The 72,089-nt window shown below is 34.7% G+C and overlaps 1 protein-coding gene and 1 long non-coding RNA gene across 2 annotated transcripts; one reads left to right on the forward strand and one right to left on the reverse strand.

Annotated features, from left to right (window-relative positions):
• Window positions 1-14,113: 14,113 nt before the first annotated feature.
• LOC107896320 (cytochrome P450 714B2) lies at window positions 14,114-16,166 on the forward strand. Its single transcript, XM_016821471.2, has 5 exons — window positions 14,114-14,505; window positions 14,590-14,816; window positions 14,893-15,131; window positions 15,220-15,565; window positions 15,649-16,166. The coding sequence occupies exons 1-5, from the start codon at window positions 14,211-14,213 to the stop codon at window positions 16,072-16,074; spliced, it is 1,533 nt and encodes a 510-aa protein (XP_016676960.1). The 5' UTR covers window positions 14,114-14,210; the 3' UTR covers window positions 16,075-16,166.
• Window positions 16,167-19,592: 3,426 nt separating this feature from the next.
• LOC121207675 (uncharacterized) lies at window positions 19,593-38,099 on the reverse strand. Its single transcript, XR_005902803.1, has 2 exons — window positions 37,905-38,099; window positions 19,593-19,886 (listed from the first exon to the last, which is right to left on the reverse strand). It is a non-coding gene; the product is annotated as an uncharacterized lncRNA (long non-coding RNA).
• Window positions 38,100-72,089: the final 33,990 nt, after the last annotated feature.

The following is a 72,089-nucleotide window of genomic DNA, read 5'->3' on the forward strand; positions in this document are numbered from 1 at the left end:
TCATATTTTCATATTTTTGCACTTTAGTCCCTAATCACAAAAATCACAAAATATACAAAATTTGCATATACTTATGCTTAGCTGAATAGTCATAGAACTCATACAAGTCCAAATATTTCATTTATTTCAAATTTTAGTCCCTCAATCTACAAATTTCACAATTTATCCCAAATTACTCAAATTCATCTAAAATTCAAAGACAAAACTTAGTAATCTAACACGTATCTTTAATTTACTATCATCAAACTTCATAAAGCTCATAGTTTTATCACTGGTATAACTCAAAATCATCAAAAAAATAAAAAATTAAGACATGGGCTTGATAGTATACAAAGCAACAATTACAAAAACGTAGAAATTATTAAAAATCGAACAAAATCCATACCTTAATCACCAAATCAATGTGCCGAACCCTAAAAATCTTTTTTTCTTTCTCTTTTCTTTGATGAATTCGACAAAATAAGTGAAAATAAAGCTTTAATTTTAATTATGTTTTATTATAAACATTATAATAACCATTTTACCAATTTAGCCTTACTATAGTAAACATTTAAGCTTATAATGGATGTCCAACAATGTCCATTTAATATATAAATGACCTAATAACATAATAAGGACCTCGCAATTAATAAGACATAACAAATAAGCACTTTAACAAATAGAAGGCTACTTTTACATTTTACTCGATTAGGTCTTTTTATCAAATTAAGCACACAAATGATCGAATTTTCATACGAAACTTTCACACATGTCAATTCACATATTTTAAACACAAAATAATATTTAAATATTTTTTTGACTTGAATTTGTGGTCCCGAAACTACTATTCCGACTACGGTCTAAACCGGACTGTTACACACAAAACCTAAAGGTAAGCTAAGATCTTACTACTAAACCAATAAGCTCATTTTTATTAATAACTACTCAGAATTTCAAGATAAGTCAGATGTTGTTCAGAGTTGAGGGTTGAAACAAAAACACTAAAAATTTCTAGGGAAGAGATTTAAACACAAAACTTTAAGCACACATAATTAACACTTAGCCATTACAACATATTAATTTACTTAACATGATTTCACAATTCAAGAACAAAAATTTTAAGGCGTTACATAATAACCACACAATAGGTTAAAATTAAATTATTAGAAATTATAAAATCCAAATAATAATAGAAGAACAACATTTAAGAAAAAAAAGCAAAATCCTTTTATAAAAAAAGTGACCTAATGTTTAGATATGCTAAATCATATAACAATATGCAACTTATACAACATCCCTAGTTTGGAAATCATAATTTGGGTCAACATTTTGGATTTGAATTTGAAAATCCAAATGCATTTTTTGATAAAAAATAAAAAAAATTAGATTATAAAATTCAAGTCCAATTTCACAAGAGTTAATTTTTTATTTTAAAATTCATTTTAAAACTTGGAATTTTCAAAATTCAATAACAGCCCAATTTTCAATGTTACTGGAAAATGCGGATTCAGAACTCCATTTCCGTAAATCAAGCTCGTTAATAGTAAATATTATCATTTACGGAGATAATATAAAAATATATTAAAGATTCGTCTAGTATTTTTTTCTGAATTAATAGTTAATTAAGACTTAAAGACTAAATTGTAAAAGTCTAATCACTACAAACTTTTAATTGACAAAAGGCTTGAGGATTAAAATAGCAATTAGAAAAATGTCCTAAATGGCAATTAGACCATTTTTAAATAAGAGAAAGTGGATGATTATGGTAAAATCCACTAAATTTGATTAAAGTTAAATTAAGTTAATTAAATCATATTTATGTTAATTAAAGGTATTATACATAAGGTGACTATTCCACCAAAAAGTTTTCTTTTAGTTCAAAATGATCAATATGTAGAATCAGAACAAGTGATTGCTGAGATTCGCATGGGAACATACACTTTATATTTGAAAGAGAGGGTTCAAAAACATATTTACTCTGACTCAGAGAGGGAAATGCACTGGAGTATCGATGTGTACCATTCGCCCGAATTTACATATAGCAATGTCCATCTCTTACCAAAAACAAGCCATTTGTGGATATTATCAGGGGGTTCGTACAAATTTAGTGTAGTTCCTTTTTCGCTCCACAAGGATCAAGATCAAATAAACATTCATTATCTTTCTGCCGAACGAAGATATATTTCTAGATTCTCAGTGAATAATGATCAAGTGAGACACAACCGAGTTTGTGGGGAAAATGTTAAATTCATCTTTCATCTTCATCTTCTTGTCGTCCATGAAGAAGAAAAACCTAAGGGAGCTTTAAACCATTAAGTCATATTTTAGTAGGTAAATTCAAGTCATTTTCTTGTAATTTTTATAGATTTGAGGTCACAAGAGCTTAAGTTAGCTTGAGAATGTACCAATTTGTGAAACTTTTAAAGCCTTATAAAACTTCCATTGTTGATTTCTTGAAGAATTAGGCTTAAAATTCATATATTTTAAACTTAGATTGTGAAAAAGGACTAGATTGTAAACTTAATTTAGCTTATTGTTAACTTTGTTATATTAGGGACCAAATTGAATAAATGTAAAATTTATCATAAATTAAGAAATGGAAAGTATAAGGTCCCTAATTAGAATATATGAAATTGAATTTCAATCCAGAGCTATGAATTAGAAGTTATGCTTACCTCGAGTTTAGGGACTAAATTGAATAAAATGTAAAACATGAGAGAAATAAAAAAAATGAATTTATATGGGTTCATACATATAATAACATTGTATGAAAGTGATTGGTATTGATTTTTATATATAAAAAATTTTATAGATCAAGATTTTGACCAAAGTGGATCTACTAGGGGAAAAGCAAAAATTATGGATTAGTCCCTAAAGTTTCAACTCTTTTCACATTTTGAACAAGTTCATATGGAATTTATCATCTTATTTTATGTTATGTGTAATTTTGTGTTTGATTTCATATATCTGTTTGGATATAGTTAAAACACTAGTGAAATTAGCATGTATGGCTAGTAATGGATTGAATTGAAAAGTTATGTGGTCGTTGGCTCTTATGTAACAAGACAGAGTACAAATGTGAAAGTTGATTGATTACAGGGCATGTAAATATGTTATCATGTACAAGGTATGCAATGAATTATGGAAGATTACAGGGATTATACGTAAATGATGCCTGTGTGAACTTAGTAAAAGCTTAAGATACGATTGACATGCCAATAGAGTTATACATGCGCTTGATTAGAGATTTTACATATTATAATGAGATCTAGAATTTATTTCAAATTCTCAGGTTATATGTAACATAGGTTTAGCCCGAAAGAGTAACCTGATCCAATTTCAACTTGTATAAGCAACCTTGATGCAATTTCAGCTTGTGTGAGCTACATAGTTCACCTGTGTATCCGAGTCTGTTTTACTATAGTTCCAACGGGTGATATTTATCATAATTGAAATGGAAGAGCTTGAAAATGTATTGAATATGAATGATATATGTTTATAACTTGTTATGTGACATCAGATTACTTTGGTATTAAGTAATGTTACTCATGATGTACAAGTATGTCAACCTATTTGAATGTTAATGTTGGCAAGTGACTAGTTAAGGCATTGTGCTATTTAGCATTGGGTAGAAAGTTTTGGGCTAAGGCTATAACATATACTTGTCTTTTTATTAATCGCCTACCATCTACAACAATTGAAAGAAAAACACCATTGGAGAAATAGAGTGGAAAGTCTACTACAAATTATGATTCCTTACATATGTTTGGTTCCACTGTATACTATCTTGTTAAGGTATCAAAGTTGGATCCAATAGCTAAGGAATTAGAGTTCTTAAGTATCATTTCTGGCATAAAAGGTTTTTGTCTATAATGTGTTGAAACAAAGAAAATTATCTTTAACAATGATGTCACCTTTGATGAATCTATCGTGTTTTTAGAGGTGCAAAAGGAGTAGTCAGATGATACTCATAAGTAGGTGGAGTTTGAAAGAGTGGTGATTTCAGCAAATGAAGAAGTTCATGATTCTCCTATTGTAGAAGAAGACTCTAGTAAGAAAGATCCACCCCATCCCTTTCCCTCTCTCCCTTCCTCTCCTTTTCTGTTATTGCTTCTACAAATTCACCTAGGAAGAGGAAAAGCTGAACAAAAGACTTGTTGAGAAGCTTAATCAAGAACTAGCCAAATACAGGGAAGTTAACGATTTGTTCTTGGAGAAACCAATTGTTGCCACAAAAGGTCTAGAGAGCTCTAAATGTTAGGAAAAGAAAGGACCAATTCCTGATGGTGTGAAATTGAGGAAGAAAAAGAAGAAATTACAACATCTAAGGACTCAAAATGTAGAGCCTGAATGCAGATCAAAAGATTCGAGCCCAGTTTCTGTTCTTGTTTTTGATCAATTCATCATTTATTATGATGTTCCTACATCAGGTCGGTGTTTCTCTATTATGTAAAAGTTTGTATATGTTTGATTATGTTTATGGTTATGTTCTTTTTTTTAAAGTGAATTTTGAATTATTTGTAACAAATGAAGATTCAAAAGCAACAAGGGTCAAACCTAATATGAATTTGCAACAACAGAGAGGGAAAGGGATGGGGTAAGGTGGGCAGGGGATTTTTTTAATATTAATATAATTAAAATTATTTAATATTATTATAAATATTAATATAAAATTTCAATTTATTATTATATATTTTTTGAAAATATTTATGTACTTTTATATATTTCTATGTATATTATGAATATTTTAGAATTAGGATCAAACTGAGAGCTTTTGTACATTTTGAGGGTTATTTTTTAAAAAATTATGACTAAATTGATATAATATGTAAAAATTGAGGGCTAAATTTGTTATCTGCCATGTCAGCTTGTCATCTGTGATTCTAACGGGAGTGACCAAAATGAGTAAACTATGTAACATAGGTGCTTAAATTGTAAAATTTTTATTTTGGACGCTTAAAATGAATTTTTTTTATAGTTGGGTGATTATCTGTGTAATTTACCCTTAATTTTTTGAATATTAGAAAAATAATATATTTATTAAAATAATTGTAATATTTTAATTACTAAAATAGTTATCATATTTTAATTGTATTCAACAACATTATTTTACATTAAATACAAGAATTGAAAAGTTAAAAATTAAAAAAAAAACTTAAATTAGTACGTTAAGAAAATATACATATTTACGGCATCGGGAAGTTTTTTTTATTTTAATCTTTTTAATTTTACCCAAGTCCATTTGTATTGAGCTTAAAGAAGTGACATAGATACCCAACATACTATTCAAAATAGCCGAGTCCATTTGCATTGATGTCGAATTGAGGGGCATTCTTGATGGACTATTGATAATTTAAAAAAGAGGTCATGATAGGGTGTTCATCCAATCTGATAATTTAGAGGTAATGAGAGCTATATGTGATAGTAAGTCAGTCGGGTCAAACTATTCACTGATTAGGAGAATTCAATAAATAATATCAGGAAGATCAATGGTTTTTGAGGCATGCTCCTAGCCAATAATCAAGTCACAGATGGTTTAGCTAAAATGACTTTTGGTAACACGGAAGGTTTGTGTATGTTTGATGTGTCACATTAAAAAAATTGGATTAGTGAACTGAGAGTTGTAACTCCTTGACTTTTAAGCTTATGTTTGCATGTTTATATCAAATATTAAGTAATTGACCTAGTGGTAAAGAGTTAGTGAAATTGTTCTTGAGACCCAAATTCAATTACCTTCCCCTGCGTATTTATTTATTTTTAGCTTATTTTTGCTTCCTAAAACCTAGTTGCCGTTCAAGCCTCTTTAACCTAGTATATTTGCTAAGTTTTATTAAGTTTCAGCCTTCTTTTATTCATTTTCACTCTCTCATTGTTGTCCCTTACTTTTTCCTTCACCTTTTTTCTCTCATTTTTTTTCATTCTTTCACCATTGTTATTGCTAGTCACTACATCTCTTTGCTCACTCTTTTTGCTTATTTGTTGTTGTAAACCCCAAAATAGGGCCTAAGAATTTTAAGGGTATTTTAGGAATTTTAGCCTTAGAGCATTCAGAATTTTTGTGCCATGGTATATCGATAATGTTTCTGATTATTGTTTTTAGAAAATCAAATCAATTTCTAAAAATGATTTTTAAATAAATTTAATTTTGAAAATAGGACTAATTTGTAAAAGGGTCAAAACTTTGGGTTTTTATAAAGCAATTTAATCAAAATTTAAAATTCACCCTATGTCTTTCCATAGCTAGTTTATTTTCACATTAACTTCTCCCTTTTATTTGCTCTTACCACCCCATGCTCTCCCAAGTCCTCCCATTCAATTTTTTTTTAAAACCTAAATTTCTTTTATTCCTATCACTTTCCAAATCATTAAACCTCCATAAAATCAAGAAAAATACCCAAAAACACCATAGATTCCTCCATTGTTAAGCTTTTGGATTTTCAAGTTTTTGATCAAAAGCTCAGTTTTTTGTCATATAAGGTAACGGTTCAACTCCGAAATAGTTTTAAATGTTATTTAGTCTAAAAACTAGTTTGTAGCCATTAAATCACATGTTTTGGATAAAAGTCGAAAATTGGCTCGTTAATGGTGGATTTCAGGAATTTGGGTAAAAACATGGTTTTAAAGTGTTTTTCAATTAGTTTCTACATGATTAGAAGGTTTCTATAAGCACTTTGAAGTTTCGTTAAAGATTTCTTGAGATTTAATGAATTTTTGTTAAAATTGCCATGAACATGTCGAAAATTTCGATACCATGAATTTAGTAGTTTTGTGTAGTTTAAAGGTTGAGAATTTGTCACAAGTGAATAATTAGATGAACGAAATTAGTTTTAAATGAAAAGATTAAGTATAGACCGAGATATTTGGAATTTAAGTTTGTTAGTTGAAATTTTAGATTCATAAGGAATATAGCTTAGACTAGCATTTTTGGTTGGTTTAAGTGAGTCTTTGGCTGAATATTTAATCGTCTCTGGACGTACAAATGTCTAGAGTGTGAATATTAGAATAAAATAGAGAATTACGAGGCGATATCTGCAAGTATACGGGTCAAGTTGTAATATAGATTTTATAACGAAGTAGGTGAGTACTTTGAGAATCGTACCCAAGGGAGGCAAGTATTATATCAATTTAAACCTAAACAAGTAAAGATCTAATTAATACTCTTTAATCATTTATAGTATGAGAGCAAAACAAGAAGTGTTTTTAGGGTTTTTAAACTAATAAATTACAATCAAATTAAAGAATTAAAACTGTAAAAGATAGGGACAAATAAAGTGAATCAAATCTGAATATGGGTGATCAGCTTACTTTGGCAATCCCATTAACCATCATTTTGAGTTCTTCTGAATCAACTAGTCACTACCCTAGCAAGATCCTTCGATCTTCCACTAACATAACGAGTCAGCAAGAACTACTTATCTTCTGACCTCGTAGTCCAGACTAGCTTGGGGTAAAGGTGTTCACGAATGGGCAATACCAATTTTGGGTTAATTCCCACTCAAGCTTAGGGTTTGTTTCACATTCTTCCTTTCCTAAACAGTTGATCTGTTGAGTAACCCTACAAAACAGTTAAGAGATCATGCCTCCAATCACTAATCCCCCATAAAAGGATTAGGTCCTCATGGTTTTCATTAAAAAAATATGGAATAAATGGAAGAATCAATTAAGGAATGGGGTGAAATAGATATTTTAACAAAGCCTGATTTATATTGATGAATAGTGCGAATCCAAAAAAGTTGATCTCCTTTAGAATCAAATCTCTTGAAGAAAACAAATAATTAAAACTACAGAAACTAAGAAAGAAAGAAAACAATTTGTAAACCTAAAGAGAAAATCTAAGCTAATGGAATGATGCCTATAATGTGTGCCAAAGAGGCCTATTTATAGCCTTCAGGTAGCCTTTGTCTTTAGCCCTAGGGTAGTTGACATTCTCGAGCTTAAAGTTCGATTGTGCAAACCAAAATGCCCCTACTTCGTGTTTTATTCTCGTCACAGAGTCGATGTCACAACACACCAGGACCTGTGTTGTGACACCCTTAGCCTATGTCGCGACATTGAAGGTAGTTTCTTACTTTCTCTATTTTTCCCTCTATGTTGCGACATTAGATTCCCTATATTGCAACATAGTGTCCAATATTGACCCGAAATGCCCTCTAATGGTCTCCTGCACACTCACAAAGTGCGTTAGCTATCCCTTAGGCCTCATTCGACCCTTAAGGTTAAAAAAAGACTCAATGTGCATATTTTATTGAATGTAAACAAAACTAAAGAAACTAAATTAAAACATAATGAAAATGCTTGTATTCAAGCTCCTTAAATGTGAAAACTAGTTTAATCTGCTACACTAAATTACGACAGATCAATGTTGATTGTGTATATTGTGTGGTTATTATGTGTAAAGCATAGGAATCATTGGAACCTTCTTCGAGCAAGGTGAAAGGCAAGGGAAAACTAGTTTAAGCTTTCGACTTTTCAGCGAAAGCGTAATCGATTAGTGTTTGGAATCGCTGCTAGTAGACACGATTCATAGTGTTAATTGGGAGCTTAGGAATAACCTAAACCCCTATATTAAGTTCTGAAGTTTACTTCCTCTAATTGATGTTAATTAGAATAAGGTGTTTTAATCTTACTGCATTACTTCTATTTGACTTTAAGTAGAATAAGGTTTTTAAACCTATATATAGACGTAATCGTCTCTCCTCTTGTATCATTTGAATTCAAAATAGTGAATTTTTTTTCCTCCGCCTATGGTTTTTTCCAGAAAATGTTTCCATGTAAAATTCTATGTGTTCTTATCTCTCTTTCTTTATTATTCATTGTCATTATCGACGTTTTATTTTCACAGTAAGCAACTTTTTAATTGGACTTTAATTAAACTTGGTAGAAACTTTTTTTTTATAAAAAAAGAGAAGTCCAGTATCGATTTTCTGAAAAATATAAGCAAAAATATTTTAAGAATAAACTTTCTAAGAATCTGATAAATTTTTTTACTGAGCCATTTTCGTGGCCAATGTGGACTTTAGAATCCAACCATAACTTTTAGGCCAGGTTACATGATGCCTCCTTAAAGATGTCCAACTAGTTTTAGAGAAGGATAGAGCAAGAGAATATCTTTTTGAAATTATTTATAGTTTTGTTTTACACCAAAGAAAGATAACAATAAATTATTTTTATAAATATTAATTTAAGTAAAGTCAGCTTGAATTTATAAAACATTTATATAAAGCCAAACTCAAATGGCACGGATATTTGGTACTTTATTTTGGTTTCACCACCTCAATGTTTGAGTGGATTCTTCACATCCCATGTACTTTGACTCAGGCTTCCAATTGGATGAAAGCTATGACTCCTTAAATTGGCGTCCTAAATCGACTTCTTTCAACTTTAATTTTATTAGTTTCAGCTTTTGCTCAATTTCCTCCTTGTTTTGCTCTTCCCCAATTGTTATATCCCCCCTTGGACTTGATCAAAGCTTTTCTCCCTGATTTTTACCCTCAATTGATTAATCAATTTTGTCATGGCTCAAGGATAAAGGTGATGCCTTAGTAACTTTGAGATTTAATGTAACGATTTATTTTTTAAATTTTTTATTGAATTAGGAGGCCTCCAAGGTTGACTTTTGATTCGAAGCTCTATCTTTTTGAATTATTAAGCCTTAATGTAAAGGGTCAATTTTGCTTTGGCTTTTCAAGTATCAACTAAGACCTGTTTAAGGTTGACTTATTATTAATTTTATAATTAAGGTTGGTTGTTCAATTGAGCTCCCTTCTTTTCAAATAACGTCTGCTAAGTTTTTGAGGGCCCCAAAATCCAAAAGCCAAGTTCTTTGATTAAGGGGAATCCCGTCTATCACAATAATTAATGTTCTTATACCAACATAGAACAGCTAATCCATTTTGTTTATTGTTTATTGTTGATTTTTGTTTTTTTCTTTTTGAAGTATGTATGTTAAATAAATTTCAACTGCACAACATTGTCCTTTAGGAATTTATTTGGGTTGTTTTAGATATTTAGTTAGATATAGAGTAGGGCGAATTCAGATAATTTTTTTAGCGGATCGAAATAAAATTTTACTTTTTAATAGTTTATATCTTATAAATTTTAAAAGAAATTTCATAATTTTAAGAGGGCCAAAATGTAATTTATCTTAATTAATTTAAAGTTTTCTAAAGGGCTGAAACAATAATTTTCTATTTTAGAATGCGACTCCCGGATTCGCCTATGTTATGAAGTAAATGGTCGCCCTTGTGGATAGAAAAGAAAAGTTGGTTTAAAATCATGGGTATTTTCTTTGAGTTAAGAAGTCCTCAAATTGTCAATTAGATTTTAAGTTAATCTTTAAATTTATAATATTTTAATTGAGTCATCATGTTTTTTCATCAATAATTATTTTAGATGTTAAATGTCAATTTGAATATAATGTGGAGTATATTTAAAATACACACTTTGGCCGATTAAGTCCTAATTCGATTGACATCAGAATTGTTGTCAATATAGGAGGACATGAGTTTGAGTGTGTTGAAGCTCATTATCCTCCTATTTAAGGGTTGAGGAGGGACTATGGGTAGTTCTAGACTTTGTATAAAAAAATACACACTTTGGGGTTAATTGAACTAAATATCTCTAAATAATCGGTCATATTTTAAATTAGTCCCTAAACTTTAAAATATTCTAATTGAGTCATCAAGTTGTTTTGTTAGCTTAACTATCAATTTAGACATTAAATGTCAGTTTGAATCTAACATAGAAAATATTCAAAATAAGCTAATCAAATTATCCAAGTTATCCATCTAATAGTTACACAAATATTTGCAATTTGCTCTGCATATTTTAAATATACTCCAGGTCTTATTTGGGATGACATTTAACACCCAAGTTAATGACTATATTGACAAAAGAACTTTATTGATATGATATTGACATTTGAAGACTCAATTAAAATATTTTAAAGTTTAGAGACCAATTAAAATCCAAACCTATATTTTATATGCTAACAATTCAATTTATGTAAATTTTGGCATGTTTCCTTGTATGTGTCTTATTCATGTTAGTTTCTTATTTTGTATAACTCGTTGTAATATAATTCAAAACATAATTTATTTATATAGATTTTTGTTATACATGATCACAATGTGACTGCTTTCATACATATGCAATTTTTAGGATTAAGTAAAACGAGGGTGGGGTTCCTTTCTCTCTTCCAATCTTCAATCTATCTAGCCACCGTACACATCTTTGGGCCCTTTCTTCCACAATGGGAGCTCTCCATTGCTTCTCCCTTTCATCTCATGAATCACTAATGGCTTTTCGTTTTATATGGGTGAATCGTTTCAATTATTTCCATCACCTTCTTCATTTTGTTAAAATCTTGCATCAACAATTAGTACGATGAGCCAACATCGTACCAAAATAAGTTGAGGTGACTCCTTCCAACAAAAGCACAAAAATCACTCGTGCCGATTTACGGTAATTCCATATCTCAAGCAGGTCAACCTCTCTTACCCTTTTTTATTTGATATGGGTTTCAAATATGTTAAGCCATAAGGTTTCAATAACTTGTGTTATAAAACAGAAAAAAACCCACGAAAGGTGTGTTGGAACACCACGAGGGTGTAACCCTCTGGTGTATGCATGCATGCATATATATTATATGTTTATTATAAAGAAAGTAAAATTAACGTATAAATTATCAAAATAGTAATTTTTGTTTGCCTCAGATTATATTTTAGTCACTTATATTTGAAATGTTACGTCTTAGTCACTTACATTATCGTGTTGTAACATTTTAGTCATTGAGCCGTTAATTGTCATTAACAGTGCAACGGTAAGTTTACGTGACACGTTAAATCATCATTTTAAACGAAAATTTTAGGTTAAATTATACAATAGATCCCTATATTTTTTCATTTGAGCAATTTAATTCTTTTCTTTTATGTTCTTTTAACTTTATTTATTTATTTATTTTCCATTCTCTTCTGCTTCTCCCTCCCTCTGTTTTCTCCCTCTCCATTTCTTTTAACCTAGTTTTTCTATGTTTTCCATTTGTTAAAACTAGTCCCTATACTTTTATTTTTTTGAACAATTTAATTTTTTTCTTTTTATTTCTTTATTTGTTAAAGCCAAATGTCTTTGATTACATACTCTATGTGTAAACCCATAGACCGTTTTCGACCAATACAAGTTGAATAAGATTGATCCTATTGAATTAATCAATACCGATTCTTCTTAGATATATAATAGAGCACCAAGCTAAATTCTACCAAAGACATTTATTTGCTTACCAAATTGATGCCAAGAACTAGAAACCAAGCTAACCCTAATGAGATCAGAAGAGTTAACCATATTCTTGAGAATCTTCATTAAAATATCAGCTCCAAGCAATTCTATAAAATCACCACAATAATCCATTTTTGGATAATTTGTATAGTTTTAGCAATAACCGTAAAATATCAGAAACCCTAATTTACAATTGTCTATAATAAGAAAAAAATGTTAAACAAAAAAGAATCTTTATTCTGTGTTTTCATTGAATATCAATAAAAATTGTTACCCTAAGCTAAAAACATATTAAAAACTAATCAAAAGGAAGATTAAACAGAACGTACAAGAAATACCCAATACCAAAATAAAAGTATAAGACTAGTTTTAACAAATGGAAAACATAGAAAAACTATGTTTAAAAAACTGGGGAAGGAAGGAAAATAGAGGGAGAAGCAGAAGAGAATTAAAAATAAAGAAATAAAAAAGAAAGTAAAAAGAAACATAAAAGAAAAAAAATTAAATTGCTGAGAAAGAAAAAATATAGGGACCAATTATATAATTTAACCTAAAATTTTCATTTAAAATGATGATTTAATGTGTCACATTAGCTTATAGTTACACTGTTAACGACAATTAATGGCTTAGTGACTAAAATGTAACTTAAGGCAAACAAAAACGACTATTTTGATAGTTTACCTTAAATAATCAAAACGTTTGGTTTGAAACTAATTAATAATATCACATTAAATATATATATATATGAAAAAAAGATTAACTTGTGGCACCAACTCAATTAACGACACTATTAATAAGAAATTTTATCACATGTTTTATTATTTGTTGTATAGTTTGAAACTAAATAATCATAATAAAATATGAAATATGTACAACATTAAAATAAAAAAATAGATTAAATTATGAGTAAAACGAAATTTAAACACGTAAATATATCAGATTTACAATACTAAATGCACAATAATTGTTTTTTATGGTATTGTCATCAATTATGAGTTAGTATTGAGTTGACTTATAACATTAACTTAATTAACAACATTATTAATATATACAACTAATAAAGATAATAAATTGTACATATTAAAAAAATGAATAAGATACATTAAACTGAAAATTAGATTGAATAGTAAATTTAAGGTTTTATCAATTTAATTAGTGTAGGTTCTAATCCCACCAAGTACATATTTTTATTTTTATTGGTTTTTTATTAAAATAAAAAGATTAAAGTATCCTCAATAATATATTGTCTCGTGTCATCACCTCAGTAAAAAAATACTTAAATAATAGTGTAAATTTTATAGGAAAATATGCGTACTTCAAAAATAAAAATAAAAATAAAAAGTATTAAATTAAATTAAAAATAAAACAACTAATTTAATAAATTATCTATTATATATGTTATTCATTACTTATAAAAATATAAATAAAATAAAATTATACCTCTTCAATTCAAAAAAATATCTATAATTCCATAAACCTCCGACTGCACCATGTCCAGGAAAAAAAAATTCATAATGTACAAAATATAAGCCATATAATTAGTAGCACATGATGGTTTTATGAATTGAAATTTTCCCGGGAAACCTGGAGAAGAAATAGGCGGAGCCCTGCTAAGCTTTCACATGGAGAACTAGTCTTACAAACAAACACTGCTTTGACTTCTCTGTAAATCGATAGCTGAGCTGTTTGGAAAGAGAGAAAAGCCCTCATAATTATCCTATTTGTCGCTTCTTAACTAATTCATACGACTATTTGCATTTAGAAATAATATATGTTGCTTTTTATGTGCCTTCCTAATTTAACAAATCAGCAAATGCGTCGACCACCTCAACAATTCTTTTTCAATTGCAAATAAGAAAATATAAAATATTCTGCATATTAAGTCATCGTTGTTCAACATAAAATACGATAAATCATTCAACCATCACTGAAATTCAGGGAAAGCAGAGTTGAACGCTATGGAATTGGTGTTTATGCTTTGGAGGATCACATCTACTATCTTGTTAGTAGGATTGATTGGCTTGATCATACGCCTGTATTATTCACTTGTATCCGAGCCCCAAAGGCAACGTTCGAAGCTGCAAAAGCAAGGGATTCGAGGTCCTCGACCGTCGATTTTGATTGGAAACCTGATGCAGATTGGGAAGACAGGATCTAAGGTTTCAAATATGGCAGAAAAAGGAAAACAAGTGATAACCCATGGTTGTTGTGCTTCTGTTTTACCATTTCTTGATCAGTGGAGACAACAGTATGGTACATACATATATAAGTTCATAATTTAGCCTTTGCAGAAATTTCAGGCTCTGAGATGTTTTCTTTTTATGGTAAAATTTTCAGGTCCAACATTTATGCTTTCAATGGGGAATATACAGGTTTTGCATATGAGTCACCCGGATGTTGTGAAAGAAATTACAGCATACACTTCTTTTGACTTGGGAAGGCCTTCCTATCAGAAAAAAGGGCTTTTTCCACTGTATGGTGAGGGAATTCTGCATGCAAATGGTGCAGTATGGGCACATCAAAGGAAAGTGATGGCTCCTGAATTCAACGTGGACAAAGTAAAGGTATGGTTTAATTATTGACAATCTCTAGGCATATTGTGTGAAGTCAAATAATGGTGTACTAGTCCATGATGTGTAGGGTATGACGAAATTAATGGTAGAGTCGGCAGTTTCGGTAGTAAACGAGTGGAATCGTATGATCAAATCGGAAGGGGGTGTTGCCGACATAAAGATTGATGAATATTTGAGGAACTTCTCTGGAGAAGTGATCTCAAAAGTTTGTTTTGGAAACAACTGTAAAGAGATTATCACAAAGCTCAGAGCACTTCAAGAAATTGCATGCAAGAAAGTAGTGTTGCAAGGGATTCCTGGGCTAAGGTTAGATTGGACCCCTTTGCTGTATTTTCTCTTAATTATGGACTCAGACCATTAATCTTCAAATATGATTGGTTTGTTAATTTATTAGATCGCTTCCAACTAAAAGCAATAGAGAAATGTGGAGTTTAGAGAAGGAAGTTCACTCATTAATCTTGAAGGAAGTGAAAGGAACAACATCAGAGAAGAACATATTACAAGTGATCATTAAAGGAGCAAAGAGCAGTAATTTAAGCCAAGACGAAATGGACAATTTCATCGTTGATAACTGCAAGAACATATGCTTTCCGGCCTATGAAAACGGAGCCGTGCCGGCAATTTGGACCTTGATGTTATTGGCATTGTATCCAGAGTGGCAAGACAAAGTTCGGGCAGAGGTTATCGAAATTTGCGACGGACGATTGCCGAGCTCCAGCATGCTTAACAAGATGAAAACAGTAAGTGTGAAGGTGAAACCTACTTTCACTTGTCTTTTCGAATTCGTTTGACACTTTTTATAACCACTTGAAAATTATGGCAGCTCACAATGGTGATCTACGAGACATTGCGACTTTATCCTCTCGGCTGCATGCTTACTCGGGAGGCGATTCAAGACACGAAATTTGGAGACATTGATGTGCCTAAAGGAGTTTGCATTTGGGTAACGCTGATGCCACTTTACGAAGACCCCATTATTTGGGGACCTGATGTCCACAAATTCAACCCCCAAAGGTTTGGCAATGGGATCAATGGTGCATGTCAGCTTCCGCATGTGTACATACCATTTGGCACCGGACCTCGTTCATGTTTCGGGCAGCATTTTGCCATGGCGGAACTCAAGATACTAGTCAGCCTTTTACTGTCGAACTTCACGTTCTCGCTGTCGCCAAAATATCGACATTCTCCGGTTATGAATTTAATTATTGAGCCTGAATTTGGTGTGGATCTCTTAGTTAGGAAAGTTTGAGGCATTTGTCATATGGTTTTGCTGTAAATGGTTAATTGTGTTCCCTGGTTGGTCATCACGAGTCTTTTATATATATATATATTGTTTTTATTTTTAGTTTTTGATAACAGAAGCTTTATACTAGCAGGTTGTTAAGCAGTCCAATGGCAAGACCTTGTTTCGCCGTATATTCAGCGACTTGATTAGCTCCTCGACAAATATGAGACACACTAACACCCCATTCTGGGCAGCATAACTCAGCAATGTTCTGGTCCAAAGCCAGCGAGCTTAAATCGGCCATGCCAACAAAGGACTATCACACTCCACAAAGACCTTCTGGAAGCCTCTTTCCGAGGGGACCGAAAGCCTCTTGCCCACAATTCTGCCTCTAGCACTGAAGCAACTCCCTCCTGTGGGTCATAAGTCATAACCAACCAGCCTGTTCCCAAACATGTCTCGTATCAAGTCATCTGCTTCCGTATCCGAGAACACCCCAAAGTCACTGCCCCATCAGAATTTAATTTAATTTAACCCAGTTCTTAAATTACTTGACCGGTTAATTAATATGGATCTTTTAAATTAAGCTAAAAAATCCAACTAGAATCAATTTTTATAATTTTATATATATATTTTTTTGCTTTGAATCAAAATCGGTTCAACTGTAGTTCAATCAAATTTTTAGCTTGGTTCAATCAACCGGTACTAGTATACAAGTTAATTGTTTTTATACCTGTGATTAGATTGATATCCCAATGGTTCTTGGTCCAATCGATCGATTTGGTTTAAATAACATTAAATTCTAGAAAATCATTTTTATTTTTTAAAAAATATAATTTTTTGTTAAGTAAATGCAAGACAGGTCACTCAACTATGGTTGGATTTATTATGTACTTTAAAAATATTTATGTATTTATATATTTAATATTTTTAGAATTAGGATTAAATTGAGATAGTTTGAATGTTGAGGGTTATTTTTTAGTTTTAACTAAATTGACACAATATGTAAAAGTTGAAGGCTAAATTTGTTATGATACCAATTCCTTTCTGTCAAACATGTAAAACCTCCGATCAGACCAAGAACTTTTAGCTAAGTTGAAGGCGTTACATTAATCACCGAAATGATCCTGTAAAGCCACCTTTTTACCTGAGTTAATTTGTGAGGAAATTGCACTTTTGTTTTTAGAAAAACATTCATTTATGGAGCTGGCTTTTCTTAGAAATTTAATTATGATATTATCATTGTGGCATTTAGAAAATGGTTAAGGTTTTCAAGAAATGATTTATCAAAACTTTGAGTATTTTGTAAAGCAGCGGAAAATAACTATGAAAAAAATATTAGTTTTCTAAACCATGTTGCATGCAATTATTAGAGTATTAAGTAGGTACCATGCTTAACATAAATAATCTAAATAATCCCAAACCTAAGATGTAAGTAAAAAATAATTAAAATTACAACCCAAAAGCGAATAAGGAAAACTTTAATCAAACTTTTGAATAAAAGCAAAATAAGCTACTAATCTGAGGTTCCTTCGATGCCATTCTGGTCCTAGTTCTCTGCGCTACCTGAGAGGTAAAGAAAAGGGGAGTAAGCTTATGATAACTCAGTGTGAGTCTAATTTCTAAACCATTATATATAAACATAAAAACAATAAAGCATTCAATTCATGAAATAATAGCAAATTAAACAAAATATAGGAAACATTTGATAAATCTTTGCATGCACATAATAAATGTAACACCCTAACCCATCTTGGCCTAAATTAATGAATTCTTTTCCTAAAACAAAAGAGCGATTTTTAAACAAATCGACTCAAGTAAAAAGAATGGCTTTACGGGATCACTTCGGTGATCAAGTGTAACGCCTTCGGCTTAGCCGGAACTCCTAGGTAGAGTCGGAGGTGTTACACTACTCGAATGCCCTTTTCGGATACTACATGTCCTAAAAAAATGACCTCCCTAAGTCAGAATTCATACTTACTTAATTTGACATACAACTTCTTTTCTCAGAGGATTTGTAGAACCTTCCTAAGGTGTTCATCATGACGAAGTTTGGTTTTGGAGTAGACTAAGATACCATTGATGAATACAGTGATGAATTGATCAAGGAAAGGTTGGAATACTCTATTCATTAGATCCATAGAGGCGACAGGAGTATTGGTTAAATCAAATGATATTACAAGGAATTCATAGTGGCCATATTGGGTTCTGAATGCAGTTTTGGCCACATCTACCTCATTTATCTTAAGTTGATAGTGCTCCAACCTTAGATCTTTCTTTGAAAACACTGTTGCAGTCGATTCTAGGTAGAGGACATTTTTTATAGTAAAATTTTCAACTATCGATAGTCTATACAAAGCCTTAGGGAATCATCTTTCTTTTTCACAAACAGTTCTGGAGCTCGCCATGGATAAATGCTGGGTTTAATAAACTCACGACCCAAAAGCTCCTGAAGTTGGATTTTTCAGTTCTTACAGCTCTTTAAGCACCATGTGGTAGGGAGTAATGGACACCAGAGTGGTTCCTAGCAGTAGTTCAATTCTAAATTCTACCTCCTGATCTAGAGATAACCTTGGCAACTCCTCGAGGAACACATCTAAAAATTCTCTAACGGTTCGGATGCTATCTGAGACAGAGCTATTGGCATTCCCATCCAATACATAGGCTAAATAAGCCTTAAAACCTTTTTTTAACTAACTTTTCAAAAACCATAGCAGAAATCATATTGGGCAAATAATCTCGTCGCTCCCCAACTAACAATAGGCCTCCTCTCTGAGTAAGGACATAGTGCCTTTCAACTTTTTCTCTGGAGTACAGTCTAAGTCCTCTACAATTTTTTCTATTGACTCCATCCAGTATTCTACCATAGTGGGAGTCGTTCCAGTAATTCCTTTAACAATTTTTTCCCCATTCGACCAGAGCCTTTTCGCCACATATCCTCAACTCCCCGATCAAGTTTGGGCTCCAACAACCCTTTGTAACACTTTCAACATTTCCTGAGTCACGACATTATCGTCGTTCTCATAGCCTTTGCCAGCATTAGCGGTGGAGTTCTCAAAATAATCCTCTTCAAGGATCATGTTTTCACACTGAATAATGGGCAGCCCTACAGGTGTAGCCCTACGCGTCCTACCCCTATCACGTCTACCTTGAGTGTTCACAGTGTCTCTTTTGAGGTCTTAAGATCTAAAGCATATCTACAGTTTTCAAATAAAAGTTCAAGCATTAGTTATTTTCCTTAAATGTTTACATTTTAGGGTTTACAGTCTATCTTCAGAGTAACAATAATTAAAGTAGGACCGAAATGGAGTCTCAAATTTAATTTTCTACAAAAAATAAAATTTTCAAAAATGTATGGCATGGTTTTTCTCAAAATACCCCTTCAATGCATGTATGCAAATTCATTGAAATTTCCACTATCTGAGTTTAGAAAACATAAATTTTTTCTTGTTTGATTTACAATGGTTTTTAGAAAAATTATTAAAATGTGAATTTTGAAAATATTACTAAATACTCATTTGATGTTATGGTGTTTCACCAACTAAATTGATTCCTCAGTGAGTTTGTTATAATATATGTAAACGGGTCAATTCGCCTGGGTCCACATCAAAACCAAATACAAAACATAAATTAAACCAAACCAGCAGTCCAAGTCTGTTTATAGCCAATATAAGCCCAATAACTAACCTTAATTCCCAAACGACCCAAAAACTAAAACAAATTCAGCCAAAACCCTAGCCCTTATCTGTCTCGCGCCGCTCCCCCACGTACGACCTCCATTGTGCCTCCGTACACCAGCTCACAGCCTCTGTACACGCACCACGCACACCGTGTACCTGCAAACAGACAAAGGAACAACAACAAATAGAAAAAGAAAATAGGAAAACTTGTATTTTTTTTTATTTTCATCGGCTATAAAGCCCAAGACAGAAAGAATGTATTTTTTTTACGCAAAAGAAAGCAATCAAATAGAAAGAAAACAGGGCAAGGTGATTTATTCGCTATTTTTCTCACCTATTTTTCTCTTTTATTTTCTTACTTACTGTATAGCCCAATATTTGCCCAACCCATCACAAAATTAAACCAACCATAACCAAACCCAATTTAGCCCAACAGACTAAAACCCTAAGCCCAACCCAAACCTAAACAATTTTCAGCAAAAAAAGAGAGGAGAAGAACCCTAGCCGCCGCCCCACCTTGGCCCGGCACTACCAGTTGTCTGCCACCAGCACACCCACTTGCCTCCACCACTCTATGCCTGCAAAAGAAGACAAAAAAGGACAGCAAAGAAAAACACCAAAAAATGAAATTCTTTGTATTTTTTTTGGATTTTGGGCTATATAAAAGCCCTATGGTCATTGTAAACAGGGAGGGGATTTTGATGTTTTTTTTTGAGATTTCAAAGGGAAGAATCGGTTGTATTTTGGGGGACCCCTTTTTTTTCTTCTTCTCTCTTTCAATTTCTTAACCAAAAGCAAACAATTGATATCCGAAATACTACAATCTTAACATCGAAAGGCAGAGATTCGAACACCCAAAAATCAGTAAATCAACAAGTCAAAAAAATCAGAACCGGAAACCTAAGGTGGTTGTGAATCTATTCTTGTTTTGTCTTTTGTTCTATTTTTCCATATATATATACTAAAAAAATATAAAAAATAACAATATAATATAAAAAATAAAACAAATAAAAATAAAAAAATATTTTTTTACCTTTTCCGGCCACCGCGTGCGGTGGCCGACGCCGGCGCCGGCGAGCCTCCGGTGGCCGTCAGGTGACCGGCCCCCCTGGCCGGATTTTCCTTCCCCCCTCCCTTCTCTCTCCCTTCTCTCTTCCCTCTCTCTTCTTTTTTTTTCTTTCCCTCTCCCCAAATGATTTTTTTGGTTAGTTTAGGCCTTATATAGCCCTCCAAAACGACGTCGTTTTGGGGGCTACACTTAAGCCCCAAAACGACGTCGTTTTAGCCATGCCCGACCCATCCGACCCGACCCGCTAGAGGATCCGCGTGTTCTCATTTGAATGGGATATTTATGCGCGCAGTCCTTCCGCTTTTTCAGGGTTTTGCAATTAAGTCATTTTCTTTTTTCCAATTTGGCCCCATAATTTCTCGCGCTTTTTGATTTAGTCCCCGCTAATGTGCTGCGTTTTAATGGAATGGAATAATTGTTGTTTCGGTCCCCCTATGTTTTGTGCGCGCTCAAATAAGCCCATTTCTCTTCATTTCCTTTCACATTTGCCCCACAACTTTGTTTTTAATTCAATTTTAGTCCTTTTTTTCGTTTATTTTTATATCTTTATTAAATATCCTTGTTATTTTTATATTATTAGTATTATTAGTATTAGTATTATTATTATGTATTAGTATATATTTTTATTATGTACGTGTATACATATATATATTTTCATATCTAATATTTTTATTTCATTTTTATTCTAATATTTTATTAATCTTATGTTTGTTTCTTTTATATTCCAATGTTATCATTATTATTATTATTATTATTATTATTATTATTATTAGTTTATGTTTTGTTATATATCTATATATTTATAATACGTATATATACTTGACATATTTGTATATACCTCGGTAATATTATTACTAGTTTTTAATATACGCATATATTACCTAAATATTTTAGTATTATGTATATTCTTCATGTATTATATATGTGTCCTTAATACTATACTTTATTTGTGTCATGTTTTTTTATGTCGTATTATTATATTTTAATATTATATTATATAATTATATATACATATATCTTTTATATATATTATCATTGTATATATTTTATTATTATTAGTTATATTTTAAATTATTATATATATTTTTCTAATATTATATTGTATATACTGTTGTTTATATATATAAGTGTATGTATTTATGTAGTGTAGAAAATAGTTTTATTATCATTCTTATCATTTCTAAGGTATGCATATACTATATATGTTCTACGTATGTTATATGGATTCTTAATATCGCTAAATATATATGTCATCATCTTATATATTATTTTAATATTCATAATTTCAAATTGTTGATACATTTTTATAATATATTTACGTACATACTTTTCATTTATTATAAATATACTTTTTATATTTTTATATCTCATATTTTTATGTATACATAGGTATAAGCATAAATACATACATCTTAATTCATATATGTATATATACGTACTTATACATACTTAAATATATTTTTCATATTTCATAATTTTTATATACTTACATATATTTATGCATATTTTACATCATATACATACTTATATATATTCTTTATATTCTTAAAAATGCTTTTTGTATACTTCACATATTTTATAATTCACATACATATATTTTATATTATCACAATTTGTAAATATATATAAACACATATTTACATTTTTATTTTTATAATACTTACCGATTTTTTTATATATGTATATATTTATCTATTTTTTCATATTCTATAATTTATATGCGTTTCTTATTTTATGGCTAAAAATTATACATGTATATACATTTTTACATAATTGTATTTATCGTCGTCATTGTTATTTGGTGTTTGTTTATTTATCCATGTACACTTGTGCTTTTTCTAAAATGTTAGTTCTATTTATTTATTTGTATGCTTTATTTATGTAATCGCCTCGTCATTTCATTTTTGCCTATTGTATTGTTGTTACTCACTTTACTTTGCTTACCTTGTCGTATTCGTTATTGTTTTGTCAAGCATTAACACCAAGCATCAAAAGGAAATTTTTCTAAATAAGGCAATATTTCGCGTTTGGAAAATCGAGAAAACGTGCCCTAACGTGCTGGGTTTCGATTTCTCGTTCGACTAAATAGCCAAATATCCTCTTAAAGCTTCAAAGTGTGGTTTCATTAAACTATAAGGTGATCTTGGTTTCGATGGTTTAGAGTATCGTGTCCTAACGTGCTGGATGTGATATTCCTTCGGAACAAGAGAATCTTATATTTCAATTCACGTTATCAGAGTTTCTTTTAAGGATCGTATTTTTAAAACTCCTCAAATTTTCAATTTTCGACACTAAGACACTAATTAATCAACTAGGTACCAATTTTGGGCGTATCGAGGGTACTAATCCTTCCTCGTGCGTAACCGACTCCCGAACTCATTTTTCTGAATTTCGTAGACCAAAATCGTTGTTTAAATAAAATTAAATCATTTATTAAAAACAACCACTTTTTGAGGTGACCCGATCACACCTCGTCAAAAAAGGATTGGTGGCGACTCCCGTTTTCATTCTTTTTTTAAAATCCAAGTCGACCCCGTTTTCATCAAAAAAATGGTGTCAACAGCTTGGCGACTCCACTGGGGACAATAAGAGAGTCAAGCCACGTGTTGATTATTTCTTGTCTTTTTGTTGAAAGTGGAAAATTTGATTTAAATTTACGATCCTTTCATTGCATCACTTTTGTTTTGAGTTATATTTTTATCGTGTTCTGTATTTTATTTTATACCTCTGCACATTGCATTGCATGACCGCTGGTCACACCTTTTTACGTGGGAGTGAGAAACTACGCCTTCGTGAGGTTTTCACCTCCGCATGGGATAGTGAATCGCTTCCGGGATACATCCGTACCTATGTCTTCGTGAGATTTTCATCTCCGCATGGCCATAGGGAAATGTATTCCCCTGAACTGAACTCGGTCCATATGAGCCTATAATGGGTGAGGATCGAGGAATCTGCTGGTTCAGGTACCCTTACTCTAGAACCAAACCACATATAGAGAGACCTAGGAGCCTACCCTACGTAGAGCCACTCCAAACCCGAATTGCTTTATTTGTATTTATTCTGCACTAACGTGTTTTGTTTTTGTTTATAATTGCATTTTATTACATCATCCTAGGAAGGAGGTGCTGATTCATATTTGATTGCTAAATAGAACAGTTTGTCATAAGAAAACAAATTTTTTGATAAAGTGGATTATAACACGGTTGTCTAAATATGGTCCAAGTGAATACATGAAAGAAGGCTGATAGTCCGTGAAGAAATACAAGACTTTGCTTCATTGCCTGAAGACAGAAACTAACAAAGATTATTCGAGAGCTGTCATGTCTTGACTTTCTTAAAGGAGCTGAAAAGTATCATAGAAATAAGTGAGCAACGAGTCGCAGCCTGGATCAAGCAAAAAAGGAGTTAATATAGACATCTCTTGGAGAATTCGTCAGACTCGACCATAAGATCCAGATATGAAGAGGAAGAAAGGTGTCTTCACTTGGAATATGAGAGAAAGACCGTGTATGTAGTCCGTTTTATGTAAAGGAATTTATTTTCTAGAAAAGTTGTTCCAATGAAATTAAATTCAGAATCAATGTCTTCCTTTCTTTTTGCATTCATGCATTTGCATTACATTACATCAAAGAAAAGAATGTGTTGATTCGAAATTCGATTCCTAAATAGAATAGTTTGTCATAAGGAAACGAATTTCTTGATAAAGTGGATTATAGTGCGGTCACCTGAATATAGTCTGAGTAAACACGATGAGAGAAAGCTGGTAGTTCACGGAGGAATACATGATGTAATTTCTAGAGATTCAAGCCAACGAAGGCATGACGAGAGAAAGCCGGAAGTCCACGAAGGAATACATGACTTGATTTAATTGCCAACGAAGATTATCCAAGAGCCGACACTTTTTGATGAATATCATGGAGATAAGCGACCAAGAGATCGAGGCTCAGATTAAGCAGTAAGGAGCTAGCAAAGGCATCTTTTGGAGAATTTACAGGGTTTAACCATGAAGAAAATATCAGCGTTTACTTGGACTATGAAGGGCAATACCACATATGTAAACTATTTTCATGTAAAAAAATTTGTCTTCTAGAAAAATTATTCTAATAGAATTAAATTTAGAATCAACGCATTCTTTTTCTTTGCATTCTTTTCATGCATTGCATCACATCATATGCATTAATAACCATTTAAAAAAAACTTAATCGAATAAAATCATTTCAGTTAACCTGGAAAACCAACAAAGTTACGGCACCCGAGCTAAGGCAAAAGTTATGGACCAAAGGTTGGAGAAGCTAGAGCGACTTCAAAAAGAAATGCAAGACCAGTTGCAGGCGCAAATGAAAGAGCAAATGGAAAAGATTCAGCGTGACATGGTGCAAAAGATGGAGGAGTCCCAAAATGATCTGGTGGCTAAGATGACGCAATTATTGAAGGGAGTAGATAAGGGTAAAGGTCCTGTGATTGTTAGTGAAGAAGAAAACAATGGTGAACCACTTTATCCTCCAGGTTTCACGCCTCCGCATGCGCAAGTACAGACTGAGCTGCATCCGCGGAGACCCTCTGTGTCGATTAGGCCCCAGCAGTTCCAAGGCGATGCTTCAATCCCAATGAATTTTCAACCCGGAGCGGGCTTTAATCCCGGTGATAGCCCGAATAATATTGCTGTCCCAGATCTTGACGAGATGGTTGAAAAGGACAAGGCGAAGGAGGAATTTCCAAAACAATTTGAGGAGAAATGGAAATGGATAGAAGAGAAGTTTAGGGCAATAGAAAGCATCGAAAGCTATGGAATAGATGCAAAGGATCTGAGCTTGGTTCCGGACTTGGTGCTCCCTTACAAATTTAAGATGCCGGAATTTGAGAAATACAACGGGACTAGTTGCCCAGGATCCCATATTACTATGTTTTGTAGAAGAATGACGGGGCATATTAATAATGATCAATTATTAATACATTGTTTTCAGGAAAGTCTTAAGGGAGCGGCGTCAAAGTGGTACAATCAGCTGAGCCGAGCTAAAATTGCTACTTGGAGGGATTTAGCACAGGCTTTCCTGAGACAATACAATCATGTCTCAGAAATGATGCCTGACAGGATAACTCTGCAAAATTTAGAGAAGAAATCGAACGAAAGCTTCAGACAATATGCGCAGAGGTGGCGAGAGGTGGCGGTTCAGGTGCAACCACCGCTTTTGGAAAAAGAGATGACGACGCTTTTTATTAATACTTTGAAAGCCCCGTTCATCACTCACATGTTGGGAAGCGCTTCAAAAAATTTCTCGGATATAATCATGAATGGTGAAATGATTGAGCATGCCATTAAAAGTGGAAAAATAGATGGAGGAGAAAATAATAGGAGGGCACCCCCGAGGAAAAGAGAAAATGAAGTGAATAATGTGAATGCTTATGGTAGGTCAATTACCGTGAATCAACCAAAGAAAGTGGTTGCTAATCAACAGGGATCATCAAGACAAGAGTCGGGAGCTAGGCAAACTACTGAAAAGCCCCAATTCACGCCAATCCCGATGTCATACAAGGAGTTGTATCAGACTTTATTCGATGCACATGTTGTTGCTCCCCGTTACTTGAGTCCTCTACAACCCCCGTATCCAAAATGGTATGATATGAACGCGCAATGTGATTATCATGCGGGAATTTCTGGGCACTCGATAGAAAATTGTACTGCCTTCAAGAAGGTAGTAGAAGGACTTATCAATTTAGGTGTCGTCAAACTTGACGACTCACCTAACGCAAAGAATCCGTTACCTAATCACGCAGATAAGGGGGTGAATATGGTTAGCGAAGGTATGGGAGAAGAAGTCAAGACTGACATTGCTGAAGTAAAAACTCCATTGAAACGGGTCTGGAAAGAAATGGCGAAAAGAGGGTTGGTTATTTCAGATTCTGAGGAAGGGCATGAGATGGGAAATTATTGTGAATTTCACCATAAAACAGGGCATAAAATCCAAGAATGTGAAGGATTCAAGGCTTTGGTTCAAAGCATGATGGATAACAAGGAGATGAGGTTTTATGAAGATGCGAAAGAAATGAGGAGCATATGCGCGACAGAGTTGGGAACAAAGGCTCCAAAAATAAATCATCCTGTGGTCATTATCTCACGCCCTAAGGGTAATGAGGTTAGGGCTCAGGTAACACCGAAAATTGTAATCCAGAAACCATCAAATTTCTTTTATAGGGATAACAAAATGGTGCCGTGGAATTACGGGTGTAATGTGACCATTTTGGAAAAAGAAGCAGAAAGAAATCAGGAAATAGGTTCTTACACGCGCAATGGAAAAAGACATGACGCTCAAGCAGAGTCGTCCAGGGAAGAGAATTGGAAGAAAGAACAGAGGAAAGGGAAAGCAGTAGAAGTTGAGCCATTGGTAAATGAACCAATAAAAGAAGAGGAGGCAAAGGAGTTTTTGAAGTTTTTGAAACACAGTGAATACAGTGTTGTAGAGCAACTGCACAAACAGCCAGCCCGCATTTCTGTATTAGCTTTACTCCTAAACTCAGAAGTACATCGGAATGCACTTTTAAAGGTGCTAAACGAAACATATGTGGCTGACGATATTTCGGTAAACAAGCTGGATCGGTTGATCAACAATATTGGTGCTGACAATTTTATCTTCTTCAATGATGATGAAATACCATCCGGAGGAAGAGGTTCTACTAAAGCCCTGCATGTTACTGTCCGATGCAAAGGGTACACACTCCCGGGGGCCTTGGTTGATAATGGATCTGCACTAAATGTATTGCCTTTGTCCACTCTTAGTCGATTACCAATAGACAGTTCGCACATGAGAGCATGCCAGAGCATAGTAAGGGCATTTGATGGAACAAAAAAGGAGGTTATGGGGAGAATTGAGGTACCATTAAGGATTGGCCCAGTCGCTTATGAGGTGGATTTCTTGGTAATGGATATTAAACCTTCCTACAACTATCTATTGGGGAGACCGTGGATACACTCAGCAGGGGCAGTACCTTCATCATTACATCAGAAGGTGAAGTTGGTATCGGAGGATCGGTTGGTAACGATAGATGCAGAGGAGGATATTATCGCAATGATGACTAGCGATGCACCTTATGTGGACATCAACGATGAGGCACTAGAATGTTCTTTTCGGTCGTTAGAATTTGTGAACGCGATGTTTATTGCGGAGGGAAATAGAATTCCAGTACCAAAATATCCAGGACCACTGAGATGGGATTGCGATTGATGGTAGGAAGAGGAGCCTTACCCGGGAAAGGATTGGGAAAATATCTTCAGGGGAGGATTGAGGCACCAATGCCGAAGGAAAAGTTTGATAGATTTGGTTTAGGGTACAAGCCAGACATGAAGCAGAAAAAGAAAGAAGTAGAGAAGAGACAAGAGAAAAGAAGGGCGCGTTTGAATGGACATGAAGCTAAGTGTGAGCTTTTAACCTTTCCCCACATATCTACATCTTTTGTGTCGGGAGGATTTATTCATTCTGAATATGGAGTGTCCGGTAGCGGCATGGGAAGAATGTTGGAAAATGTTTATACCAACGCCATAGAAGCAACGGAAAGGAGGGCCTTGTTGGAGATCTGCCCTTATGAGCCTGGAAGCGAGCTAAACAATTGGACTGCTGAAGAAATCCCTGTAGTCTTTAGGGCTTATTCAGAGTAATGCTCAAAACATTCCTGTTGTTTGTTGGCCTAGAAACGATATGAAATCTTTTGTGGAATAGGCATTGGGCCTAAGTATCATTATTTTAATGAAATACGTGTCTACGTTCATCTCGATCAGTCACTTTTTTTTTCTTTTATATTTTCTATTTGATTGATTGTCTTACAAATAATTCTTTCATTTGTAATTCTTTTGCATAAACATATTCATAAATTTATATATTCTTGGTATATTCTTTGATATGCCCTCATAGGTCTTCAGATATCAATGACATGAGTGACGCTGCCTCAAACGCGGAGCCTATTTTTGAGCAAGAAGTGTGTTTAGAGGGATCCCACGACTTTGAAAATGACGAAGATTATGATGCATCTCCGGACTTGTTAAGATGGTGGAACAAGAGGATAAGCATATCCTACCTCATAGGGAATCATTAGAAATAGTGAGCCTAGAGGATGGAAAGGAGGTGAAAATTGGAACTGAAATCACCGCAAAGACAAGGCAAGACCTCATTAATTTGCTCCGAGAGTTCAAAGATGTTTTCGCGTGGTCGTACCAAGATATGCCTGGGCTAAGTACTAACATTGTGGTGCATCGTCTGCCCATAAAGGAGGATTGTAAACTCGTTCAACAGAAGCTCAGGAGAATGAGACCTGACATTGTGTTGAAAATAAGAGAAGAAGTCAAAAGATAATTCGACGCTGGATTCTTACAAGAAGTCAAGTATTCGGATTGGGTAGCCAACATCGTCCCTGTTCCCAAAAAAGATGGAAAGGTACGAATGTGTGTGGATTATAGGGATTTGAACAAGGCTAGTCCAAAGGACAACTTTCCACTGCCTCACATTGATACTTTGGTAGATAACACGGCGGGCTATTCATTGTTTTCTTTCATGGATGGTTTCTCTGGATACAATCAAATAAAGATGCATCCTGGGGACATGAGGAAAACCACATTCATTACCTTATGGGGAACATTCTGTTACAAGGTAATGCCCTTCGGATTGAAGAATGCAGGAGCAACATATCAAAGAGCTATGGTGACTTTGTTTCACGACATGATGCACAAAGAGATCGAAGTTTATGTTGACGATATGATCGCGAAGTCTAGAACGGAAGAAGAGCATGTTCAGGTCTTGAAAAGGTTATTTTTGAGATTAAAGAAATTTCAGCTCAAGCTTAACCCAGCCAAATACACGTTTGGAGCCAGATCAGGGAAGTTATTAGGCTTCATAGTTAGAAAAAAGGGGATCGAGGTTGACCCAGACAAAGTAAAGGCAATACGAGATTTACCTCCCCCGCGCACTCAGAAGGAGGTTCGAGGCTTCCTAGGGAGGCTGAATTACATTGCTCGGTTCATCTCACAACTGACAGAGAAATGTGATCCAGTATTCCGGCTCTTAAAAAAACATAATCCGGGTGAATGGGATGAAGAGTGTCAGAGGGCTTTCGATAAGATAAAGCAGTACTTGGCTAATACTCTAGTCTTATCACCTCCAAGTCTAGATAGGCCATTGATATTGTATCTAACAGTGTTGGAGAATTCCATGGGATGTGTATTGGGCCAACATGATGAGACGGGAAAGAAAGAAAGGGCAATATACTATCTCAGTAAGAAATTTACCAATTGCGAAATGAGGTACTCATCAATTGAGAAGTTGTGTTGTGCTCTAATCTGGGCAACCCGACGACTGAGGCAGTATATGTTGTATCACACGACTTGGCTGATTTCAAAGTTAGATCCTTTAAAGTATATGATGGAATCGACTGCTTTGAACGGGAGAATGGCTAGATGGCAGATCTTGCTCTCAGAATTTGATATAGTATATGTCAGTCAGAAGGCTATAAAGGGAAGTGCAATAGCCGATTTCCTAGCTAGTAGAGCCTTGGAGGACTATGAATCTTTGAATTTTGATTTTCCAAACGAGGACTTGATGTATGTGGCGAATACTGAAGAAAATCCTCAAATGGATCACGTATGGAAGTTAAATTTCGATGGAGCTTCAAATGCTACGGGTAATGGAGTTGGGGCAGTTTTGGTATCCCCAAGTGGAGATCATTATCCTGTTGCTAGCAAGTTGGACTTCGATTGTACAAATAACATGGCAGAATATGAAGCATGTATTATGGGCATTCGTGCAGCCATTGAACGGAACATTAAAGTACTGAGAGTATACGGGGATTCAGCGTTGGTGATATACCAACTCAAAGGGGAGTGGGAGACTAGAATCCTAAGCTAATCGGTTATAGAAAACTAGTTCTTGAATTGGCTGAGGAGTTTGACGATATCACCTTCTATTACCTCCCACGGGAGGAAAACCAAATGGCTGATGCATTAGCTACTCTAGCTTCGATGATTCAGGTGAATAGACTTGAGGCAATGAGGCCTGTTCAGATGAGTATCTCTGAGACCCCGACTAATTGCTGCAATATTGAGGAGGAGGGAAAAGATGATTGTCCTTGGTATCAGAGTATCCTACAATATGTGAAGAATCGGGAATACCCTGATCAAGCGACAGAGAATGACAAAAGAACTCTGAGAAAGATAGCCATTGAATATGTCTTAGATGGAGAAGTGTTATATAAAAGAAGGAAGGATCAAGTACTATTAAGATGTGTGGATGCTGTAGAAGCCAAGAAAATTTTGGAAGAAGTCCATGAGGGTATTTGTGGGACGCACGCCAGTGGTTTCACGATGGCCAGACAGATCATGAGATTTGGGTACTATTGGCCCACCATGGAAGGAGATTGTATTGATCATGCCAGAAAGTGCCACAAATGCCAAATTTACGGAGACAAAATACACGCACCTCCTTCACCTCTTCACGTCATGACCTCTCCTTGGCCGTTTTCCATGTGGGGTATGGATGTTATTGGGCCAATATCACCAAAGGCTTCTAATGGGCATCGCTTCATCTTCGTAGTAATTGATTACTTTACCAAGTGGGTGGAGGCTGCTTCATATGCAAATGTCACGAAAGCAGTAGTCAGCAAATTCTTGAAGAAGGAAATCATTTATCGATATGGAATGCCTGAGAGGATCATATCCGACAATGCGATGAACTTGAATAATAGCACAATAGCTGAAGTTTGTAGCAAATTTAAAATTAAGCATCATAACTCATCGCCTTATCGTCCCAAAATGAATGGTGCAGTGGAGGCGGCCAATAAAAACATTAAAAGGATTGTGGGGAAAATGACTGAAACCTACAAGGATTGGCATGAGAAATTATCATTTGCTCTCCTTGCCTATCGAACATCTGTTAGAACTTCTACTGGGGCAACGCCTTTTTCTCTGGTTTATGGAATGGAGGCAGTATTACCCATTGAAGTTGAAATCCCTTCTCTACGGGTGTTATCTGAGTTACAGTTGGATAAAGCCGATTGGATCCAATCTCGGTACGATCAGTTGAACCTAATAGAGGAAAAGAGGTTAAGAGCTATTCACCATGGGCAAATGTACCAGAAACGAATGATGCGAGCCTATAATAAAAAGGTTCGCCCCCGAGAATTTCGTGAAGGGGACTTGGTACTAAAAAAGATTCTTCCTATGCAAAAAGATTTTAGAGGAAAATGGATGCCAAATTGGGAAGGCCCTTATGTTGTAAAGAAGGCCTTTTCTGGTGGAGCTTTGATTCTATGCGAGATGGATGGCAAAAGTTTACCAAATCCTGTAAACGCAGACTCCGTCAAGAAATACTTCACTTGAAAGAAAGGGGAACCAAAGTGAAAACCCGTGAAGGGCGCTTTGCTTCCTAAAAAAAAAACTTTGGGGAGGCTAAGGTGAAAACCCGTAAAAGGCACTTTGAGACCAAAGAGGGCTTGAGTCGAAAACCCGAAAAAGGCGACTCAAGTACTGGGCAGGATTGGAACATCAGGATTTGAGCGGATCAAATTTTGATCGGGGGCATATGATTATCTTGCTTTACTTGAACCAATAAGAAAGGATATGCAACGTCTTGGAACATGGACAGAGTATTGCAGATCTCCTGAACACATGTCAAACTCAGAAGGGTCTTCGGAAAGTTTGTACAGAGAAACTCAAGCTGCGATAACTGGGGCACCTAGTTCTTATGTGTATTCTTGAAAATACATTCTTTTATTTTCTTTCTTTCTTCCTTTCTTTTGGTGAAAACGCACATTCTCAATCCATTTCTTTGTTACCTTGCTTTCGCCATCTTTGATGTTTTATTCGAGTTATGATCAGAACTAGCTTTATTCTTATCCATTGTTATGATCTTTTTGCAAACATGTTGCATAGGAATAATGATTAACGAACTAATAAAACTTTCAGGAAAGAAGTTTTGCACATTACTCTAGAAAATTTCTAAATAATATAGGGACCTGAATCATGACTATTGTTTAGAAAATACCAAGTTTAAAGGGTGAAATATCTAAGAAGGAAGAGTCTAAGTTAAAGACTATCCTTTCAGATTTTGTTGTCTAAACATTGATTGAACAAAATGACAAGCTGTCGTGTTACAAAGCTTAAATGAACAAGCAAGCAATGATCATCAGGCAATAGGAAGAGGTTACCTCAGAGAAGAGAGCCTTCACTTGCGCATAAGACTTTGGTACGACACCTTGAGAATGGTGTAGGAAACCAGAACGGTTCAGATCCTATATCCCCGAATTGTGATAAAAGAGGATAGAGGAAAAGCCACATATTTCTACCCTTAGATTACTGTGAGAGAATGATGGTACAAATTTTGGCGTCCCAGTGGATATAACTTTGAGGTTTACAATGGGGACAGTCTGGCCAAATGTTTCTTCAGAAAAAAAAATCAGTCAAGCGAGAAGGCGTTGCAGCACGTCAGTCACAAAGCCTTAGTAAACTTCGAGTAATGACAACCTAAGCGAGATCATTCTCGGAAAAATAAAATTCTGCATTCATGCAAACACCATTCACATATGTCTAGTTAGGAGCATTTGTTTCATTTTGATCATGTCATCCTAATCATTAGGCATAATTAGGTTTATTATACAGGTCTTATCTCCCTGAGATTACAGTGGAACAGACCAAAGAATTTCAGATCCTATCTCCCTGAGATTACAGTGGAGCGGATTAAAATAAAGGATCTTATCTCACTGAAGTTACAGCAGAGTAGATCGCATCAGGTCTTATCACCCTGAGGTTACAGGGGAGTAGACCGAAGAATTTCAGATCTTATCTCCCTGAGGTTACAGTGGAGCAGATTGAAGCCAGAGATCTTATCTCTCTGAGATTACAGCGGAGTAGATTGAAGCTAGTAATCATATCTCTCTGAAGTTACAGTGGAGCGGATTAAAATAAAGGATCTTATCTCTCTGAAGTTACAGTAGAGTAGATCACATCAGATTGAAGCCAGAGATCTTATCTCCCTGAGGTTACAGTGGAACAGACCAAAGAATTTCAGATCCTATCTCCCTGAGATTACAGTGGAGCGGATTAAAATAAAGGATCTTATCTCTCTGAAGTTACAGCAGAGTAGATCGCATCAGGTCTTATCACCCTGAGGTTACAGGGGAGTAGACCGAGAATTCCAGATCTTATCTCCCTGAGGTTACAGTGGAGCAGATTGAAGCCAGAGATCTTATCTCCCTGAGATTACAGCGGAGCAGATCGAAGACACTATCCTATCTCCCTGAAGTTACAGTGGAGCGGATCAAAATGATAGATCTTATCTCCCTGAGATTACAGTGGAACAGGCCGAAAAATTTCAGATCTTATCTCCCTGAGATTACAATGGAGCAGATTGAAGATAGTAATCTTATCTCCCTGAGATTACAGCGGAGTAGATTGAAGATAGTAATCCTATCTGCCTGAGATTACAGTGGAGTGGATTAAAATAAAGGATCTTACCTTTTTGAAGTTACAGTAGAGGAGATCGTGTCAGGTCTTATCCCCCTGATGTTGCAGTGGAATAGACTGAAAACATAAATTTCGTTCCCTTGCGAAGAAGATTAAAGCTACAAATTAGATCTTCCTGAAGTACAGTAGAATGGATCGAAGCAACAAGGCACAGTGGACGGAATGAGGCTACCTGAAGAAGAGAAGTGTCAAAAGAAGTCGAGGCCCTGCAAGGCTGGGCAAAATTGGTCTTTCTATGTCTTTGCTCTGTTCTCGTTACACGACAACGAGCAAAGAGGGGCAGCTGTATAGCCCAATATTTGCCCAACCCATCACAAAATTAAACCAACCCTAACCAAACCCAATTTAGCCCAACAGACTAAAACCCTAAGCCCAACCCAAACCTAAACAATTTTCAGCAAAAAAAGAGAGGAGAAGAACCCTAGCTGCCGCCCACCTTGGCCCGCCACTACCAGTTGTCTGCCACCAGCACACCCACTTGCCTCCACCACTCTATGCCTGCAAAAGAAGACAAAAAAGGACAGCAAAGAAAAACACCAAAAAATGAAATTCTTTGTATTTTTTTTGGATTTTGGGCTATATAAAAGCCCTATGGTCATTGTAAACAGGGAGGGGATTTTGATGTTTTTTTTTGGAGATTTCAAAGGGAAGAATCGGTTGTATTTTGGGGGACCCCTTTTTTTTCTTCTTATCTCTTTCAATTTCTTAACCAAAAGCAAACAATTGATATCCGAAATACTACAATCTTAACATCGAAAGGCAGAGATTCGAACACCCAAAAATCAGTAAATCAACAAGTCAAAAAAATCAGAACCGGAAACCTAAGGTGGTTGTGAATCTATTCTTGTTTTGTCTTTTGTTCTATTTTCCATATATATATACTAAAAAAATATAAAAATAACAATATAATATAAAAAAATAAAAATAAATAAAAAAATATTTTTTACCTTTTCCGGCCACCGCGTGCGGTGGCCGACGCCGGCGCCGGCGAGCCTCCGGTGGCCGTCCGGTGACCGGCCCCCCTGGCCGGATTTTCCTTCCCCCTCCTTTCTCTCTCCCTTCTCTCTTCCCTCTCTCTTCTTTTTTTTTCTTTCCCTCTCCCCAAATGATTTTTTTGGTTAGTTTAGGCCTTATATAGCCCTCCAAAACGACGTCGTTTTGGGGCTACACTTAAGCCCCAAAACGACGTCGTTTTAGCCATGCCCGACCCATCCGACCCGACCGCTAGAGGATCCGCGTGTTCTCATTTGAATGGGATATTTATGCGCGCAGTCCTTCCGCTTTTTCAGGGTTTTGCAATTAAGTCATTTTCTTTTTTCCAATTTGGCCCCATAATTTCTCGCGCTTTTTGATTTAGTCCCCGCTAATGTGCTGCGTTTTAATGGAATGGAATAATTGTTGTTTCGGTCCCCCTATGTTTTGTGCACGCTCAAATAAGCCCATTTCTCTTCATTTCCTTTCACATTTGCCCCACAACTTTGTTTTTAATTCAATTTTAGTCCTTTTTTTCGTTTATTTTTATATCTTTATTAAATATCCTTGTTATTTTTATATTATTAGTATTATTAGTATTAGTATTATTATTATGTATTAGTATATATTTTTATTATGTACGTGTATACATATATATATTTTCATATCTAATATTTTTATTTCATTTTTATTCTAATATTTTATTAATCTTATGTTTGTTTCTTTTATATTCCAATGTTATCATTATTATTATTATTATTATTATTATTATTAGTTTATGTTTTGTTATATATCTATATATTTATAATACGTATATATACTTGACATAGTTGTATATACCTCGGTAATATTATTACTAGTTTTTAATATACGCATATATTACCTAAATATTTTAGTATTATGTATATTCTTCATGTATTATATATGTGTCCTTAATACTATACTTTATTTGTGTCATGTTTTTTTATGTCGTATTATTATATTTTAATATTATATTATATAATTATATATACATATATCTTTTATATATATTATCATTGTATATATTTTATTATTATTAGTTATATTTTAAATTATTATATATATTTTTCTAATATTATATTGTATATACTGTTGTTTATATATATATGTGTATGTATTTATGTAGTGTAGAAAATAGTTTTATTATCATTCTTATCATTTCTAAGGTATGCATATACTATATATGTTCTACGTATGTTATATGGATTCTTAATATCGCTAAATATATATGTCATCATCTTATATATTATTTTAATATTCATAATTTCAAATTGTTGATACATTTTTATAATATATTTACGTACATACTTTTCATTTATTATAAATATACTTTTTATATTTTTATATCTCATATTTTTATGTATACATAGGTATAAGCATAAATACATACATCTTAATTCATATATGTATATATACGTACTTATACATACTTAAATATATTTTTCATATTTCATAATTTTATATACTTACATATATTTATGCATATTTTACATCATATACATACTTATATATATTCTTTATATTCTTAAAAATGCTTTTTGTATACTTCACATATTTTATAATTCACATACATATATTTTATATTATCACAATTTGTAAATATATATAAACACATATTTACATTTTTATTTTTATAATACTTACCGATTTTTTATATATGTATATATTTATCTATGTTTTCATATTCTATAATTTATATGCGTTTCTTATTTTATGGCTAAAAATTATACATGTATATACATTTTTACATAATTGTATTTATCGTCATCATTGTTATTTGGTGTTTGTTTATTTATCCATGTACACTTGTGCTTTTTCTAAAATGTTAGTTCTATTTATTTATTTGTATGCTTTATTTATGTAATCGCCTCGTCATTTCATTTTTGCCTATTGTATTGTTGTTACTCACTTTACTTTGCTTACCTTGTCGTATTCGTTATTGTTTTGTCAAGCATTAACACCAAGCATCAAAAGGAAATTTTTCTAAATAAGGCAATATTTCGCGTTTGGAAAATCGAGAAAACGTGCCCTAACGTGCTGGGTTTCGATTTCTCGTTCGACTAAATAGCCAAATATCCTCTTAAAGCTTCAAAGTGTGGTTTCATTAAACTATAAGGTGATCTTGGTTTCGATGGTTTAGAGTATCGTGTCCTAACGTGCTGGATGTGATATTCCTTCGGAACAAGAGAATCTTATATTTCAATTCACGTTATCAGAGTTTCTTTTAAGGATCGTATTTTTAAAACTCCTCAAATTTTCAATTTTCGACACTAAGACACTAATTAATCAACTAGGTACCAATTTTGGGCGTATCGAGGGTGCTAATCCTTCCTCGTGCGTAACCGACTCCCGAACTCATTTTTCTGAATTTCATAGACCAAAATCGTTGTTTAAATAAAATTAAATCATTTATTAAAAACAACCACTTTTTGAGGTGACCCGATCACACCTCGTCAAAAAAGGATTGGTGGCGACTCCCGTTTTCATTCTTTTTTTTTTAAATCCAAGTCGACCCCGTTTTCATCAAAAAAATGGTGTCAACACTTACTTTCTTTTTTGATTAATTATACTAATAAAAAAGGGAAAAAAAAGGAGAAAGAAAATAGGGCCTTACCTTGTAAATACGCTGTAGACTTCCTTTTGCTTTGTTGAAATCGAAGCCAAGAGGAGATCTCGAGGTTGAAATTCCTCCAGGCTTGAAGACCACCATCTGGTGGAGATGAATCGACTATTCGGAAGGTGGATTTAGGGTTTGAAAAAGGAAAGAGAAAGGGATTATTTTGGTTCGGTTGATTTAGCCCTTATAAAGAACTAGAAATGGCGCTGTTTTGACCAACTTCAATGGTCTAGATGCGATGCCGTATGGTAGCCTTCACCCGATGACCCGACCCACACATGATCAAAATCCGCGTGTTTGGTCTGGGAGGGATATTTGCACCATAAGTCCTTCCTTTTTGCGTCTTAGTTCATTTGAGCCATATTTTCTTTTTCTTGTTTTTTCAATTTGTCCCCAGAATTTGTGCATGTTTGCAAATGGATCCGTGCCTTAATGCAACGTTTTGGGGCTTGGATTATTTCCAGTTCTAGTCCCTGTGTATTCGCATGCGTGGCGCGCTGGTCCTAATTCTAATATTAATGACTCATTTAAAAATTATCCCTTCTATTTTCATTCAATTTTTATTAAATTTTGTATTTGTGTGACTTATTATTGTAAATACATTTAATATTTTTTTATAAATTAATCTATTTTAATGATTTTACTTGTTTTTATTTGCGTAATTATTTTGAAGTTTTTTTGTCATATTATGTTAACATTTTGTGTAATATCTCGTTTAAATATTTTATGTATACTTGTACTTGCATTATTTCAATTGAGTCTTTTGTTCATTATAATTTTAAAATCCCTTTAGTTTTCTTTATATGTGTGTTAAACCATTTTAATAATTTTACTTTGTTTTATAGAATTATTATTTTGAAGTTCATTTTTATATCATATTATTTTAACTATTTATATAACATTTGTTCAAATGTTTTATGTATGTTTGTACATATATAATAAAATTAATTTAATCCTATGTACATATTTAATCCCAAGTTAATTTATTTTATAAATTCTTATATATATATATTTATGTACATAAGTCATTTTTTAAGAACATATTTTATTACATATTGTTTTGATTAAAAATCTCACATTTAAATACTATTTTTATATGTATGTACATTTATCAACTTTAAACGGATATATCATTTTTAAAATGTTTATGCACATTATTTGACTCAAATTTCCTCTTTCATAATCTTTATTTTAATAATTATTTATGTGTTTGTCGTTTTGTCCATATTGTTTTGTATACTATGTGTGTTTTGTTGTTTTTTATTTTATAGGTTATTACATCATATTTTCGATTGGTATTTGCTGTTGCTACATTAATTTTATTTATCTAGGTTGAAAACTTGTTAGGACTTTTACTTTGATTTGTTTCTTTAGTTATATTTTTAGCTTTCACAATTTTGATTGTTAATGTTTGGATGTGAGCTTAATATTATTTTATGCATGTTAAATTTTTATTTGTTTATTTATTTTATACTATTTTTATTCATTAATAGAGTTCGTTATCCATGTATATTGTCTCATGTTTATAATTTCGCCTTTCATTCGCAAATGACTCGTTGGGATTTTTAACTTATTAATCCAAATTAATTATTTCATTCTATTTCAAGTAAAATTAATGCGTTTTGAGCTAGTTCTACAATTGTTTATTTGAAAATACACTAAAACAAAGGTAACAATTGATGTTTGGGAACTCGAGGAATCGTCCCCTACTGTGCTAGGTTTCGATTTTTCGTTTGTCAAAATAATCAAATATTCCTTTGAAATTTCATCTGTACTTTCTAAATTTTAAAACAAGGCAACGTTCAATGTTTGAAAATTTGAGAAAGCGTGCCCTACCGTGCTGGGTTTCGTTTTTTTTTCGTTGGACCAAATAAGCGAACATCCCTATGTAATTTTCAAGTGTATGGGCTTTTAGAAATTGGAATTGATCGTAGTTTCGAGGGTTTAAAGGATCGTGTCCTAACGTGCTGGATGTGACACTGTATTCCTTTGAAACAAACAAATCTTGACGTCCAATTTGAGTCATTCAAGTGTTTTAAAAGAAATCGTATTTCAAAATATTTTTTTAGACATAAGAACATTATTTAACCAATTCGGTACCAATTTAGGGCGTAACGGGGGTGCTAATCCTTCCTCGTACGTAACCAACTCCCGAACCCGTTTTCTCGAATTTCGTCGGCAAAAATTGATTTAAATGGAATAAAATATTTTATTAAGGTGATCCAATCACATCAAAACAAAAGATTGCTGGCGACTCCACATTTGGTTTTCAAAAAGTTGATCCCCGTCTTTTTTTTTTCAAAACCAAAAAATGATTTCGACAACTTGGCGACTCCACTGGGGACCGAAAAAGAGAGTCAAGCTGTAAAATTGATTACTTGTTGTCCTTTTGTCGAAGTATTGAGAATTTGTTTTGAAAATCGTGATTGCATTTGTTTGTATGATTGTTATGGTTCGAGTCTTGTAGAATAATATTACATTACATTGCATGACCGTTGTGGTTATACCTTTAAGTGGGAGTAAGAAACTATGCTTTCGTGAGGTTTTCACCTCCGCATGGGCTAGTGGATTGCTTTCGAGATACATTTGTACCTATGATTTCGTGAGATTTTTATCTCCACATGGTCGTAAGGAAATGTATTCCCCTGAATCAAAATCGATCCATATGAGCCTATAATAGGTGAGGATTGAGGAATCTGCTGGTTCAGGTACCTTCTCTTTAGAACCGAACCACATATAGTGAACCTTAAGAGCTACCCTTAGGTAGAGCTGTGTTAAGCTTTAGTAGTTTCCCATATCTGTGTTCTGATTTTTTTGGTTTTTGCTTGTATCTTATTACTTATATTTGATACTAACTTGTGTTTTGTTTTGATTGTGTTTTGCATGACATTGCATACTAAAGGAGGTGTTGATTTGTATTCGATTACTAAGTTAGAAGATTTAACATGGAGAATGAATTTCTTAATAAAGTTGAGGATAATGCGGCCGTCCGTACATGGTCAGAGAAGTTACAATTGGAGAAAGGGGATAGCCTGGCAGAAGGATATACATCAGAGTTGCAGAAACTCACTCGCATCAATGTAACACAGAATGAGTTGCAAGAGTTGAGAGATATATGGGCTCGTTGGGATGAAGGAACCAAACAGTTATTCTATCAAAGCTATGGTGATATATCCTACTTGCTAGATATTAGGGTGGACAAGCATCTGTTCCGAGTTATGGTTCAATTTTGGAATTTTGCTTACAAGTGTTTCACTTTTGGGGAATTGGATTTAGTGCCTACAGTGGAGGAATATACTACCCTGCTCAGGTGTCCAAAAGTTCAAGTTAAAAAAGTTTATGCCAAGGTTTTTAATGGTCAAACTTTCGCGAAGAAATTGATGAATATTTCAGGGATCAGCGAGTCTTGGGTCACTACTCGGATTCAACAAAAGGGGGATAGTAAATGTATTCCTTGGAAGAATTTGAGAGATTTGGTTTTAACACATCTGAATGAAAGAAAGAGGGTCGATATCTTCGCCTTAAGCATCTATGGATTGGTAATTTCTCCTAAGGCTTTAAAGCATATGGATGAGGTAGTTACTGATTTATTCAACCGTCTTGAGAAGGGAATCACACATGTACCTACAATATTGGCTGAGACGTTCAGATCCTTAAGCATGTGTCGAAAGACATGCGAGGTGCGGTTTATTGGGTGTGTATAGCTGTTGATGGTGTGGTTTCATGGGCATTTTTAGAAAGTGAACAAGGTTTCCTACCAGGTCTTTTTGGAAAGTTACTCCCCGTTAAAGGAGGAGGCGGTTATGCAAAGGAGAGATGATATCTCAGAGGAGAAGTGGATGAAAATTCTTCAAAACCTCAAGGAGGGGGATATAGAGTGGAGAGCTTTTTAGATGGTTCCTAATGAGATCCTGTATTGATGTGGGAACTTTGATTGGGTACCGTTTTCCAGAATTTAGGGAGCCAATGGGTATAATCCTTTGCTGGCATTAAGACAATATAAATCGAGGTAGTTCGTACCCACGACTTACGGGCTGGCTCAGTGTGAATTCTCATATAAAGGTGACCACTATAAGAAGAAAGTTTGGGAACTATCTGATTCTTGGAAGCAAACTCGCTAGATGAAGAGGTTGGCTGTTGGCTCCATGGTGACACTTGAATATAATGGATGGTTTAGAAATAGGGTCAATGACAATATTCCTAGACCAATTGTAGAAAGCACCCGACCAATGGAGGAACAATTACAAGTCGCCCCGTCAGAGTTGGAAATTATAAAGCAAGACTTCAAGAAGAACAGTTTTGAGCTTGGAAAAAAGATCGAACAATTAGAGGAAGAAAAGATGCATCTGAGATTAGACGTAGATGTTCAGAGGTCAGAGGCTAAAAAGTTGAGAAAAGGAAAAAGTAAGGCCGAAGAGGATCTGGACAGTTTGAAAACATATTATAAAAAGTTACGCCTGTCTATGAGGACTGCTGGGTTAGGTAAAACTTCATAACAATGGCGCCAGGAAATTCGAGAGGAAAGGACCAAAGTCGACCGATGGGAAAGGAAATTCTGAGAGGCTCAGGCACGAAATGAGGATTTAGAGAAGAGTGTGTCAGAAAGCAGAAATGAATGAGGTGAATTAAGGGCTAGAGTGGCAGAACTCAAGAAGTCTCTTCATCTGTATCGAAGCCATAATACTGTAATAGAGTTGAGAGCAAGCTTGAGTAAGGTAGAAGAAATGAAAAGAAAAATAGAAGAATTAGAAGTGTCATTACAAAGCTGTGAGATGCGGACTAAGTTTTTCGAAGCAAGTGAGGAGCGTTGAAAGGAACAACTCCAACATGCGTAAGATCATGTCAGAAACAGGGATTACATTATGGGGAAGCCATAACCCAGATTCAGGAGGTAACCGATTACTTGCAAGCCTTAGAGGTACAAGCGGACATACTGAGCGTGAAGTACGAGTTGGAGTCAGATCGGGGGTAGGACCTAGCGTTGTTGCTTAGGAAAATTAAGACTCTGAGCATTAGGGCAAAGTCTTATTTGCAACTCAGTTTTATGTAAAGAATTTTATTTTCTAGTAAAGTTTTCTAAATGAATTGAATCAAAATTGATGCCTCCTTTACATTCATGCATTTGCATTACATTACATCATATGCATTAAAGGTCATAAAAAGATTCTAATTAATTAAAAATTACTTCAGTAATTTGGAAACCAATGAAAACCAACCAAGTACGCACCCCTACGGTACAAGGAAAAGGACCAAGTCAATGGACAAAAGACTTGAAAAATTGGAGCAAATGCAAAAGGACATGCAGGAACAAATGCAGTCACAGATGCAAGAGCAGCTAGCCAAGATTCAGCAAGAGATGAAAGATCAAATGATGGAATCCCAAAGAGAGATGATGAGTCAGTTGTCCTAATTGCTGATAGGAAGAATGGATAAGGGAAAGGGTCCTATGGATTATAATGAAGACCCTCAATATCCTTCTGGCTTCACTCCAACACATGTACCGACACAACTTGAGATTAATCTACAGAGACCATCTGTTATGATTAGGCCCCAACAGATTTAGGCCGGAGCTTCGATACCAATGAATTTCCAAGCTGGCTCAGGCTCTAACCCTGTTAATAACTTGAATTATTAGCTTGTTCCTGATTTGGATGAAGTTGTAGAAGAGGAAAAGGCAAGGATGGAATCACAAAAGCAATTAGAGGAACGGTGTAAATGGCTGGAGGAAAAATTCAGAGCAATGGAAAGCGCTGATAGTCATCATGGAATTGACGCTAAGGATCTGAGTTTGGTCCCAGACTTAGTCCTTCCCCCCAAGTTCAAAATGTTAGAATTTGAGAAGTACAATGGAACGAGTTGCCCTGAAGCTCATATTACCATGTTTTGCAGAAGAATGACTGGGTATGTTAACAATGATCAACTACTGATTCATTGCTTCCAAGACAGTTTAGTGGGGGCAGCATCTAAGTGGTACAATCAGCTGAGTCGTACCAAGATTAGTTCATAGAAAGATTTGGCCCAAGCATTCATGAAGCAGTACAGCCATGTGACAGATATGACTCCTGACAGGATTACTCCATAGAATATGGAGAAGAAACCAAATGAAAGTTTCAAACAATATGCGCAAAGATGGAGATAAGTTTCTATACAAGTTCAGCCGCCGCTTTTAGAAAAAGAAACCACGATGCTCTTTATCAACACTTTGAAGGCCCTGTTCATTACACACATGCTGGGAAGAGCCAAAAAAGCTTTTTAGACATGGTAATGAATGAAAAAATGATCGAAACTGCAAGGATAGAAGCAGAAGAGAATACCAAAAGGCCAGCCCCGTAGAAAAAGGAAAATGAGGTGAACAATACGAACATAGGGTACTCAAAATCGTTTACCGTTAATCAACCCAGAGTAGTGACTACTGGGAGTCAAGGTTCGTTAAGACAAGAGTCTGGCACAAAGCAAAATACTGAGAAGCTTCAATTTACGCCTATCCCAATGTCATATAAGGAATTGTATCAAAGTTTATTCGATGCACATGTGGTGGCCCTTTTTTACCTAAAGCCATTACAACCCCCATACCCCAAATGGCACGACGCAAACGCTCAATGTGACTACCACGCAGGAATTTTAGGGCATTCAATAGAAAACTGCACTACCTTTAAGAAAGTAGTTGAAAGACTTATTAAAGTGGGCGTTGTGAAGTTTGATAATGCACCCAGTGCAGAAAATCCGTTACCTAATCTTGCCGATGGCGAGGTAAACGCGATAAGTGGAAGTATAGGGAGAAAGATCAAGGCAGATATTACAGAAGTAAAAACTCCTTTGAAATGGGTCTAGAAGGAGATGGCAAAAGGGTGATTAGTTATTTCGGATCCAGATAGGAGTGGCAAAGGGATAGAGAGATATTGTGAATTCCATTATGAAGAGGGGCACAAAATTTAAGAATGTGAAGAGTTCAGAGCTTTGGTTTAGAGCCTAATAGGCAACAAGAAGATAGAATTTTATGAATAAGCCAAAGAGGAGGGGTGTATATGCACGTCAGAATCAACGTCGAAGGGCCCGAAGGTCAATTATCCTGCGGTCATCATTTCACGTCTGAAAAATGAGTTGGGGATTCAAATGGCAACGAAGGTTATAATTCAGAAACCAGCAATTTTCTCTTACAAGGACAACAAAAGGGTCCCATGGAGTTATGATTGTAATGTGACAATCGCCGGGAAGAAGAGTTCAGCTAAGGAGGATCAAGATATGGGTTCTCACATGTGTAGTGGAAGACGCTATGATTTGGTGAATGCCCGAACAGAACCTGTAAAAGGAAAAGCTCCGATAGCAGAACAAAAGAAAGGAAAAGCTGTTGAGTTTAAGCTGGTTGTTAATGAACCAATGAAAGAGGAGGAAGCTAAAGAATTCCTAAAATTTCTGAAACATAGTGAATATAGCGTGGTAGAACAGTTGCATAAACAACCAGCTCACATATCTATACTAGCTTTGCTCCTAAGTTTAGAGGTCCACCGAAATGCATTGATGAAATTGCTAAATGAGACATATGTGACTAATGATATCTCTGTCAATAAGTTGGATCGGTTGGTTAATAACATAAGTGCTGATAATTTCAACTTCTTCAACGATGATGAAATACCACCAGGAGGTATGGGATCCACTAAAGCTTTGCACATCACTACCAGATGCAAAGGATACACATTACCGGGAGTCTTGATAGACAATGGGTCAACATTGAATGTACTGCCCTTGTCTACATTACATAGATTATCTCTAGATAGCTCACACATGAAGGGGTGTCAAAATATAGTACGGGCATTCGATGGCACAGAAAGAAGAGTCATGGGGAGAATAGAATACCTTTGTTGATTGGCCCGACTACATATAAGGTGGACTTTTTGGTTATAGATATCAAACCCTCATACAACTGCCGCTTAGGAAGACCTTGGATACATTCAGCAGGGGCAGTGCCTTCATCGTTGTATCAGAAGTTGAAGTTAGCATCAAAGGGTCGGTTGATAATGATAAATGCTGAAGAGGATATCATTGCAGCTGTAAGCTGTGATGCACCATATTTGGAGACAGATGATGAAGCAATCGAATGTTCATTTCGGTCTTTTGAATTTTTTAATGTGACATTCATTACTGAGGGGAGCAAGATTCCGACGCTGAAATTATCCAAAATTACAAGGATAAGTCTACAGTTGATGGTTGGAAGAGGAGCTTTACCAGGAAGGGACTTAGGAGGAGTCTTCAAGGAAGAGTTGAGATGCCTATGTTGAAGGACAAATATGACTGCTTTGGTTTGGGGTTCAGGCTAGATGCCAGACAAAGAAAGAAGGAATTAGAGAAAAGGCAAGAAAGAAGAAGGGCACGTGTGAGTGGTGATGAAGTCAAGTAGGAACCCATGATAATCCCTCACATATCAAAGACTTTTGTATCGGAAGGGATTATTCATCTCGAACGGAGGACGTCGGAGAAAAAAGACATCAAAGAAATGTTGAAGGATATGCACATCAATGCCATATTCGAAGAAGAAACTGAAGAGGGGACCTTGTCAAATATTCGTCTTTATGAACCTGGGAGTGTTCTAGGCAACTGGACTGCAGAAGACATTCCTGTAGTGTTTAGAGCTTACTCAGAGTAATGTTCAAAACAATCTTGTTGCTTAAAGCTTAGAGGTAAGAATTTCTTTGTAAAATAGGCTCATATTCAAACATCGTTATTTCAATGAAGTACATTTTCACTATCATTTCAAGCAAATATTCTTTCATTCTTTCCACAAGTAATTGTTTTATTCTTTCCGTCGGAGTAATTTTCTTGGTCCTTTTATAATTTCTTCAACCATTCCTTCATAATCATACAATGCAAACAATAAATTCATTCATTCTTTGTATATTTTTTGTACCTATAATAGGTCCCTGGATATCAATGTCATGAGTGACGCTGCTACTGACTCGGAATCACTTTTTGAGCAAGACATGTGTTTAGAGGGATCTCAGGACTTTGACGATGACGGAGATTGTAACGCCCCCACGCCCAAAACCGTTGCCGGAGTCGAGCTTGAGGAGTTACCGAACATAATTTATCAAATTAAGAACTTCAAATCTTTTGTTTCTACATTCACAGCTTTCTAGCTACTCACGTCACAGTTACAAGAAAAATCATATCTCGAGTTATGAAACTCAAAATAAAGATCCGTATATTTTCCCTAAATCTAGACTCATATATCTATTTACTAATTTTTTTCTAGAATTTTTGGTTAGGCCAATTAGTACAGTTTATTAGTTAAAGTCTCCCCTGTTTCAGGGTTTGACTGCTCTGATATATGTGTATTACGAATCAGATATCTCTCTATACAGAATTTCAATGACTACGAGGTTTGTTTCTATTAAAACTAGACTCAATAAGGAATCTGTAAATATAAATAATTACATCTAATTATTTTTGTACAATTTATTATGAATTTTTAAATTCAGAACAGAGGATCTAGAAATCACTCTGGCCCTGTTTCACAAGGTTTCAAATATCTCATAAAGTATAATTTATATGCCTCTTTTCTTTTATCCATATTAAGATAGACTCATTAAGCTTCAATTTCATAACTTTCTCATCATTTAATTCCATTTATACTATTTTTAGCGATTTTTCAAATTCATGTCATTGCTGCAGCAATATTCTGTTTTAAGGGAAATTTCATCTTTTCATGAGTTGTTATGAACTAGATAACCTATTAAACTTCCATGATATCAAACATGATCTAAATTTAAGCATCACCATGACTTATCAATATCAAACATTTTCTCAACCAATCATGGCCATATCATAAAATTATTTACACAAAATAAATATATTGCTATACATGCCATACTTAAGTTTTACAAGCCATTTACCCAGATGAAAGTCCTTTGGATAGTGTGATCGAACCTTCGACCCGTCCCGATTCCCGAGCTGGCTTGTTCAAAACTACAGTAAATAAAGAGGAGGGAGTAAGCATAAATGCTTAGTAAGTTCATATGTAAATAACAAGTAACATAACAATACAAATATACCAAACAACTTTAGCATGGTATCACCAAAACTTATATCATATTTCTAAACATCATTCATCATCTTACTACCTTATTGTTGTTGTATCTATTATCAACCCGAGGGTTAAGAACATACCTGTCCAAAGTGTCCATTTCACAACACTTACCAAAACGTCGCTTGCATCTTAAGTGTTCTTTCATTTCACTAGAAATTTCACCTGTTGAACACATCGGAATACAACTCGGATACATGGATAATTTGCACATAAGTGCCTCATATGTAATCAAGAAATCATGTAACCCGCCCCTAAGTGAACTCGGACTCAACTCAATGAGCTCGGGCGTTCGCATCCATAAGTGAACTCGGACTCAACTCAACGAGTTCGGATGCCTAGTTACATCTCACGAACTCGGACTCAACTCAACGAGTTCGGACATTCGCATCCATAAGTGAACTCGGACTCAACTCAACGAGTTCGGATGCTCAACCATCCTAGTGACATGTCACTTGTATCCTAATCTATTCCTAAGGTTCAAACGGGCTTTTCCCTCGATCTCATATTTGTCGTCTTCCATGGAATATCGGAACCGATACTTGGTAGCAATTCATATTTATCAAGTAGTAAACATAATTTGCATATTACTCAACATTAACCACAAAGCATAATATTTCACGATTAAAAATCAGCGTATCATATAATTAACATCAATAACTTAAAAATAACAATTATGCTACATTATTTACACATGAACTTACCTCGTCTGTGAAAATGGCTACTTTTACCATTTCGTCCACAACTTGGTATTTTTCCCATTTTAGCCCGAATTTTAGTTTTCCTTGCTCTATCATTTAAAATATAGTCTAATTAGGACTCACATTATTCAAATTGACCCAAAATCATATTTTGGAAAAATTACAATTTTGCCCCTAAACTTTTGCATATTTACACTTTTGCCCCAAAGCTCGTAAATTAAAATTCAGCCTATTTTCTTATGTTTTATGACATGCTGATCATTTTTCCCTTCTATGGAAACATCAATTTCTCACTCTAACATGTACTTATGACTATTAGGTATTTTTACCGATTAAGCCCTTTTGCTAGTTTTCGCTTAAAACCGAGTAGCACAAGTTGTCTAACATAATTTAAAACCTCATATTATATCATAAAACACCAAAATACACAAATTTCACCTATGGGTATTTTTCCAAATATGAACCCTAGGTTGAATTATTGCTAGCATAAGCTTAATCGAGCTACCGGGACTCCAAAAACGTAAAAATCATTAAAAACGAGGCTAGAACGGACTTACAATCGAGCTTGGAAGCTTGAAAAACCCTAGCCATGGTTTCTCCTTGCTATATGCGGCCATGGGGTTGAAGATGAGCAAAATTGGCTTTTAATTTTGTATTTTAATTCATTTTACCCCTAAATGACCAAAATGCCCTTACTAAACTTTCCAAAAATTCCATGTCCAATTTTTTTCCATAGACTTAGAAATTGGTAAAATTTATATTTAAGACCTCCTAATTAATATTTCAAAACAATTTCATATTAGAAACTTCTAGAATGCAAGTTTTACAAATTATTCAATTTAGTCCCTAATTTCAATTTAAGCACTTTATGCATAAAATTTCTTCACGAAATTTTCACACAATCATGAAATCATATCATAGATCTCAAAATAATCATACAATAATTATTTCTATCTCAGATTTTGTGGTCACGAAACCACTATTCTGACTAGGCCCAAAATTAGGATATTACAGAGATTGTGACTTATCTCTGGACTTGTTACGGATGGTAGAACAAGAGGAAAAGCAAATTCTGCCACATAAAGAGACAGTGGAGGTGGTGACTTTGGAAGAAGGAAAAGCTGTAAGAATCGGAACATGCATTACCGAAGAAACAAAGCGGGACCTTGTTGGGCTGCTTCAAGAATTTAAAGATGTCTTCTCATGGTCCTACTAGGATATGCCCAGGTTAAGCACCGATATTGTGATACATCACCTTCCTATAAAAGAAGATTGCAAGCCAATTTAGTAGAAACTTCGAAGGACGAGGCTAGACATTATACTAAAAATAAAGGAGAAAGTCAAGAAACAATTTGATGTTGGATTCCTGCGGGTGGTCAAATACTCGGAATGGGTAGCCAACATTGTACTTGTTCCTAAAAAAGATGGGAAAGTACGAATGTGTGTTGATTATAGAGGCTTAAATAAGGCTAGCCCGAAAGACAACTTCCCCTTGCCTCACATTGATACTCTAGTGGATAACACGGCGGGCTACTCATTATTCTCCTTCATGGATGGCTTTTCGGGATACAATCAGATAAAGATACATCCTGAGGACATGGGAAAAATTACCTTTATAACCTTGTGGGGCACGTTCTGTTATAAGGTGATGCCATTTGGGCTGAAGAATGCTAGAGCGACATATCAAAGAGCCATGGTGACCTTATTTCATGATATGATACATAAAGAGATTGAAGTTTATGTAGATGATATGATTACCAAATCCTGAACTAAAGAGGAGCACATCAAAGTGTTGAGAAAGTTGTTCTTGAGATTGAGAAAATTTCAGCTAAAGCTTAATCTAACGAAATGTACTTTTGGAGCTAGATCAGGAAAGTTACTAGGCTTTGTAGTCAGTGAAAGGGGAATTGAGATTGACTCAGACAAAGTTCAAGCTATACAAGAATTGCCCTCACTATGTACTCAAAAAGAAGTTCGAGGCTTCTTAGGAAGACTAAATTACATTACTCGGTTCATTTCACAATTAATTGAAAAATACGACCCCATATTTCATCTTCTTAAAAAGCACAACCCAGGAGAATAGGATGATGAATGCTAGAGAGATTTTGATAAGGTTAAAAAGTATCTGTCAAGTCCTCCAGTGCTGTCACCTCCAAGCTCAGATAGGCCGCTAATACTATATTTAGCAGTGTTTGATAACTCTATGGGATGTGTGCTTGGTCAGCACGATAAATCAGGAAGAAAAGAAAAGGCGATATATTACCTCAGAAAGAAATTCACGGAATGTGAGTTGAGATATCCACCAATCAAAAAATTGTATTGCGCCTTGATCTGGACAGCTCGAAGGTTGAAACAATACATGTTGTACCATACGACCTGGTTAATCTTGAAGTTGGACCTCCCAAAATATATGATAGAGTCAAACGCCTTGAACGGAAGGATGACTAAGTGGCAAATTCTACTTTCTAAATTTGACATAGTCTACGTGAGTCAAAAGGCCGTGAAAGAGAGGGCAATAGCAGAATTTCTGGCCAGTAGAGCTCTAGAAGATTATGAGCCCTTGAATTTTGATTTCCCCAATGAAGGATTAATGTATGTGGCGGCTACTAAAGAGGATGTTACAAAAGGTCACCCATGGAAATTGAACTTTGATGGAGCATCATATGCTGTGGGTAATGGAATCGGGCCAGTTTTGGTATCCTCAAATGGAAATCATTATCCATTCACTTGTAAATTGGATTTTGATTGCATAAATAATATGGAAAAATATGAAGCATGCATCATGGGACTTCGCGCAGCCATAGAACCAGGATCAAGGTGTTGGAAGTATATGGAGATTCAGCGCTAGTGTTCTACCAGCTTAAAGGTGAATGGGAGACAAGAGACTCCAAATTGATTAATTATCGGAGCATAGTGTTGGGGTTAATTGATGAGTTTGATGATGTTACTTTCAATTATCTTCCATGAGATGAGAACCAGATAGCGGATGCTTTGGCTACTTTGGCTTCCATGATCAATGAGAGCAAACAAGAAGATGTAAAACCCATTTAGATGAATATTTGTGAAGCCACATCTTATTATTACAACATGGAGGAAGAAGAGAGAGATGACCACCCTTGGTATCAAGATATATTTTGATATGTGAGAAATTGTGAATATCCAAATCAAGCAACAGAGAATGACAAAAGGGCGTTGAGAAGGCTAGCCTGTGATTATGTCTTAGATGGTGAGATCCTGTACAAAAGAAGAAAGGATCAAGTACTTTTGAGATGTGTGGATGCTGTGGAGGCCAACAAAATTTTGGAAGAGGTTCACGAAGGCATTTGTGAAACACACGCTAACGTCTTAACAATGGTAGACAAATTATGAAATTTGGATATTATTGGTCTACCATGGAAGGAGATTGCATTAATTATGCCAAGAAGTGTCACAAATATCAAATCTATGGTGATAAAATTCATGTACCTCCATCGCCTTTGCATGTTATGACTTCCCAATGGTTGTTTTCCATGTAGGGCATGGATGTCATAGGGCCAATCTCACTGAAGGCTTTAAATGGGCATCGGTTTATCTTTGTGGTCATTGACTATTTCACCAAGTGGGTAGAGACGGCCTCATATTCCAAAGTTACAAAATCAGCTGTGAGAAAATTCCTGAAAAAGGAGATCATATGTCGATATGGGATGCCTAAAAGGATCATATCTGACAATGCATTGAATTTGAACAATAGCACAATAGCAGAGGTCTGCAGTCAATTTAAGATTAGACACCATAATTCATCACCGTATCGCCCAAAAATGAATGGGGCGGTGTAAGTAGCCAATAAAAATATCAAGAGGATTGTGGGAAAAGTGACCGAAACTTACAGAGATTGGCATGAGAAGTTTCCATTCGCTCTTTATGCTTACCGAACTTCTGTCAGAACTTCTACTAAGGCAACGCCTTTCTCATTGGTCTATAGAATGGAATCAGTTCTACCCATTGAGGTGGAGATACCTTCTCTCAGAGTTTTTTCAGAGTTAAAGTTAGATGAAGTAGAATGGATATAGTCTCGATATGACCAGTTGAATTTGATTGAAGAGAAGAGGCTAAAAGCTATTCAGCATGATCAGATGTATCAAAAAAGAATGATGCAGGCTTATGACAAAAAGGTTCAGCCAAGAAGGTTTCATGAGGGAGATCTAGTTCTGAAAAAGATCCTTCCTATACAAAAGGATTTTAGAAGAAAATGGATGCTGAACTAGGAGGGGCCTTACGTGGTGAAGAAAGCTTTTTTCGGAGGAACATTAATCCTAGCCGAAATGGATGGAAAAAATTTGTCTAATCTAGTGAATTTGGATTCAGTCAAAAAGTATTACACTTAAAAAAGGAAAGAGACCAAAGTGAAAACCTGCAAAGGACGCTCTAAGACCTTCCTTAAAAAAAAAAGAAGAGGCCAAGGTGAAAATCCGTAAAGGGCGCCTTGAGACCAAAGGTGATTTGAGTTGAAAACCTGCAAAGGGCGGCTTAGATGTTGATCAAAGATGGGGAAGGCGATAATCTTGCTATACCTGAATTGACAAGGAAAAGGGTATGCCTCATCTTAGGGCATTGACAAAGTGCTTCTGATCTCCTAAACACATGTCAAGTCCAAATTGGTCTGCAAAAATTTCATACAGAGAAACTCAGGCTACCATATCAGGTGCACCTAGTCTTCACCTTATTCATAATCAACTACCTTTGAAATATTTTTCTTTTCAAGATATGCATGCCCAATAGACTCTCATTTTTATCTTCGATAATTTATTCATTTCAAGTTATGCCCTAATTAAATTTCATTCTTATCCATTACTATGATTTGTTGGAAGCATGTTGCATTGAAATAATGATTAATGAATTAATAATACTTTCACAAAAAGGAGTTTCGCGTATTACCTTAGAAAGCTTCTAAATAATACAAGAACCTTAAACATGACTTTTGTTTAGAATTCACCAAGCTTAAGAAAATATTTGAGTAGGAAGGATTCAAGTTAGGACCATCTCTTTGGATTTTTGGTCCAAAATAGTGATTGAACAAAAGATGAGATATTGCATCAATGATACAATTTTGATGGAAAATGATCAGTATAAACGGAGGTCACTCTCGGGAAAAGAAAGATGATACATTCCTGAAAATATCAGGCACACATGTCTAGCCATGACACTCGAGGAATGTTGTAACAGACCAAATTGATGGGGGAAAATTCAGACCCAAACACCCTTGAGTTGTAGTGGGATGGATAAAAGAAATTGCAAGTTTTATGCAGTAGAACAAACCAGCAGAGCGAACAGTGATTATTTTTGGATTTTCTACCAAAGATACCATTCGAACAAAGAAGACAGGATAATACATCAGTGACAAAACCTTGATGAACAACGAGTAATGACAACCCAAATATTAAAAAGGGATCATTCTCACGACATTCTGCATTCATGCAAATATCATACACACCTAGTTAGGAGCATTCGATTCATTCTGATCAAAGTATCCTAATCATTCGGCATAAACATAGTCCCATAATATCGATTCTACAGGTTATGTTCCCTGGAGAGCGGCGTAACAGACTGGTGAAACCACAAATCCTATACCTCTGAAATTACAACAGGTCAAATTAAGTCATCATAGCAAACCTTATCTCTCTGAAGTTGTAGTAGAGTAGGTTGAAGTACCAAGTCTTATCTCCTTGAAGTTGTAGTGGAACAGACTGAAGATAATAGATCTTATCTCCCTGAAGTTGCAGTGGAATAGATCGAAGATAACAAACCTTATCTCTCTGAAGTTACGGTAGAGCAGGTTGAAGTACCAAGTCTTATCTACTTAAAGTTGCAGTGGAACAGACTGAAGATAGTAGATCTTATCTCCCTGAAGTTATAGTGGAATAGATCGAAGATAGCAAACCTTATCTCTTTGAAGTAGCAGTGGAGCAGACTAAAATAGCAGATTTTGTCCCCCTGAAGTCGCAGTGGAGCCGATCGGAGCCACCTTATTTCCCTGAAGTTGCGGTGAAGCAGTCACAGTAGAGCAGATTAAGAGCTACAAGGCTAGTCTCTCTAGAGTTACAGTGGAGTAGGTTGGAGCAACAATTCCTATACCCTTGAAGTTGCAGAGGATTAGAACAAAGCTACCTCGAAGAAGAAGAGCACCAAAGCAGTCATGATTCGGCGAGACCGAGCAAAATTGGCCCTCTTTAAAGTCTTTGCTCTATTCTCGTTACACGACAATGAGCAAAGAGGGGCAACTGTAAATGGGCCAATTCGCCCGGGTCTACATTAAAACCAAATACAAAACATAAATTAAACCAAACCAGCAGTCCAAGTTCGGTTACAGCCAATATAAGGCCAATAACTAACCCTAAGGCCCAAACGACCCAAAAACTAAAACAAATTTAGCCAAAACCCTAGCCCCTATCTGTCTCGCGTCGCTCCCCCACGTACGGCCTCCACTGCGCCTCCATACGCCAGTGTACAGCCTCTGTACACGTGCCACGCACACTATGTACCTGCAAACAGACAAGGGAACAACAGTAAATAGAAAAAGAAAATAGAAAAACTTGTATTTTTTTATTTTCATTAGCTATAAAGCCCAAGACAGAAGGAATGTATTTTTTTTACGCAATGGAAAGCAATCAAATAGAAAGAAAATAGGGCAAGGTGATTTATTCGCTATTTTTCTCACCTATTTTTCTCTTTTATTTTCTTACTTACTTTCTCTTTTGATCGATTATACTAATAAAAAAGGAAAAAAGAAAAGAAAAGAGGGTCTTACCTTGTAAATATGCCGTATACTTCCTTTTGCTTTGTTGAAATCGAAGCCAAGAGGAGATCTCAAGGCTGAAATTCCTCCAGGCTTGAAGAACACCATCTGGTGGAGATGAATCGGCCATTAGGAAGGAGGATTTAGGGTTTGAAAAAGGAAAGAGAAAGGGGATTATTTTGGTTCGGCTGATTTAGCCCTTATAAAGAACTAGAAATGGCACCGTTTTGACCAACTTCAATGGTCTAGATACAACACTGTATGGTAGCCTTCACCCGATGACCCGACCAGCACATGATCAAAATCTGCGTGTTTGGTCTGGGGGGGATATTTCCACCATATGTCCTTCCTTTTTGCATCTTAGTTCATTTGAGCCATATTTTCTTTTTCTTGTTTTTTCAATTTGTCCCCATAATTTGTGCTGTATGCAAATGGATCCGTGCCTTAACGCAGCGTGTTGGGGCTTAGATTATTTCCAACTCTAGTCCCTGTGAATTCGCATGCGTGGCGCGCTGGTCCTAATTCTAATATTAATGACTCATTTAAAAATTATCCCTTCTATTTTCATTCAATTTTTATTAAATTTTGTATTTGTGTGACTTATTATTGTAAATACATTTAATATTTTTTATAGATTAATCCATTTTAATGATTTTGCTTGTTTTTATTTGTGTAATTATTTTGAAGTTTTTTTGTCATATTATGTTAACATTTTGTGTAATATCTCGTTTAAATATTTTATGTATACTTGTACTTGCATTATTTCAATTGAGTCTTTTGTTCATTATAATTTTAAAATCCCTTTAGTTTTCTTTATATGTGTGTTAAACCATTTTAATAATTTTACTTTGTTTTATAGAATTATTATTTTGAAGTTCATTTTTATATCATATTATTTTAATTATTTATATAACATTTGTTCAAATGTTTTATGTGTGTTTATACATATCTAATAAAATTAATTTAATCCTATGTACATATTTAATCCCATGTTAATTTATTTTATAAATTCTTATATATATATATATTTATGTACATAAGTCATTTTTTAAGAACATATTTTATTACATATTGTTTTGATTAAAAATCCCACATTTAAATACTATTTTTATATGTATGTACATTTATCAACTTTAAACGGATATATCATTTTTCAAATGTTTATGCATATTATTTGACTCAAATTTCCTCTTTCATAATCTTTATTTTAATAATTATTTATGTGTTTGTTGTTTTGTCCATATTGTTTTGTATACTATGTGTGTTTTGTTGTTTTTTATTTTATAGGTTATTACATCATATTTTCGATTGGTATTTGCTGTTGCTACCTTAATTTTATTTATCTAGGTTGAAAACTTGTTAGGGCTTTTACTTTGATTTGTTTCTTTAGTTATATTTTTAGCTTTCACAATTTTGATTGTTAATGTTTGGATGTGAGCTTAATATTATTTTATGCATGTTAAATTTTTTATTTGTTTATTTATTTTTATACTATTTTTATTCATTAATAGAGTTCGTTATCCATGTATATTGTCTCATGTTTATAATTTCGCCTTTCATTCACAAATGACTCGTTGAGATTTTTAACTTATTAATCCAAATTAATTATTTCATTCTATTTCAAGTAAAATTAATGCGTTTTGAGCTAGTTCTACAATTGTTTATTTGAAAATACACTAAAACAAAGGTAATAATTGATGTTTGGGAACTCGAGGAATCGTCCCCTACCATGTTGGGTTTCGATTTTTCGTTTGTCCAAATAATCAAATATTCCTTTAAAATTTCATCCGTATTTTCTAAATTCTAAAACAAGGCAATGTTCAATGTTTGGAAATTTGAGAAAGCGTGCCCTACTGTGCTGGGTTTCGTTTTTTTTTCGTTGGACCAAATAAGCGAACATCCCTTTGTAATTTTCAAGTGTATGGGCTTTTAGAAATTGGAATTGATTGTAGTTTTGAGGGTTTAAAGGATCGCGTCCTAACGTGCTGGATGTGATACTGTATTCTTTTGAAACAAGCGAATCTTGACGTCAAATTTGAGCCATTCAAGTGTTTTAAAAGAAATCGTATTTCAAAATATTTTTTTTAGACATAAGGACATTATTTAACCAATTCGGTACCAATTTAGGGCGTAACGGGGGTGCTAATCATTCTTCGTACGTAACCAACTCCCGAACCCGTTTTCTCAAATTTCGTCGGCCAAAATTGATTTAAATAGAATAAAATATTTTATTAAAGTGATCCAATCACACCAAAACAAAAAATTGGTGGCGACTTCACATTTGGTTTTCAAAAAGTCGATCCCCGCCCGTTTTTTTCGAAACCAAAAAATAATTTCGACAATATAAATTATATTATATCCAATTACTATCATCTACTTTCATAACATATCTAGTTAGAAGCATTTGATTCATTTCGATCATAGCATCCTAATTATTTGACATAAGCATCACATCTAGTTAGGAGCATTTAGTTCATTTTGATCATAGCATCCTAGTCATTTGGCATAGACATAGGCATACAGGACATGTTCCCCAGAGGACAGTGTAGCGACATCGGTGAAAATTATAGATCTTATCCCTAAACAGTAGTGGAGCAGATAAAAGAAGGAAGCCTTAGCCCCCTAAGTAGTAGGGTAACAGGCTGAAGATCGCAGATCTTGTCTCCCTGAAGTTGCAGTGGAAAAGATCAAAGAAAGCAAGCCTTAACCCCCTAAGTAGTAGGGTAACAGGCTAAAGATTGTAAATATTGTCTCCCTAAATAGTAGTGGAGCAAATCAAAGAAGCAAGCCTTAACCCCCTAAGTAGTAGGGTAACAGGCTGAAGATTGCGAATCTTGTCTCCCTGAAGTTACAGTGGAACAGATCAAAGATGGTGAGCCTTGACCCTCTAAGCAGTAGGGTAACAGGCCAAATTACAGATCTTGTCTCCCTAAGCAGTAGTGGAGCAGATCGAAGACGGTGAGCCTTAACCCCCTGAGCAGTAGGATAATAGGCTGAATTACAAATCTTATCTCCCTAAGCAGTAGTGGAGCAGATCAAAGACGGTGAGCCTTAACCCCCTAAGCAGTAAGGTAACAATTACAGATCTTATCTCCCAAAGTAGTAGTGGAGCAGATCGAAGGCAGTGAGCCTTAACCCCCTAAGCAATAGGGCAACAGGTTGAAAATTACAGATCGTGTCTCCCTAAGCAGTAGTGGAGCAGGTCGAAACTACAATTCGTATCTTCTTGAAGTTCCAGAGGAGTAGATCAAGGCTACAAATCTCTTCTCCCTAAAATGGGGTTGGAGCGGTTCGAAGCCACAGCGGATCTCCTTGAAGTTTCAGCGAATCTCTTCTTCCTGAAATGGTGTTTGAGCGGCTTGAAGCCACATCAGATCTCCTTGAAGTTTCAGTAGAGTAGATCGAAGTTACAAGCCTTATCTCTATAAAATCGCAGTGGAGCAGATCGAAGCCATAATCCTTATCTCTCTAAAGTTGCAATAGAGCAGGATAAAAATTAGCAGATCTTATCTCCCTGAAGTTGCAGTGGAGCAGATCGAAGTCACAATCCTTATCTTTCTGAAGTTACAGTAGAGCGGGTTGAAGTAACAAGTCTTATCTCCCTGAAGCTGCAATGGACCAGACTGAAGTTAGCAGATCTTATCTCCCTGAAGTTGCAGTGGAGCAGATCGAAGTCACAATCCTTACTCTCTGAAGTTGCAGTAAAGCAGGATAAAAACACACTAATCTCATCTCCTTGAAATTACGTTAGAGCAGGTCAAAGCACCAATTCCTATACCTCTAAAGATATAGTGGATTGGAGCGAGGTTATTTGGAGAAGAAGAAATGAAGTGCCAAGAATCAGCGGGTCCAGGCAAAATTGGCCCTTTTATAGTCTTAGATCTATTCTCGTTACACGACAATGAGCAAAGAGGGGCCTGTAGAGGCCCAATTTAGCTCGGGCCCATAAACCAGAAACCTAATAACAATAATACAAAGTCCACAACTCCAAATTACATAACCCAATTTTAAACACAAAACATTACAAACCCAAACCCAAATTTAAAACCAAAAACCGAATTAACCCTAGCCCAATACTTAAGGGCCCAAAAATCTAAACACTCAGCCAAACAAACCCTAAGGTTTCTGCTAGGCGCTGCAACAGCCCCCGGCGCTACCATTTCTCGTGCCTCCACATCGACACACCTAGTACCTCCGTACGATGCCGGCAAACTCCGTACCTGCAAGCAAATGCAAAAATAACAGCAAAACAGAGACAAAAAATGAGTAGATTTTTGTATTTTTTCTTTATTTTTCTTTTGGCTACAAAAGTCAAAGAAAAGACAATGTAATGTTTACACAGAGAAGAGAAACAAAAAAAACCAATACAAAAAGCTTGAAAAGAAATCAATCCAAAAACAGTTTACCAAAGGTGATTCGCAGATTATTTCTTTGTTCTTGTTCTTTTTTACTTTATTTTGAATCCATTCGACGAATCCAAAGAAAGAAGGTTTATTTACCTTTTTTGGTGACAATTTGGTTGACGTCTGATTCTCCGGTCAAAAAGTCAACGGATCCTTATGGATCTGGTTAGAACCGCGACGGGGTGGAGGGACGTTTGGCGTTGGTGAAGCCCACGGGTCAACTGAGAGGGAGGAGAGGTTGAAAAGTTTTGAAGAAAAAAGGGTTTTGAAAATTTTTTTAAGAGAATTTAGGGCTGTTTTGATTTTCCTTTTTTTTTAAAGAGATAGAAGAATAATTTTTCTTTTTTTTTTCTTGCTTTTGTACGTCTATCAGACGACGTCGTTTTAGGCCAATTTCAATGGCCTCAAAACGGTGTCGTTTAAGGAACCATAACCCGATGACCTGACCCATGCTCGGCTGGGATCCACGTGTTTGGTCTTTAAGGGTTATATCCATGACGAGTCCCTCTTTTCTTGCATTGATCCATAATTAAGACCGATTATGTTTTATTTATTTTTATTTTTTCCCCTGGAATTTACGCATCGTTTCAATTTGATCTTCATTTAAACGTTGCGTTTTATGAGTTAGGATATTTGAATTTCAAATCCCTGTTTATTTAGGCGCAAGTTTTAATTTAGTCCTTAAGCGTTTATTCTTTTATGTTTTTTCACCCCAAATTTTATTCTTGTTCTGATTTGGTCCCAGGTTATTTAGATTTTAACCCTTTTTATATTTTATTATTTGTTTGTTTATTTTAATATCTTATATAATATTTATCTTAAATCATTATGCTCCTTTTTATTATTTCCTTTAAAGGGTTTTATTATATATTTATCATATATTATCCAATATATATACATATTTAAGTTCTAGCCATTTTTCCATATTAATTTAGAATTTGTTGTATCCTTTACTTTTTAAATTGTTTTATTATTGACCTAAGGCTTTCATACATTATTTATTTTACATATATGTTTTTTTTTATATCGTTACATATATGTATATATTTTTTCTGTTAAATCTATTTGTGTATAGTTTATTTCTTCTAAAAATCCTATTTTATTATAAATTTTGTTTTTAAACACTTTCATATATTATTATCTTTATGTATGTGTTATTTCTAATAAGTTTTTCGTTATATGTAAGTTTTCAATTTTGAATCAACGTATATTTTGTTTTAAATTATTTTGTATATCATTTATCTTAAATTTCCTCTTATGTAATATTTATTTTAAAACTCATCCATATATATTATTATGCTCATTTTTATCATATACTTTATTTCAACTTGTCTCATGCATTGCCTTTTTTTAATTAAATTATATATATAATTTAGGTTAAAATTATATAAATGGATTGGTTTCAAATTTTCTTTTCTTCATTTACTTTAAATTCATTTATTATCATTCAAAAAATTTGTTTTATATTTTATTAATTTGCTATGCAAATATTAAAAAATGTATATATGTATGTATTCGGTTTTGATTGTTAATATTGTTTGAATAAGTTAGGAAGTTATCATCATTGTATATTTCAAATTGCATGTCCGAATTATTATCTTTGTCATTCAACAATGTAATGTTATGTTCATGTAAATTCATTTTTTGCTTGATATTATGCTTTCTTCTCCAACACATTTGGGCCAGTTTTATTGGTTTCATTGTTTTGTACTGCATGCGAACTAAGTAAAATGTGTTTCGAGCTGGTTTTATAAATGTTTTTTTAAAAATCTTCTAAAACAAAGGCAATGTTTGATGTTTGGAAATTCGAGGAATCGTGCCCTTCTGTGCTGGGTTTCGATTTTCCGTTTGTCCAAAATAATCAAATATTCCTTTAAAATTTCATCCGTATTTCCTAAATTCTAAAACAAGGTAATGCTCAATGTTTGGAAATTCGAGCAATCTGGCCCTACCGTGCCGGGTTTCGACTTTTCGTTGGACTAAATAATTGAGCATCCTTTTGTAATTTTAAACGTATGAGCTTTTGGAAGTTAAGGATTGATCATGGTTTTGAAGGTCTAAAGGATCGTGTCCTATCGTGCTGGATGTGATGTTGTATTCCTTTGAAACAAGAGAATTTCGACGACCGACTTGAGCCATTCGAATGTTTTAAAAGGAATTATATTTCAAAATATTTTTAAATCTTAGACATAAGGATATTAATTAATCAATCAGGTACCAATTTTGAGCGTTACGAGGGTGCTAATCCTTCCTCGTACGTAATCGACTCCCGAACCCTTTTTCTCAAATTTTGCAGACCAAAATCAAAGTTTTAATAAATCAAAATGTTTTATTAGGTGATCCGATCACACCTAAATAAAAAGGATTGGTGGCGACTCCACACGTCATTTTAAAGTTGATCCCCGTTTTTTACCAAATACAAAAAATGGTTTTGACACATGTGAATATGTATGTGTGAAAGTTTCGTGAAATAATTTTATTGTTTGAGTGTTTAATTTGATAAAAGGACTAAATCGCGTAAAATGAAAAAGTTGCATTCCACTTGTTAAAAGTTCTTAATTGCTATGGTTTATTAAATGAAAGGTCCTTATGTTGTAAGTAGACCGTTTATAATGGTGATGGACATAAATGGCTTTATATTAGATGATTTTATAATGGTTTCATTAAGGCTAAAATTATAAAATGGCATATTAATGATAATTAAAATAAAACAAAAAGCCAAATCATGTTATCATCTTCTCCATAATTGATTGTAAGAAAGGAAATAGGGCTTTGAAAGCTTTGGATTTCGGCCATTGATGTTCAAGCATGTAAGTTCGTTTTAGCTCGGTTTTTTATGATTTTTATGTTTTTGTGATCGTTGCTTTGAGTATTAGCTAGCCCGTGCCTTAATTTTTGAATTTTTTGATGAAATTGTTAGTTGCCATTGATGAATGCTTGAGCTTTGTGATAGGTGATGATGAAAAATGAATAATTGTTGATAGTTTTACATGTTTTGTAAAGTGATTTTTAGTAAAAATGTCAATTAGGGATTAAATTGAGAAAATGTGAAATGTTGTGGTTAAAAGTGAGAAATAAATGAAAATATGGGCTGTTATGAAGCTATAGAGAATTCGGCTAAGCATGGGCCATATTGAATTATTGTGAATTTTGTGTAATTATGAAATAGGGACTAAATTGTAAAAAATGTGAAACTTAGTGGCTAAAGTGAAAAAATGCCCAAATAGGTATTTTTGGGTTAAATTGAATGTGTAGTTGAATAAACATGTTGAATTTGATATTATATAGATTAAGAAAAGAGGAACTCGGACTTAGATTGAGGTAAGAACAAAGTACTCGATTAATCGGCTAGTTTCGTTATTTCTACGACCGAGGTAAGTTGTAGGTGTTACATTATAAATGGATGTTATATGCTTTGATATTTCATAAAATGTATTTATGAGATTGCGGATAATGTTTGGAATTGTGAATACGACTATGTGGAAGTGTTCGACGATGAAATCAACAAGCGAAACTTCCCGATTAAAACCTTAGGTATAATTATGAAGCTAATGTAATGTCATTAAGTTAATGCATTGGATTCGCGCCATGATATCAGTACTTCGGGTGCAAATAATACCTTGATTTGGCTATGGGCCATGATATAGGTATTTTGAGAGGAGTTACCTTGATTTGGCTACGGGCCATGGTATACGTACTTATCTATTGTGATTCTTGAGTATCTGACTTCTAACCCTAATGATTCAACTGATAAATAAATACTGTGGTTGAGAAAGAGGTTAGTACGAGGTGATACGGGTATGTATATGTTTGAGACATGAATATGGTTTGTGTTAATGTAATGTTGATTTGGTAACGTGCAAATGGTTGAACTATATTATTTGATGAATTGAATTGCTTAACTACGAACTTACTAAGCTACGAATCTTACTGTGTGTTATTTGTCTATGCTTTATAGATAGTCAAAGCTAGCTTGGACTCGGGGATTGTAAGGAGCATCGTCACACTATCGATCATTTTGTTGGTACTTTGAAAGCTTTGTATATATGGTATATGACATGTATAGGCTAGTGTGGTTTTGATATGTTTTGAGCTATAATGTTAGCCATGTGATTTGCTTGTTAATAATATAAATGTCAGTATATTTTTAGCCATATAAGTTGGCTTAAGTTATGTACTTAATATGTGATACAGAGACACAAGTCATTCGTAAACCCAATTTATATGTGATACACGAATGACCTATTTTTGTCCACACGGGCAGAGAAACAGGCGTTGTCTTTGCCGTGTACGACACACGGTCATGTTACACAGCCGTGTGTCCCCTGGGGTAGCCCTACAAATTAAGTCAGTATACCGTATAGGTTTGACACGGCCTAGACACACGGGTGTGTCTACTGGCCATGTGTGTTACACGGGCTCATACACAGGCATGTGACTGACCATGTGACATAAGTCAATATAACCCCCTTAAATGACACATAGCCTAGTAGATGGGCGTGTGTGGCCATTTCGAAGGGTACACGGGCTAGACACACGGACGTGTTGTTAGCCGTGTGACCCAAGTCAGTAACCTCCCTAGTTTTCCCATGGCTATGGCACACGGACGTGTCTTCGGCCGTGTGGTACAAGTCAGTATTTATGCCCTGTTTTTACATGGCCTGCGCCACGGGCATGTCAGGAGGTCGTGTGAGGCACACGGCCTATTCACACGAGCGTGTGACCTATGATTTCATGAAATTTTTCTAAATGTTTGGAAATATTAATATGTGATCAGTTTAGTCCCGAACCACTTTTAAGCATGTTTTAAGGTCTTGTAGACCTATTTAGGGGACTTTGTGTATGTGAATAAATGATATGCGATATTGAATGTTTGATAAATGTTATATTGTTTAATAATACCTTATAATCCTATTCTGGCGACAGATATGGGTTAAGGGTGTTACACAGTAGCCAAAACATATGTTTTTCAAGAATCCAATTTAACAGTATCATAAGGCATGTTATATGAACATTCATAAATACAGGTACAATAAATATATTTATTCAAAGTTCATGAAAATATATTGTAACACCCCAATACCCAGCCTAGGAATTTAGATTGAATTTCAGAGGTCACATTTATCACCAAAGTAATCGTGGGAAAATTTTAGTTTAACAAACTGAAAAACATTACAGTATTTAAGTTCCACAAAACTCTCAGATGTAAAATCCCGGTGTTACAAAAACGTAACTCCAAATAATGCTTACATGCATTTAATACAAAGGTTCATACCATAATTTTCAAAACAATACTTAAACTAATTATTTAAAATGCGTAACTCCGAGACCTCCGCCCAAGTCCAGCATCAGAATTCGAAAATGTACCTGAACGAGGAAACACTAAAGGGTGACTACATGAGCTCAGTGTGAGTTCGAGACATGACTAACAACATAATTACAGACCAGAATTCTAGATAGCAGTACAATAGTGAAACGTACTTACAGAGATATACAGAATCAGAAGGTATACACGAGGCCAACGTCCCAAACGAACGTGCTCAAGCAAAATACTTTTCATCACACACAGTGTTACAAAAAGTCATTACACGCAAGAGCAATCACAAATGATAAGTCGAACAGATAGAATGCAGACAAACAAACTTACACTTAATCATTTAATCAGATGCTTATGAATGCAGTCAAGTTGTGAAAACCCACCCATCCAGCCAAAACACCTCTCCATCCCCCGATCACACCCCAATAGAGTTGTTTAAACTCAACAAACCAGACACACCATATAGGACCTCGAAAACCCCATCCAACCCGACACACTATGTATGTGGACTAAGCCATTCAGATAATAGTACACAGCAAAGCTGATGTACATTCAGTATAGTGCATTGCTATAAACCGCTATACAGATATGCTACAGTTAAACTACCAGATCAGAACAGAATCAATCTTCCTTCTCTTCACAACCAAACCCCAAATCATAATGCAATGCAACAATGCACACCAAACACGAATAGTTACACAGACATAGAAGGTCATAAATAGTGAGTCAAATATCGAATTCTGTGCGATTACAAAAATACACACTCTTTGGAATCAGAGTACAGAATCAGAATGCTTGTGCACACACAAACTCAACGTCAAATTTCTTCACAGTTATCGAACACGGTTTCATTTCGCAGAGCACATTACAAACACGAACTATCAAATTGAAATTTTAACACCACGCTTACAGTTAATCACACGATCCTAAGTCGTATTAGAGTTCTTAATACTTATACAAAGGCCTCAATAACTGCTGAATGACACAAGAAACAGAACGGGTAAGTGATGCTACAGAACAAAAATTTGCAAAAAAGGGCCACACGGCCGTGTGCTCCAGCCGTGTGGAAGTTCCTATGCTGTGTGGGGGTCAACACGCCCATTTGGAGAGGCGCACACCAGTGTGAAAGGAGGCACACGGCTGTGTGGCTAAGCACACGCCTATGTTACCTAGAAACATAGCCATGTGATCCAGCCATATAGCTTTCTATTTGTTTGTGCTAAAATAAGGTATAGGGCAGACACGACCGTGTGTCCAAAACACATCCCATGTGGGATTCCCAAATCCCCAAATTTTCTACACAATTGTGTAGCCAGGTCATGTGGCATCAAATCAGATAACCCTAGTTTCCAAATACACATGCCCATGTGAGGAACGGACACAGCCATGTGGCACCAAAATTTACCCGAAAACCCTAAATCCTAATTGCACAAGGTCGTGTAAACTACCCACGTGGGGGCACATGCTTGTGTGGTCACAAAACCACACCAAAACTGGTCGAAATCTTAGTTTTGCAACATCAGAACAAACCCCAACCGTTAACCACTCTTTAAAAAACAGAATCTTACATAAATCCTCCAGATTCAACAACAATTTCATGTCGAATATAAGCAGTTCAGAACACACATAAATTGTCGAATTTCACAGCAATTTGGTACCAATTACACAATTTAGTACACATTCAGAATTATCGAATAGTACAGAATTGAATTAATAAATCAAAAACAGAAGAAAAGATATTTGAAGCCCACACCTGATTTGCAAGATAAGCACCTGAATCATTCGATTCACTCCCCAAGCCAATTCAGAGACCTATCAGTCAACAATGATAAACCCAAAATTAATTTGAGAATCAACAGAGGAAAAGAAAAGAAGAAAAATCTCTCGATTGAAAAAAAGACACCCAAGGGAGGGAAAGAGGACGTCTAGAGTAAAAGAGGAAGAGAACGTGCCAATTTTTCCAAAAACAAAAGAAAAAATAAAGTTAAAATCTAATAAATATTTTTAACTCAAAACAATTAGAAGGTGTAGAAAAATAATTCCTTAAAGCATGCATGAGGACTCGAACCTAGAACCCCAAGGAAAACTAACACACAACCAACCACCAGACCAGTAGGCCCATTCAGACACTAAAACACGAAACAAACTCAAGTGCCCAATCTAGCCACTAACCTTACCTACAAATCTCAAAACTTCTAACCCTAAAGTTTGGGGCATTACATATATATGAGTATAATATTAATTCAATCAATTAGATCATGTATGTTGGCATTATTCATTTTATCAGGAGCTTAATTGAATAGATTAAACACTAAAAATAGTTTAGGAATCAATCAGGTATTAATCTAAAAAAATCATAAAATTTTAGGCAAAAATGTAAAATTTGAGAAAAAAGGGTCACACGATCATATGACTGAACTATGTGGTGAGCCCTAGGCCATGTGGAGGGGTTACACGGTTGTGTGGTTGGACCATGTAATAGATTGCGGCTATTTGAAAAATCTAAAATCGAGGTGTAGGGGTGACATTATCGTGTAGAAGGCTATGTGGAGGGTCTCAGGCTATGTGAGAAATGTTTTCCGAGGGTTTTAGGGTAAACATGGTTATGTGGTCCATACGCCTGTGTGGCTAGCCATGTGGCCTTATTCCGAGGCATAGTTTGCCCTGATTCACTTGTAAAGAAACAAACACTTGTTATTGGAAGATCGAGCGATGATCCTCACGCCCAAATCTGATCTGAGATACCTACAACAAGTCTTTTATCCAACAATTATGCGAGAATTAATAACAGGTTCAAGAAAAATCAAGATTACCGATATTTCTTAGCAAAATTCATAAAAGATCCATTAATTTGGATGGACGGTTAATATCAAATATAAATACTATGAAAATTCGGGATTATTTATTGGGTTTGAATTGAACTTACTATTTTTTAGCGAAATTAAGGATGAAACTGACAGCGGTGCAATTCCAGCGATAAAATGAGTTAATATAGAAGATAAGATCAGCAATGGAACAAAAATATTTGCAAAGATGATAATGGAAAAGAAAGAGAAGAGAAATAGGGAAATCGAAAGCAAACTTATATTTGGATTTGTAAATGTTCTAATATAAATAGGAAAAATGGTTAAATACTTAGGGTTTCAAATGTTAGGGGCTACAAGATAATTTCCCATTCCTGTCGAAATTAAAAGAAATGGACGGAGAGAATGACGTGATTCAAACCTAGGTAATAAAAGGAATAAATGCTTAACCATTTGGGTTCTTGGCCATACTTGTTATGTTTGTGCCACATTTAATATATATTCTAGTATGATTGTAACACCTTTAACCTTTATCCGTCGTTGAAACAGGGTTATGGAGTATTATCAAAATTTACAGATCATTCATAGACATTATCATTTAATATTCATATCAGAAATCAATCATAAACCATTCATATGGTCCCTTATATGAGCCCTCGAGGCCCAAAATACACGTTAGAATTAAGTCAGGACTAAACAGAGAACTTAGAGAATTTTTGCAAAATATCAAAGTTTTTCCAAAGTGCAGGGGACACACGCCCGTGTGGCCGAGCCGTGTGGCTCACACGGTCGAGAGACACGCCCATGTTGGCATTCAAATTAGGGTCACACGGCCGTGTCCTAGCCTGTGTCCAAATTAGGGTGCTTACTGACTTGGGTCACACGGCCAAGACACATGCCCGTGTGCTAGGCTGTGTGAGCATACTGACTTGCATTTATTAAGGTGCAGCGGTCACAATGTCAAGCCACACACCCGTGTGCTAGGCCGTGTGAGCATTCTGTTTTTCTTTGTTTTTTTAAAAATACAGGGGACACACGACCATATCACTTGGCCATGTGTCACACACTCGTGTCTCTGCCAGTGTGGACGAAAATAAGCCATTTCCAGGCCACATTTCTCACCCAACTTGTCTTTGACCAAATCCAACATTTTTACTCAACAATAAGCCATTCAAAACAAGCTAGAATTATGCTTTTAATATATATATATATAATATCTTCACATACAACTAACATTCTTTTAAGCACCGCAAATGACATATTATAACATATACTTTCATGTATTCAATATATTCATATATATAACTAACTTATATGCATAACTGTACCCAAGTTTTACCAATCTAGTTTGAATTATTTCAGACTAAGTTACTTAACTAACAAAACTTACCATTTAATACTAAAATGTATATCGAATACTAACATATTTAGTTATATATACCTTACATATCAAGGTACTGATTCATGACCAGTTCATTGCATACCAAAACACGTGTATATAAATGCACATATTAGCTAACACTTTGCCTTTCACTAAACATCCATAAATCAAACCACACATCACCCACATAAAGCAAATGTCACAAACTAAAATGTGCCAAAATACAAGTCAAATGAGTGGTTAATCTCAAAAAAACATATATAAGCCAAGATTAGCCAAAATAACCTATACATGCCATTATAAACATAATCAAAACTTTCGAAAGTATGGATAGAACCGATGGATAGTGTGATATAGCTCTAACAAGCTTCCAACCCGACTGAGCTTCTAATAATCTGAAAAGTAAAGAAAAACAAATTAGTAAGTAATAAATGCTTAATAAGTTCGTATAAACTTTAATCATATCAATTCATTTCAAATATAGAATTTATTCATATTGTAAATAATCCAATAATGATACCGCTATACTCATGAAGCTATATTCATTGGCTCACAAGATGAATAAATCCACAGTATCACTTTTACATGTTATCCTAGCATGGTAGGATTTTAAATAACTTTAAACTCTTCTAAATTTCTTTATCTTCATTTGCATTTCTTTACTTTTCACACTCATTCCATGTGCATAACTCAAAAGTCATAAGCATGATATTCAACCATAGCCTTTCTCAAATTAATCCCATGATAAGTCATTTCATAAGAAATTGCACAATTTAAACTTTACCACTCTTTCATTAGTACTTGCATATTTTCTCTTGAGTACTTAACATTTCAACGCATCATGTAAATAAACATATTACCATTCAACCAATAACTTAGCACTTGCCTAAGCATCAACAACAACATTTGTTAGCGTACTTACACATATTCCATATAACTTCAACATTGATAAACTTATTTTCTCAACATGTCACACTTGAGTTTATTACTCGTCTCAATTTACTTAATTTCCTTGTATCAACATCTAAAAGATATTCACATATGTACATATCATGATTCATATCATTCTCTTACTGTTTCTTCATAAAATATATAATTCATTTCTTTATATCAATATACCATGTACCATCATTTCCATGTATTTCGTATATATATCCTGGTAATAATCGTAATTATTAATGTACTAAGCCATCAGGCAAGTTTCATACGCATGTATCTTCTATCTCATATTTCAACAGGTCATGTAATATCAGTTTCATGTATTTCAGGCATACATGGATAATAATTCAATTCGTATTCATATTGTTTCACATCATAATTGTGCTTGTTAAACCATTAAAATATCGATGGATACACGGGTAGTACACTTAAAATGTACAAAATTGTAATCCATCAATTCATATATTATCCATCAATTCATATGCATGAATGCTTATACGAGAAAATTAACGGGAAGCTCTTCCGAGCTAAAAAACGGGAAGCTTATGTGAGCCATGTAACGGAAAGCTCTAGAGAGCCATTAACCGGAAGCTCATACGAGCCAATATCGAGAAGTTCAAGCGAGCAATATCGAGAAGCTCTGGAGAGCATTAATTGGGAAGCTCATAAGAGCCTTTAAACAGGAAGCTCCGAGGAGCCATATTTTAGGACGCTCATAAGAGCTGCGGTGTGTCTACAACACATGCAAGATCACAACCTATCGGGATGCTCCGAAGAGCTAATAACAGGAAGCTCGCAAGAACCATATAACAGGAAGCTCATGAGAGCTAATAATGGGATGCTCTTTCGAGCTGTGGTGTGTCCGCAACACATGCAAGACCACAACCAATTCGGGAACCTTGTATCCATCGAATTTTCATTTGTTCAATCGAGACTTTATGCTTGTCGATCATTGTTGGATATGTGATTTATTTTCATATATGTCAATTTATACAATTCACATACATAATATTCAAAATCAATCATATAAATATACAATTTAGTTACCCGGGCTTACTTGGCTAAATTGCAGAGATATTAAGATTTAGGGGCATTTTGGTAATTTTTTATTTTCCTCAATTTTCCACGCTTGGATTTTAAAGCTTGGCCAGTCCCTAGCTCTATTTTCATGGAAGCTTTCAGTTGTAATTTGGGGAAAAAGATGATAACCACACCTTCTTTACTTATGTTTTTATTTTAATTTAATTTAATCCATCAAATTACCATATTACCCTTAGTTAATAATCAATTTAAAACACCAAATCTATGCCCATATTTGTCCATCACATAAATATATGGGACAATAACCATCAAAGGAAGGTTTAATTTCAAAACCTTCAATTTAATTAAATTCTAACTAAATAAACTTATTTGCAATTTAATCCTAAACTTATTAGGACTAAAAAATAATTAATCCAAAACCTAGTAGAATCAATCATAACACCACTGCTTGGAAACTTTGACCATGGTTTAATTACTATTTAAGTCCCTTTTCAAATTCTCTGTTAAAGATATCAGCTGCACAAAAAACAAGGTATTCTGTCAGTGACGCCACCTCGACAAATATCGAGCAATGTCAACCCAAGTGTAAAAGGGGATCATTCTCGGGAAAAGAAAAATGATATTCTGCATTCATGCAAATGTCAGACATATACACAGGGTCATTACACTCAAGGAATGGTGTAACAAATCAAATTGATTGAAAACGATACAAATCCTACACCTCTGAGTTGTAGCAGGATGGATAA

This window comes from Gossypium hirsutum, chromosome A10, assembly GCF_007990345.1.
Source record: "Gossypium hirsutum isolate 1008001.06 chromosome A10, Gossypium_hirsutum_v2.1, whole genome shotgun sequence".
NCBI classification, from domain to species: Eukaryota; Viridiplantae; Streptophyta; class Magnoliopsida; order Malvales; family Malvaceae; genus Gossypium; species Gossypium hirsutum.

Bases quoted from the DNA above. Each gene is read 5' to 3' on its own strand.
- LOC107896320 (XM_016821471.2), top strand. From the start codon at position 14,211: ATGGAATTGGTGTTTATGCTTTGGAGGATCACATCTACTATCTTGTTA. The intron at 14,817-14,892 runs GTATGGTTTAAT...CATGATGTGTAG, and splicing joins TCAACGTGGACAAAGTAAAG to GGTATGACGAAATTAATGGT. The intron at 15,132-15,219 runs GTTAGATTGGAC...TTAATTTATTAG, and splicing joins CAAGGGATTCCTGGGCTAAG to ATCGCTTCCAACTAAAAGCA.